Source organism: Carassius auratus, chromosome 45 (genome assembly GCF_003368295.1).
Source record: "Carassius auratus strain Wakin chromosome 45, ASM336829v1, whole genome shotgun sequence".
Classification (NCBI taxonomy): domain Eukaryota; kingdom Metazoa; phylum Chordata; class Actinopteri; order Cypriniformes; family Cyprinidae; genus Carassius; species Carassius auratus.
This window is the reverse complement of record NC_039287.1, coordinates 14,066,156-14,138,244: the sequence shown is the minus strand read 5'-3', so window position 1 is coordinate 14,138,244 and position 72,089 is coordinate 14,066,156. Positions and strand designations below refer to the sequence as shown.

General features: G+C 38.8%; 1 protein-coding gene across 2 annotated transcripts; it reads left to right on the top strand.

Annotated features, from left to right (window-relative positions):
• The first annotated feature begins 13,118 nt into the window (after positions 1-13,118).
• On the top strand, positions 13,119-58,383 carry LOC113063349 (protein jagged-2-like). 2 transcript variants are annotated; one of them, XM_026233662.1, is made up of 26 exons: positions 13,120-13,362; positions 13,810-14,130; positions 30,622-30,676; positions 34,473-34,730; positions 35,501-35,561; positions 38,889-39,019; positions 39,576-39,695; positions 40,467-40,580; positions 42,344-42,457; positions 43,986-44,099; positions 44,434-44,480; positions 44,569-44,745; positions 46,921-47,083; positions 47,224-47,388; positions 47,747-47,860; positions 47,947-48,060; positions 48,172-48,285; positions 48,922-49,038; positions 49,194-49,221; positions 49,907-49,992; positions 50,373-50,486; positions 52,134-52,249; positions 52,328-52,579; positions 52,685-52,816; positions 53,995-54,145; positions 55,232-58,383. In XM_026233662.1, the coding sequence occupies exons 1-26, from the start codon at positions 13,294-13,296 to the stop codon at positions 55,747-55,749; spliced, it is 3,765 nt and encodes a 1,254-aa protein (XP_026089447.1). In that variant the 5' UTR covers positions 13,120-13,293; the 3' UTR covers positions 55,750-58,383. The 2 variants fall into 2 exon arrangements, with proteins under 2 accessions (XP_026089448.1, XP_026089447.1); XM_026233663.1 differs by lacking the exon at positions 43,986-44,099 and having other exon boundaries at positions 13,119-13,362.
• Positions 58,384-72,089: the final 13,706 nt, after the last annotated feature.

The window sequence follows — 72,089 nt, the reverse complement described above, 5'->3', positions numbered from 1 at the left end:
TTGGACACCTCACCTCTCCAAGTTACCTTTAAGGACCTATCTGAGAGGTAAGACTAATACCACTGGCATGCGGTTCCTGATGTGCCATTTTTCTTAAGAAGTAGGGTTATATGAGCCTGTTAAAATGTTGAGAGAAAAACACCAGTGTGAAGCGATGTGTTAAGGATGTGTAGGTAACAATGGCATGAGAAATGGCTTGAAGGAGATGAGATGGAATAGGATCAAGCAGATAAGTAGTATGATGATTGGAAAGGATGAGATTAGAGACTTCTGCCTCAGAGAGTGGAGAGAAGGATGAAAATGAGTGTAGTCCTATGACTTTTCAACAAGATTAGAATTATTTGTTCAATTCTCAGCAATTTTTCACGTGTGTGAATATTTATGAAGACATTACTTTATACCTAGTCCTGATTTTCAAGGTTAGAATTATGGCCAACAAGATTCAGGAATTTTTATAATTTTTTATTTATTTATTTATTTTTTTTATTTTTTTTACATATTACCAAGGTGTATTCTGCTACATTCAAACAACAGATTGTTACAGATTTTGTGGGATAAAAAACTATAATGGAAAGTTCTCATTCAGTTCTCTTTTTAACTTAGTGCCATCAAATTAGGTAACAGGCCTTTGTTGCATATCAACTTATTAGCATTAAGCTTAATTTATAAACTTGTTTATTTAAAGTTGTTTGACGTTATTAGACTTATTATTTGAACAAATTTTCCATTTCTTTTGCCAATAGAAAATTAACCTTGAAACTAGTAAATAAAAGAATCGTTCTTATTTTGGAAAGAAAAATGTAGTAGAAGTTCTTAATTGGTTAATATTGGGCCTATGTTGCAAATCATTTATTTTATTTTTTTTAAGTTGCAGGGCTGTAATATATTCAAATAGTGTCGAGATCCACTCCACCTGCCCCCATGTCACTCTCCTTTCTTAGGTCCCTCTCATTACCACATCTTTTGGTTGCAATCTTTCATGTGCCAAACGACCGTGATGTTTTCATCCAAGCTAAGGGACAATTCATCAAGTCCTTAGCATCCAGAGCTCACTAGGGATCAGAGTGAGCTCTTCGCCATGTAGAGCTTCGAGAGGAGTTGAGTTGTCTAGGTAATGTTTGTTTTCATCTCTGCTCTTTTTAGGCACATTGGTAATCATTAGACAGCCTTACTGACGGATGTCCAGGGCAAGGGATTGTGGAGGAGGGACAGGTGGTTGGGTGAGGGGGTCACAAATAATAGCATTAAGTAACTGAGTGCAATTACCACCACTTCGCTATAGCAACCGCACGCCTCACAACAAGACACAATGAGTGTGATCTGTGAGGCAGGGAAAAGGAGAAGATATGGCAAGGGCACTTAAGCATGTTTTCTATGCTTCTTGATTTACTGATGGCTTTGTTCAGGTGACCCAGAAAGGGCTTGGGCACTGTACGCAGACTGAATACATTATCAATACAAAACAGATGTATTAAGCCCTTTTTTTGGCTTTTCTTGTTCTGTGTTTAATGAAATGAGCTGGGAACCACTCAAGAGATGCAATGATTATTTCATAGTACACCCTAATGGGATTAGCTTGCTAATAGAAATTAATGGTGGGGGTGGGACACATTTACATAAAGATTTTGCCTCAGCTGTGTTTTCTTTCAGGTGCTTTTTTTTTATTAACCCTGTGATGCCTGGCATGAAATAATTGATCATTAGTTTGGAATGATTCAGTTTTTTTCAATTTTCTACAAAATATTAAAATAAAAAAAATAATTAAAAAAATAATAAAAAGTTTGCATATGTGTTTTTGTTGACTAACATATTTGATACATTGGTCTTTTATGCCTTATATAGTGAAAATATAGAGCTCATATTTGAATTATGTCTTTAACACCAGTCTAAGCACAATGGATTATGAACATTCATATAAATGTTGTCTTTGTGAAGCCTGGCATCAGTTTGATTTGCAGAGGGAAACTCATTTTACAATAAAATGATGTGTGGGAGGCAGAGTTGTGCTGCCTTGAGTTTGGAGCCAATCTTATGATTTTTATTTATTTATTTTTTTATACTTTTATCAAGCACATATAATTGTGACTTTATACCTCAATTTATGCAACTTTATTGTAATTATGACTTTTTTCTCATTATTGTGACTTTATTTCACATTGTGACTCAAACTTCATTTGGCAATTACAGTACCATTTTAATCATTTTCTGAGGCAGACACAGGCTATGTTGTGTAAACATTACTAACGGGTCTCTTGAGGCTGTTGATTTCTTCAGTCAGTTAGTATTTTATAGTTTCACATAATTTAGATTCTTGGTGAGTTGTTCACTCATTGTTATTCTTCACTGTCAGTACTTTCATAAGTCATCTTGCATGGAAAATACAATTTATTAACACAATGTTCATGATGAGAAGGTGAGGTCAAAATTTCAACTTGAACAGCAACTTCATGCAGTTCATGCAGTTTCCAATCTTTCGCATCCCTAAAGGAAAGGGCACTTCCATTTCCCTGAAGTCTTGATCTGTCATCACTCCCCCATCCTGCTCCACACACCAAGTGCAGCTGATAAGATTCAGTGTAGATAATGCAAGCTTAATGCATTAATGGTGCTGCTGAATGTTTTTATAAACTTGCCCATTCTTGATGTCAACCACGGGCTTCCTCTAATGTGCCAATTTTGCTTCTTGCAGTAGGCCACCATAGGACTGATTTGCTGTGAGCTTCAGTGGGGAATATCTAGACATCCTTCAGAAGTTCTGTCACGCCAGGCAGTATGGTAATTAATTAAGGCCTGTTGTTTTCTGTTTTGGGCCTTAAAGGTACCTGTAGAATGATAGACCATATTGTTACTTATATGCAAGAAACCACAGTCATATTAACATATAAACTTACAGCCCACTGAGTTTGTTTGCTAAGATGACTTGGTCTTTAGTTGCCTAATGTATCACCATTGCACATGTATCCCCTTTGAAAGCCACCTTGAAATATTTATTGTGAGAAAGTACGTAAACTGAAACATTTCTAACATTTGGTGCAAATCTAGAGAAAAGTTTCAGTTTTGTTACATTATCGCATTTGACTGTCTTGACTATGCACCTTGCCTAAGACAATATGAACCCGCTTTCGCTCTCCTTAAAAAATGTAATAAAAAATATTGCCCCTTTAATAGCAAACTGTAAACAGTCTTTTTCTTTTATTAAAAGCAAACATATCACACAACACTTTCAAAAACAGTTTCAAGAAAATACCAAAAAAATAAGATTTTTGAGAAAGTGCGCAAGAGAGAAGCTGTTTTGATTGGCTGTGTTAAAGTGATTGATTGCTTCGAGCCACACCCCACTCTCCGGTTCAGTGTGGACAGACTTGCAGCTGGAGGCTGGAGCCTCTTATTGTCACTCCTGTTATGGAGCACTGTGTGGTAATTGTAATTGGTGATTTTGAGCACACATATTATTTACTTAATGTGAATTTTATCAGTTCATTCATTTTCTTGCTTAGTAATTGCATAAAATGTCAATAAATGAGGCTAATTGTGTAGAAGTTCATGTTCAGATGATACTAAAGCCAAGCTAAGTTGCTAGAATCTGTACTTGTAATCAGTGCACATGAGAATGCCGCTGTCAAGGGATTGTCCTCTCTTCCTGTTATTTCCTCCTAAGGCTGACCACTCAAGCATAGCCTGTGGCATGAACTCTTAAGGTAGTCTTTTTGTTGTTATATCCCTATTTACCATCTGTCAGTGTCTAAGAAATTATTATCTAACTGTCATAGTATTTTGCATCTGTGCATCAAAACTACTCTTTTAATTCTTTAGTATTAATTGCTTTTGTGCCTTTGGAGTAATTATCATATTTTCATTTGGGTTTTCATGGCATCATCATCTGCTTTGCCATCATCATTTTTCAAATTGTCCTGTTGAGACTGGTCCTGGTCTCCAATAATTCCTGCTTTCACTTTCACCCTGCTTCCAATGCCTCGGGGCATGATACTCGAAATCTGACTTGTAAGTGATCATTTGTTTCGTCTTTCAAGCTACACCATCTTCTGAGCATCTCATGATCAGCATGTGGGTTGTGTTACAGATAAGGGCTTCTTTTTCCATCGCCCTTGGCTGTTGATCACCTACACTGAGGTGCTTGTGTTCAGATCTTCCTTAAGTATTTTAAGTTTGCTCCTTACTGTAAGCGAAGTCCCTTGAGGTGTATTGCATTGATATGGATGCTGTAAGTTCCTGGGATGAGGCACAGTAATGTACTCATACTGTACATAAAGATGTTATCATTGCAGACCTGAAAGCTGTGTTTCTTGGAAGTGGTGGATTTTATGAATCGTGATTTGACCTTAAACCACCTACAGTATTCCTCAAAAAATTCTATAGTACAACCAGTGCAGCATGAAAAACTTGTTGCCAGGGAACGAAATGGTAACAGGTCATGGAACACCCCCTCAGGGTTTTGTTCAACGAGATGCAAGTCTCTCTGTTAGTCTGTTTGCCTCTCAGAGCATTTGCTAACCTTCACCATATCTTCTCAAGGGCTATGGTAGTATTCTTCATCAACTGATCATCAATTATTGCACTTGCAAGCACATTTTTACCCATTTTGCTTTTATCAGTGCACATAAATTGCATAATGCACATTTATTAACTTGCTCATCAATACGTTCAAAATGCAATGATGAGTTTATTTTTTTTTTATTAATATTAATTTTAATATTTGGGGGGGGGGGGGGGGGGCAAAGGCAGCTTAGAAAAATGTTATACCACATTTGAGCCAAATTATGCATATGTGTGTGTGTTAAAAGTCTTTAAAAGATCCGTCCTTTTGTATTGTGAACACCCTTATTTGACATTGTCTTAATATCTGGAAAAAAGAGAGAATGTAAGCCTCATTTTATCTCACAAATGTCTTTTTTTTCTTCTTTTTTTTATATAAAAAAAATATAGGCGTAAAGAAGCTGACATTTTTTTTTTATCACGTAATTCTGTTTTTTTTCATGCGGTACAAATTTTATCTCACAGTTCTGACTTATTTTCTCACAATCACAAGTTTATATTTCACAATTCGTTTTTCTTCTCAGAATCGCAAGTTTACATCTCTCAATTATGAATTTATAAATCACAATTATGATTTTTCCCCCCTAAGGATTGCAAGATAAAAAGTTGCAGTTACTTTTTTTTATCTTGTTGGGGAAACAGGTTTATGTAATAAAAAGTTAGTTAGCGTAATGTAATGTTTGCAGGTAATGAGAAACCCTACCATACACCACACAAGCCCATCACAACATGATGTTTCCACTATGTCACTACTGATGAAATAGTTATGAGCTCCTCTAGTAAATGGCTCCCAAATTCGTCCAGAGTTTTGCCAAGCACTTTCATATGTAACCCAACACATGGACCTCTTAGAGCTTTTCCATTGTGCTTTAGCGTGAGAGGCCATCTGTGCAGCTGGCTATGGTGCCTGCTCCCTTTCTCAGAACACTCCCAGGTGTGACCGGCCCTTTGAAGAGCAGGGAGCATTGTGCCCACCTCTGGAGTTATGACTGGCAAACAAAGAGCAGGAGGAGACACAATATGATTCCAACACACTGTCCATCTGTATGCTAATGAGAAATGGTGTGCACACAGGGGCAGTGATACAGGATATGGCTGCCCACACCGTGTCCTGAGAGGCTTCTGACTTGGAAATGGTGGTCACCAAACATGGTGTGGCCAACAGGTCTCAAATTTTTGCTTTGTTTTTGTGGTTCGGTTTCTGAATGAGAAATTGTAGCAGATCCCTGTGAAGGAATCTCATGGATGATGGTGTCAAAATACTCTTAAAGGGATAGTTCACCCCAAAAATAAAAAAATTCCCTATGATTTACTCACCCTCAAGCCATGCTAGGTGTAAATGACTTTCTACTTTCAGACAAATACAATCTTAGATATATTTAAAAATCCATATTTAAAAATTTATAAACCGTAACCTCTAGCTTCCGCTTACTGAGAGAAGGTGTTCCAGCGGATGATGTAGGATGTAGGTGAAGCGTAAGCTCCGGTGAGATGTGACGAATGCAGAAGCACAGATGAGAAAGCAAAACAAAGCACTGTTGAATTAGAAGTACAAAATGGGCATTTGTAAAGAAAAATGTTGGAAGATTTCTATACAAGACAAGAGGAGACTAGTCTCATGTAGCACTTCAGGCTGAAGGTCTGGAATCTATGGCAGCTTTCATTGGCCAAGGCCCGCCCATAAGGCCATTTGACCGACATGTCAAACAACCAATCACAGTTAGTTTCATCCATCCATCATCACGTTTCGAGGCGTGGAAATTTTGCCATGAACACAGGCCGGTGTGTAAAACTCTGACATATTTTAAAGATTGTATTTCACATACTTTTGAAAATCTAGCATTTATTTGATCCTGATAAGCACTCATTGTCACAGTTGTAAACACTAGGCTTTCTTCTTTCTTGAGGGGGTTTGGAACCGGAATCTTTGTTTCCAGTCGGAACGTTAAAGAACGTGACAAACACTTCTTGCGAAAATCCTGTAGAATTCAGCCAATCTGCTGAGGACTTCACTCCTGAAGCTTTTCCTTTTTTGTGTGCCATATGCATCAGACGTTCAGCCAACGGTCCATGGGCATTATGTCTGAGGCTTAGACTAAGAGGAGACAAACTTGGGTCTCACAAGACTAGCATGTTCTCACCGGAGATTAGGCTACACCTATGTCCTGCATCATCTGCTGGAACGCCACTCTCTAGTGAACGCATGTAATACAGTAAGCAGAAGCTAGAGATTAGGGTCTATAAAGTTGAAAATATGTATAGTTGTCTAACACAGACTTCTAACACAAAAGTCCTTTATTAACACCCCAGAGCCTTGAGGAGCACTCTTTATGATGGATGGATGAACTTTAATGGACATTAAAATCTCAACGCCTATTCACTGCTATTATAAAACTTTGAAGAGCCGGGAAATTTTTTTAAAGGTATGTTTATGGGTTCTTTATGCCTTTAATGTGAGAGGACAGTGGAGAGCTGACAGGAAAGTGTTGGGTGGAGAAAGGGATCGACATAGGATCTCAACGAGGAATTGAACTCATGTCGCCATGAGCACAGTTGCACTATATTTTGACACACTAACCACAAGTCTATCGGCACCAATGATCCAGGGCATTTTTAATATAAGCGATTGCATTCATCTGAAAAAAATAACGTCATATGTTACGTGGAGTATAATCAATCTCCATTTTTGGGTGAACTATCCCTTTAAGCAGTTCCCTTCATCTTTTAATGAATAATAATAATAATAATAATAATAATAATAAATGCTGCTCGTTCTTTTCATAAAATAGTCCTGAAAAATATTACAGTGCAGCACAACTGTTTTCAACCTTAATAATAAAAATAAATGTCTCTTGAGCTTCTCTCTCTTTCTCATATATATATATATATATGTGTGTGTGTGTGTGTGTGTGTGTGTGTGTGTGTGTGTGTGTGTGTGTGTGTGTGTGTGTGTGTGTGTGTGTGTGTGTGTGTATACATATATCAAATTAAAGTCATTACGGACCAAAATATGCTTCTGAAAAATACAGTTGTTGTTTTTAGGAACTGAAGCTCCGGTGAGATGTATTATGCCTTTAGGCCAAGTATTCTGCTGTAGATAAAATATAAAACTATTTTATAACATTACTATTAATAATTAATCATTTTAATCAAAGAAAACAATTGTGTTCAAATAAATGGAGACTTGATGAGCAAGAGACTGAGAGAAACAAAACATTTTGTTTATTATATGTTTAGAAAAATATGTTTTTTCCCAATTAAAATAGTCCAAGCATCTTAATAATAAATATAAATAGATAAATATATAAATTCTATAGCCTCTAATGCATCTAATTATCTTTATGTCATTTTTATGCAGTCATGTCCTGGTAACTGTGCTGTAGTTTATGAAGGGGTCACTCTTCACTGTATTTCTCATAGGAATGATGCATGTTTCGATACAGAGTGTACGGTAAGCAGATGCTTATCGTAGATGCTGTAGATATTTATGAGGCTTCACTGACTACATTGTCCTACTGATCTGTCTCCTCCAAAGTGTGCTTCTTTCTCTCTCTGTCTTTTTCTTCGGCGATAGGCAAGAAATGAGTTTTGATTCCACAGTCTTCACTGTGTACTCTTAGACTCAGTGAACCCTCTTTGAACCAGTGGACGGATGTGGAGCTTGGAACGGAGCAGAATAAAAAACAAGCAAACAGCGGGATCACCATTCAGACTATGTTGTAGGATATCCTGGATGAGTGCATGTTGCTGCTGTTTTGGGGCAGCCGAGGCATGTAGAGTTTGATATGCTCAGGTCTCATGACATTTAGAAGCCAGTGTGTGATGTCATAAACAGGACGGACATCCTGGACATTTCTAGCCCAAATATAACCACTTCGCATATGGAAAAAATGTCCTTATGAAGTGGAAGTTGATACTGCGTTTTAGAACATAATAAGACAACCATGAGCTTCAGGTGTGATTATTACAGCATAATAGTCTCATAAATCTATGGATTAGGATTCATAAATAGCACACCTGGAATATATAGTAGATAAAAATGAATAGAGGCAAGTAGTAAATATGAGTTGAGAATGGGACATTCAAATACTTGAGATGGGGGATGTGGATGACAAACTGATATGTGCCCCCCTTTAATTAATTGGACAACAAAAGAATCCTCTGTGCAGATGTATTATGTCTTTAATGACACAAATAGCACAGGCATGTCCCTGCATTCTACCCTCTTCAGAGACCCAGATGAAACGAGGGTGAAGAGTCTCTTGATTACACACAACTCATCAACATGCTCAAGTGAGCTCTAATTATATATTGTTAGCATAATTTATCATCAATTGCTGCTGCTCCTCATTAAACATGTCCAGGGTGAATTCAAAATTGTTTTGAAACAAATGTGCAGCTACATTATGCACATTGTTATGTACAAATTACATTAGAATATTACTGAAGTAAATTATCTATCTATCTATCAAGGCTGCTGTGAACCTGTGAGTTCTCTTGGTACAGATTGTCATGGTTGATTGGGCCCATTGTATAAGGTCTAATTGTAAAGATTATTGAGCAGCACAATCTGCACCTGCTCCAAAGGAGTGAATCAGTCGGGGATGTGTCAGGTCATTCTCAAGGGCAGACACAAGAAGCTTACACACTGCAACTTGTCATGCTTCTTCTCTTTACATTAAATCCGCCCATTATTCTGGATAACTTATTTGTTCCTACACCGTGAGACATATCTGAAGCATTGTTTTTACATTTAAACTTAATTTCAATTTGAGCACTGAATAGTGTATCAAATTCCCATTTCCTAATATGTAATTATTATATATTTTTTTTTTATTTCACATAATTTGTAAGCACACACTGACTAAAGATGAGCTCTGCCTGTCCTAAGATGTATTCCTTGTTTAGCTTACAAGGCTAGAGGAAGTAATGTTTCCAGGGAGATAAGACGACTAAGCAGGGATCAGTGATCAGGGTGTGGGGAGTCTCAGCTCTGTCAGGTGTCGGATGCCCTCATGTTATGCACTACTGCAAATATGCATACCACTTTTACCATTCAAGAGGTCACAGAGTGCTTGACAGGGATCTGACCCCTGATAATAGACATTATTTTACAATTTGCTTTTTACCGTTCCCATTAGTACGTACAATAACATTGGGATTCTGAAGATGAATGTTACCAATAGCAAATGAGGAAAAAAATACTTAAAATATATCTTTTATGTCTTCAAGAATTAGGCTTTGGTGTCCAACAGCTTACTAGAACTGTTTTTGGAACGTGAAGTGTGAGATTCCATTGAGAACAATTGATGCCATTTCCTTATTCTTCTGTTTGCTCTTTTGAAGTTATGGGAGGTTAAGTAGATTATTTCAGATTTTTAAAGCCACATATAATTGATATTTTTTCCCCTTGATACCTTTCTGCTGTAACGCCTCATTGAAGCCCATCTGTTATAATGAAAACACATTTGTTATTTTGGACATGGGCTACTGACCATTTACTGACAGCCTCTTGAAGGGTGTCACACCTCCACTAATGACATTAGTTAATGCCCCCCCCCAAAGGTCAAGCAAATGGAAGGCATAATCTGATTTTTTTTTTCCTTAAAGGTAATGTACTGTAATAATTAGAGGTATAACTTTTAATTTAACTTAAAATATCAAAGTATTTGGGCGTCTATAAAACTGCTTTGGAAATGCATTCAGATTCAAATGTGCACATAATAATCTGGTGACTGGATCTCATGTACAATTAAATCCTCATGAACAAATTGTAATTCAGTTACTGAGTATTTTGCAGTTACTTTAAAGATTTATATGGGGAAATAATTTTACTGATAACAAAAATAGCAATATGTGTTTTTTTTTTTCTTCATCAGATCTCCTAGAAATATTCTTCTAATAATGCCTTTATTCGGAAATGAATGGTGGACACTTGTTTTGCCATGCTTCATGAGTCCAATATGTTAACTTCAAACTAAAGGAGAAATAAAACTGGTAGCTGGAGGGGGCACTGATATATATTATGAAGATCATTTGTGAAAAAAGACAGGAAGTTCTGTGTAACTTGATACAAAGGACCCAGTGTCTAGCAGCCATTAAATCTGTGTGATTTTCCTATCAATAATATCTCACCTCTGGGAAATCTCCTTATATCACATTTAATTTCCTGTACTTGCTTTACAGTAAAATTGTAAGCCTATCGCTATGGAAACAAGCTTCAGTAATAAGGTCATGCATCAAATATAGGGATGAGAATTGAGCACAGCAATTCAAAAAGAAAATGGATCCCACAATTGATTTATAACCTGCCAGCATGTACAAATGTTGCTATTTGATTCCCTGTTTTTTTTCTGCATGGCTGAATCATGCTGTCACTTTAACATATGGTTTTGTCTTATCAGAATTGCAACAAGGGATTCATTATTTCCTAATATCCCAGTCCCAGCTGCTTCTTAGGAGGAAATGAACAACTAACAATTGTAAAAGCCATTAAAGTGGGCCAAGGCCATGACTGGAGATAGAAGGGAATCAATGCATTGGCCATCGGTTTATATGTGAGCCCTCAAAGGAAAAGCCATGAAATATGGATGAGGGAAGCCACCAAGACACGCCTACCAGCACCAGCATCTCTGTCCGGCTGTCCAGCCGTCCCTTCCCCCTCCGTCTCCACCACAAATCTGCTATTACTCACCCATACCTTCTTCCTCTTCCTCTTCCTTCAGGCTCCCCCAGCCCACCCTTTTGTGCCCAGTTATGACAGTGTGTGAAATATTCCAGCTGAAGTGAGTTTGCTGTTTAAGTAATCATTGCATTTATCTCTGGTATGCCTAGATATGGCATTGAGAGGGCATTGGGTGGCGTAAGAAAACCAAAGCATGTTCGGGCACACTGCCTGTCTGCATAACTTCAAGTGCTCACAAAAGCATGCAGCCTGCCTATTAATACAAATCAGGATCTGACATATTTTAAAATGACGGAGGAGCTCAGTACTGCTCATTTGTATGACTCCTTTATCTGACACACAAAATGCAGGTCTCTCAGCCTTTAATAATGAGACATGATATAAATCAGGTGTGATAAATAAGGTAGACAAGCAAAATGTGGAGTGTTAAGGTATTATCAATGACCAAGTGGCCTATCAGCCTTGCCAAGCTGGTGTTCAGTGGTCGGCATGCAGATCTCCTGGTTTTACTTGCTGAAAAGTGACCAGAACTCCTCTACAACCAGCCCACAAACCATCTTATGCTGGTTTATTATGTTTTTAGGCTTGCTTTGAAAAGTACTTTTACTCACCCTTGGGCCATCGAAAATGTAGGTCATTTTTTTCTCCATTGGAACAGATTTGAAATAATAGCATTTCATTACTTGATCACCAATGGATCATCTGCAGTGAATGGGTGCCTTCAGAAAGAGATTCCAAATGTATCACTGGAGGAAGCATTATTATAGATTATGAACTCGTATTTTAGCCAGAAGCTATGTTTTAAAGTTTGGATTTGGATTTCTTTCTTACAAGCATACCGGATCTTCACTTCCAAAGATGTTAAATGTTGGACTTGAGTTATGTGAATTGTGGATTAGTGTGATGTTTTATATGAGATGTTTGGACTCTCATTCTCATTCTCATTTTTGAGCAAGTAATGAAATGCTAAATTTCATCAAAATTATAATTTGAAGAAACTCATCCAGTCTTGGATGGCCTGAGGGAGAGGGTGCAGCAAATTTTCATTTTTGGGTGAACTATTCCTTTAAGATGTTTTATACTTGTTTCTTTCCATCAAGGATAATTGAGAACCACCTTAGGTACTAAGGTTATTAGACTTTTAGATTATACATTTCCCCCCCATAAATAATCTAAATTTAAATGTTTTTTTTTTTTTTTTTTTTTTTTTTATGTCTGTTTTCTTTCCTTTTGGGATCTCTTTTTCAGGTTGATGTACAGTAGAGGGCGCTCTCACCTGTGTCAAATCACACAGGCTGAGCACGCATCAGGACAGGAGCGAGGATATACAGGTTTCCTGAGGCTCGGACTACTTTACGTGGATTTGTGTTTTTTACATTATATTTTCAAATGTGAATTTCAATAAAATGTTAAAATACTTCGTTGACTTGATCACCAGTACACACAATACTACTAAAGAAATAATAAAATAAAGTGTCTGCATTGCTAATAAAAATATAATGACAATTTTAAAGGAAATATAATCAAACATTAAGTTAATATAGTATTATGTCAATTTAGAATACATGTTTCCAGCCAACGGGATCATGTTTTAACGCTTAAAATTCTAAACTTTGTTACATTTGCTGTGTGTTTGGCGCTGAATGTATTCAGAAACCATTCAAACAATAATATACAAATTCTTTAATTTTACTGTTACAAAAATGTCAGAATTATTGATGGAAAAAGAACATGCGTTGTGAAACAGTAGTGAAATAGACAGCGTGAGTTTTTGACAATGCTCCGCCCTCGAGTGGCTATTGGCCAGACGAATCAGCAGGCGGCTTTGTGATTGGCTCAACCAGCAGTCAATCACGCGAGATCTCCTCCAGGCGTGTGGTAGCTGTGAAACATATCATCTGTCGTGAAGCCATCAGACGAGGGAGAGATCAGCACAGACCATCACCGCGCAAACACACCACGCTTGTGATTTTTTTGTATGTCAGAAACGGAGGATCCTGTCGCCGGTCAACGGCCGTTTCCCATCTAATATTCATAACCCATAAATCAGCGGCATGAGGAATTGTATCAGGATTAGGAATTGGCTCCCAGTCGCGTGCCTGCTGTTAACGATATGGACGAAGGTGAGAGCGCTGATTGTTTCCAGTATTGCAGATAGATTTAATTGCCATAGCAGTAATCAGCAGACAAAAGTTGATGGGTGTGGGCTGGAGATTTCAATGGATTTTGCTCAAAGTAATCGATATTTGAATTACGCAGCACATGTGAACATGCAATTGGAAATGTCAGATGTAATGCATGTTAACTTGCACTCCGATAAAATGAAGGGTGGATCAGTTAGAGGATCTTTTAAAATCGCTGTTTCCAGCCTCTGTAACGTTACGCACTAACAGGTTAGCAAAATTGTAGACTGATTCTCTGGAGACTTGAATGCACAAGCTCGCGCCACGCATTCCCTCAAATAATATGACCGTAGTTTTGCAAACACGACCTGCATTTCAATAATAAAACACCAGCATTATGGCTTCTGATTATTTATTTAATTTTTTTTATTCATATGTTATTTTTAGGTGTCCCAATCCTCTGGCTATTTTGAGTTGCAGCTGATTGCTGTAGAGAATGTAAACGGTGAGTTGTCGGACGGGGACTGTTGCGACGGCACGCGGAACTCTAAAGACCAGCGCTGCGCACGGGACGAGTGCGATACATACTTTAAAGTGTGTCTGAAGGAGTACCAGTCTGAAGTCATCACCAATGGGCCGTGCACCTTTGGCTCTGGATCTACTGACGTTCTCGGTGGAAATATAATTTCTTTTAAGACTGCAAAGAACAACCCCAGCAAAACGAGCGATGTTGGAAAGATCATCATTCCCTTTCACTTCGCCTGGCCGGTAAGTGCGCGTCTTTGCCTTAACTATAATAATAATAATAATAATAATAATGCGCCGCGGTGAGCTGTCACTACTCGGAAGTTGAGTGCACTATATTGTTAAAGTGATGACAGGGTCTCTTTTTTTAATCTTGGGCGTTTAAGGCTGCTGTGCCCTTACGATTTTTCTGTGAAAAAAAAAGTTATTTGTTATAATGGTTAAGAACAGTTATCTTTCATTCACTTTGCTGTGCGTGTTTAATACTAGGGTGCATTTAAGGTGACACGCATCTCTTAAAGAGATAGTTCACTCAAATCAAAATTCTGTCTTGTACTCATCCTCATCATGTTGTTTCCAATCTGTATGACTATTTTCTTCATTAGAGCACAAAAGGAGATGTTAGACAGCATGACAGTCCCCATTCACTTGCATCGTATGGAACATGATTCAGTGTAAGTGAACGGGGACTGAGTCTGTTATTCTGCCTAACAGAAGAAAGTCAGTCACACAGGTTTAAAAAAACGAGACAATATTACGCGGGGTTGAGTCTTAAAACGTAGTGAGCTGCCTACCTAGATAGCCTATCATCTTCAGCTCACTAGGTTCTGACGCCGCTTCTGCATTGGTTTCATTTGGCTTTTCTTTGCGAGTGATGCGAATCTTTATCAAAGATTCACTTAATGGCTTATTCAAATATATATATTTTTTAACTTAAACATTTTAAAAAAAAAATCCTTAAAAATGTTTTAGGGTAAACTGATGTCATCCCAAATGCTCAGTGACAAATACATCTGTACAGTGCTAATACATTCACTTGGAATTATCTTCAATATTGTGAGAAGGTTGTAGTGGCTAATATTGCACTTTTATTGTAGTGACAACCATAACTAGTAACTGTGGGATTTTAGTGGAAAGTATAGTTTCTATGGCAATGTGTTGTAAGGGTGGCCTTGTACTACTTGTCTCTCTCTCTTGTGTTGATATGTGAAAAACTTATCAAGTGTCTCTCCAGACACGCAGGCACATTACTGCTGCCGATATCAGGTAGCAAATCACTGCAATGTTTTATGCGGTTCAGTGTCACACCTGCAAACAACAACAGCAACAACAACAGCAACAAAAGAGGTGTTTTGTAGTATTGACTGTCTGCTTTGGACGACAGCCCAGTTAGGCACACATTCACCTGGCAGACCCCTAAACTAGCCCTCCCATAGGCATGAAAAACTACCCCCCCCCCCCCACAACACAAACACCTAACCGTTTAAGTTAATCTGTAACATGCTATCACACTGACCCTTTCAGAGCCGCCTTTGATGCTACACCTGCTTCTCTTCTGACCACCGATGGAAATTTCACCTTATATGTCCCTGTATAACTCCGAGCACATGTTGTGTGGTTGTACATCCGTCTCTAAAGGCTGTGATTGAGTTTGAATTTCGAGTGCTGAGTGTTTGCAGTTTCTTAGTGTCCCATGGACGCTAATGAAATTGCCAGAGGAATGTGTTCATGAGTGCCTCTGCATCCGGACATCTGTTTGATGTGCTTGGTGTAACCTCATCTAGGGTGCATTGTGTAAAGATGTCTAGCACCTAGGGCTGGGCGATATATAAAAAAAAAAATGATATCTCGATATTGTCAAAATGTTTACGATATTCAATATGTATCTCGATATGTTTGCATTTGCATTTAAATAATAAAAAAACATGATTTTCTTTCGCCCATAAAAAAACACAAAAAAACAATTTAGATTAAACAGCTTATTTAAGCAGTAAAAAAATCTAGACCAAGAGATCACTTACTGCTTTTTATTAAATGAATACATGTAGGCCTATATGTAACTGAAGCAGTGCAAATTAAGTACAGAAAGTGCATTCTGTCAACTTTTTAGTGGATGCAATTCACAATTTATACTATGCAACTGGGATAAGTATTTTACTTTGAAAATTTTAACAAGTTTTTAAGCTAAGAACACAAGTCTGTCAACTGTCTGCAGTTTTAAGAGAAGCTCTGTGGCATGAAACTATGTTCCTACTGACATTAAAAACCCTCTTAGATGGGGAGCTAGTTGCTGAAGCACATAGCTATTTCTTATATATAAATATATATAAATGAATACCAAAGACTTTTGCATTCTCTCTGTCTATATTATGGAAACTGTTAAACATATCAGTGAAATTCCCTAATAGTAATTCCAATTGGCCATAGCCTATGTTTCTCTATTCAAACATCAGTGGTCGAGTAAGTGCATTTATTTTGCGATCACAAATGCATACAATACAGTTGAGATCTCACGACAGAACACAGACCGGCTGAACGACGCTTTCATTAGATCGCTCAATTCCAGCTTGTTAGTGTTTTCAGATTATCGTCGGCGGCTCTTCCTCAATGAGGAGTGAGCACGTGCGCATGGTTGCCAGATTGCTTAAAATAAACAAACACCGGGCAGAAAATGTATCCTTGTAACAGCAGAGCTCTGATTCTGAGATTTAAACTCTTGTTATCTGGCAACCGCTATCATTAAGCTCTCATAGTAGAGTGGCGTAGAGCAGTCAGCAGTTACAGGTTCCTTTTCTGGACATTTGGCGCGTTCTTTTGGGAAAGTATGTTTGAATTTGAAATATTCGATATTCCCGATATATATTCAAATTTTACATCGTCGTCAAAATTATTCCGATACTATCGCTAATATTCGATATATCGCCCAGCTCTACTAGCACCTCACCCATAGGAGGGGCAGTTTGTTTTCTTATATCTCTGTTTTTTTTCGGTATGGTAGTATTGCTTATTAGTATTAAAACAGATTTCCCTATTTTGATTTGATAAAAGCTTACAATTTGATTTGCTTCCTTTTGCTACTGAATGTGGAATTCAAGTACATTTTAAAAAGCATATTTTTGTGTGTGTGTGTGTGTGATATATAGCAATGTTTTGTTGTAACAATGCGGGAGCATACATGCTTTTAATACTTTCAGTATTTCATTTTTGTAAAAAAGTACACGTAACTCATAGACTACTCAGAAAGAGTAGAAAGACTTTGTGAATGATTCATTACAAGAATCCACTCAAAAGAGTCATTTGGTTGCAGTCTTTGTTTTGATTCACTAAAAAGAATTAGTTAATGAGTCATTTGTTTGTAAATCAGACAACACTGTTCACCCTGTGTTTTAAGTGCATGCAACCTGTGAGGAATGTGTTTTTGCCATTATTTTGTTGTATAAAGCCTTTTTATAATGTCAAATATAATTTGGACTACAAACTATGGTAAACTATGTTTTTTTTTGTTTTGTTTTGGGGATGTAGATTCAGTTGCAGGAATGCAGAAAACACTTGCAAGTTAAGATTGATCTTGTGTTTTTAAGAAGTGCATATAAAGCCCTACTTGGGTGCATTTATCAGTCAGTCTGACTTTTTTATTAAATTTGTTTATTTAACGCAGATGTTGAGCCAGTATTTTAGTAAGATCTTCACTTGTTAGTTCTAGTCCCTTGCAGTTGTGTAACACAGAGTTAAGTTTCAGTTTTAGTGGATGTGTAACTCCAGCGTGAGAGATTGAGAGACTGTAAAGAGCCTCTCTGGTGGCACCGTGAATGTTGACGACAGAGACGGCAGCTGTATCAGTCTGTCAGAGTGGAGGACCACTATGCTTCAAGGCTAAACGCCAGCGTCAGCCACACTTGATTGGGAGCTTGCTGGGCAGTTGCTAGGAGACTGTTACATGGGTAAACAATTATCTGTTGCCCTCCGAGTTCCCTTCCCCCTTAACTGGTCTTTCAGTGGAGCCACTCGTTCTCATCTCACCTGGGAAAGAAGTGCTAGAGCCTCACAACTGATTACACTATTGACTGTGTAATTAGCCAGTCACAGCTGGCTGTGTCTCCGGTCAACAAAAAGCAGTAATTGTCCAGTTCACCATCAGAGCAGGTGGCAGCTGATTGGGACTGATTATAGATCGCTGCTCCCCAAAAGGCCTCAAAATGTCCTAGTAAGCATTGTCCATCTTTTGTTGTTGCTTTTTGTCTTTCATGGGGGATGACCGGAAGCCATGGGTGGGACAGTGTCACATCTGCACATGCTGCATTTTAAGAAGTGTACCAGAGTCATTAAAAAAAAAAACGAACAAAAGTTGCAAACCGGATATGTAGACGTGTTTTAGGAAGCATTTAAGTAAAATTAGTTATAGCGTTCAAAAACGACTAGGAAAAAGTGTGACCGAATAGAAACAACACTTCTTGTTAATTTACTATAGTAAAACTTGACACAGTGTTTTAAAAAAACTGTTTGTTGCAGGACACTTAAAAAAAAAAAAAAAAGGCACAAAAATCTACGAAATTGGCAAAGACATCTCTCTTAGTGTCACTTTAAAAGTTTGAATTTAGACACAGCTTTTACCAGAGGATTTTATAGTTGCAAACTAACAACTAGCTATTAGGATGCTAATTAAGAGTCCAAACAATCTCCCTTTTATATAATTAATTGCTAATTAACATTGTTTTTAAAAATATAAAAAGCACTGCAACGCTTTACAAAAAGGTTCTGTTCAATAACATTAGTGTGATCTATAGCAAGAACAATAAACAAAACATGAATCTAGTTACCGTAATACATTTTTATAACCTATGTGTGTTAATCTTTATCTAGATTAATAAATGCCATTAAAACCGTTGTTCCTCTTTAGCTTGTGATTCCTAAAGCATTGAATGGAATCTTATGAGGACGTCATGAGGACGCCGCTCAAGATCTCAACATACTCTAAAAGCAACGACATGCTTTCTTGGGTTCATGCTTTCATGTTACCAGTAAGTGGGTTTTCAATTCAAGTATTTTAGTCATTAATCGATTAAGAGCATTTTGGCAGAGGCCCTTCTAAATAGACTGTGTTCATGGGTTTAAAGAGTCCAATATGTGGGAGTGATGGAGTAGGAATAATAATTTTTCTGAAATCCCGGTTCCCCTGTAAAGTTGCTATTTCACAATTAAACATGGTCAAAACTAGGCGGGAAAACTGTCCGTGTTTTCAAAATGCAACAGACAACCTCTCTTAACCCGCATTGTAACATAAAAGGTTGCTTCAGAAAGTCACCTCAGGAACATCACCTCTTAATTGGTCCGGTCTCTCTGCTGCTAAAAATACCTCTACCATGACTCTTGCATTCAGGAGAGGGAAAATGCAGTCGTTGCCTTCGTTTACTGAGAGGACATGGGTACAAAGAGCCTTGCTCTGCCCCAGGTCACAAGAAAGAAAATGTTTATTGTGGTGGCAGAACAAAAAGCTATTACAGGGTCAGGAAGGGAGAAAGAGAGAGAGAGAGTCTCACATCCAGCTAGAGATTCTTGGAATTGTGTCACAGGTGAACTAATCATCCAATAACTGACTAGTATACTAGTGAGGAATTAGTGCAATAAGATTCCATTCAATGCTTTAGGAATCACAAGCTAAAGAGGAACAACGGTTTTAATGGCATTTATTAATCTAGATAAAGATTAACACACATAGGTTATAAAAATGTATTACGGTAACTAGATTCATGTTTTGTTTATTGTTCTTGCTATAGATCACACTAATGTTATTGAACAGAACCTTTTTGTAAAGCGTTGCAGTGCTTTTTATATTTTTAAAAACAATGTTAATTAGCAATTAATTATATAAAAGGGAGATTGTTTGGACTCTTCGTGAAGCGTGTGAGCCAGGCACTTCCTACTCCATCACTCCCACATATTGGACTCTTTAAACCCATGAACACAGTCTATTTAGAAGGGCCTCTGCCAAAATGCTCTTAATCGATTAATGACTAAAATACTTGAATTGAAAACCCACTTACTGGTAACATGAAAGCATGAACCCAAGAAAGCATGTCGTTGCTTTTAGAGTATGTTGAGATCTTGAGCGGCGTCCTCATGAAGAGTGCAAGATAAACAGGTTCCCAACAGAAGAACTTCCATTAGGTTGAATGCACTGATTCACCAGTGGTGGACTTGATTGTATTAGGCAGAGCAATTATAATGGACTTTCTGTCTCCCCTGAGAAGGGTCATAGAAAACATGAGGTCCTTTCAGTTGAGAAGAAGTGGGAGTTAGAGAGCTTAACCCTGATGTCCCTTCCCAATAACACTGGAAGCTAGAGTGTGTGTGTGTGTGTGTGTGTGTGTGTGTGTGTGTGAGGGGGAGAGAGAGCGGTTTCTATTGTTAGCCCCTGGTGCTCAATTAATTGTTTTCAACTACCCATGATGCTCTACCTCCCTGGTACTGGGTTTCTCCTTTGCTTCAGCACAATTTCACAAATGATAGCGTGAATGATGATTTTTTTTTTTTTTTTTTTTCAGATGTATGAATATGTTGAGGGGGATCCTGATTGTTTTTGCTGTGTTGGTGTACATGGATGTGGTGCGTGTGTGACGGTGTCTGACTAATGCATGTGCACCTTCCTGAGTGAGCTAGTGCGCTAATGAATTGTGAGCAGGTGTGCTGCAGTGATTAAAATGCATTACCATGCAGCAAGTTTAATTCCCGCTTGACCTCTGACCTTGTTTAGAATGAAATGATAATGATTTTAATGGAGTTGTAGCCCATGTGGTCGTAACATCACTGGAGAGACCAGCACTCTGCTATCTTGCTATACCGCATTTAGGGCTTTTCAGCAAACAGTGGAGCTACTTAGCAATGGCTTTGCCATATAAACTAGATGCTGAAACTAAAGTAAACGGTAGTGCTGTAACTGGACAAGACCAACAGGGAGACAACTGGCTTGTCAGATGGTTTGATGAGCGAGCAGTCTATGGTGTCAAATGGCCGCCACACTGTAGTAACTGAGGGGCTGCTTGCCAAATGGATGGTTGCCCATGAGCAGTTTATGGAATATTGTCATTCTGTATTGGGGTTAAAACACCAATGTAGGAGCAGGTACCTGGTGGAAGAGTTTCAAAGATGTGGTTGACGTGTGCAAATAAATTTTTTGGTAGCCTACTTTAGATTAGTAAGGCGGGACTAATGTGTAATGCACGCTTTGGAAGGATTTAGAGCTGTGAGAATTGATCCAGGCCGGCGTCTTTGGGAGATCTGTGAGCTGTGCCCACTGGGATATGGCAGCTTCCAACCTCACAGCCTGTTTCTGTTGCTGCCAAGCAGCCATGCTAGTCTCAGTTTCTACAAATGCTGCAGTTAAACCTTCTCTGAAATTGAGAAGATCTGAACGATCACTGGTGACTGATTTGTAATTTGTCATTTTTGTATCAATATACTATACTATACTATATCATATTATACAATACTATTTTTACAGCCAAGTATATTATAGAGTATATTGTAATTCCAGTCCCCAAGTATTTTAATCCAGTATTTTAAGTTGAATATTATCCGGTTGAATAGCTTGATTTCTAAAAAAAATAATAATAATTAGGGCCGGGACTCGATTAAAAAAATTAATCTAATTAATTAGAGGCTTTGTAATTAATTAATCGAAATGAATTGCATTTTAATCGCATATAAATATTTGACCTGAGAACAGTGAGAAGTAATTTTTTTTCACATGGATTTATAGTATACCACTGAATAATGACTGAATACATAAGCAACAAAATATTGTTTATTTTTGTTCAACCAAGTCTAGCAGACCAGTGCAATTTTTGCCAGGTAGTGTAGCAATAGCATATTTAGAAACAATTTAGAAATAGTACATTTCAGAAATTCAGGAAGCTTATAGGTGCTGGAACCTTCTGTAAAGTGTTTTTTTAAGTAAAACCCAATACTGTCAATTACATTCAGAACATTGGAAACCCTGACTATTAGAAAACATCTCTCTGTTGCTTCAGAGGCCATAACATACTAAGTCCAACTCTCAATAACCTTGGTCAAAACAATAAAGGGTTCAACATAAACTGTTGCACCAACAAAATAATATATAGTTCAACATAAAGTGTAAAGTCCACGCTAGCTGCTATATGTTTTGCGTTGAGGTGATACTTGAGGCTCGATGTGCTGCGGTGAAATGCGAAGCGAACGCTAGTTGGTGCTAAAGAAAAATAAATAAAATAAAGATTTTTCTAATTATTATACAGCTACCGTATGTTTTGATGACTTAGAAAGTAAGTTTGATTGTGATTTAACGTGATTTGTGACTACATGTTGAACATAGTATTTTACATTTTAAACTGCTTGTTATATAAATATATATATATATATATATATATATATATATATATATATATATATATATATATATATATATATATATATATATATATATATATATTTTTTTTTAATTCTTTTTTACCTCAAACTTTAAACTGTCAACTTTCTTATGTATGTTTTGTGTCTCAGTAAATTTCAGTAGTTCAGTGTTTTAATTTCTGCCTCCTTTATGTACATCCTGTAGGACACCTTGTTATCAAGGTGAGTGAGATAACACACACACACACCTTTGCTTGTGTTTCTATATGGCCTGAAACTCTGACTGTGTGTGTTCGTGGCCACTGCCGTCCCTTCCTGCTTAATTAGCACCCAGAGGGGAGGGGTTTGTTGTATTGTCATTGCTAATGATCTTGTTGGCATAGCAGCGGAATGCTAAATGGGCCGTGTGTGTACACACTCACCCAAAAGCGTGCCCTGCATTGGCCAAGTCTGCAGCGATAAGCACCATGCAAGCATAATTCTGCATCTCGCTTGGTGTTCCTGCCTTTCAGACTCCCCAGACTCTTATCTGACTTGCTTTATTGATGATGGTGTCTCATGGGTATGCAAAGTTAACTAGACACATTGAAGGCATGGTGCTTTATTATGTTGTTGTTGTGTGTAGACATGTACCGGTTTTTGGTAATACTATATATATATATATTAGTACCGAGCGGTTTGACCAAAAATGTATATGCCTTTTTTTTTTTTATGTGTGTATATATATATATATATATATATATATATATATATATATACTGGTTTTCCAGTTTATGACGTTTTTTTTTTTGTCATGCATCATCAGGTGTACAATGCATTTTCTGCTGGTTGATATTCCAAGACGCGCTTGTCGCTACTGATCCGCGTCGATTTAGTCCACAAACACAACATTTATTCATTGTTTTGATTTCATATCATGTAAAAAAAAAAAAAAGAATATATAGTCTCGTGCATTTTGCATTTGAATCTTTATGACAAGCAATCCCATGGGTCTTAATGAACTTTACTTTTCTGCTTCCATAAAAGTGAATATATATATATATATATATATATATATATATATATATATATATATATATATATATATATATATATATATATATATATATATATATATATATATATATATATATATATAATATTCTGTGTCAATCCATGTAAATTTTTCCTGTGAACAATGCACTTTCACTTTAATTCAGCGCCTGCAGCACAGCAAAAATAGACTGAGTACGTTAACAATGGCTGCACTGCTGCTTGACTCACCGCTCCTTGAATGCACTGACGGACCTTTCACACTGCACGTCGGACCCGGCAAATTGCCGGAACATTGCCGGGTCACCTTCTGTGTGAAAGCAAACACATCCCGGGATTGATTCCGGCATTGAACCTGGGTCGGGGACCTAGTAACATTGCCAGGTTCAATCCCGGGATGAGTGCTGTGTGTACAAAAGCCAGATCTAATGCCATGTCGTAGTGATGACGCACGCTGTTTTGAAGGAAAATCAACGTTCACGACAAAAAAATATGTGCAAACTGTAATGAAGCAGAGAGATCACTTTCCATGCTGACGCTGAGATTGTTCACTTGCTTCAGTGGAAGTATAACGTGCCTAACATTTTCGACTCGTACATTACACGTCACGCCCTGATGTATGACTTATACATTTTAATCTGGACTACAATATGCTCTTGATATTGTTTGAATTTTTTTTTTTTATTCTTTATTATTTGGTCACACTTTACAATAAGGCTCCATTATTTAACATAAGTTTATTAGTTAGCATAAACTGCCAATGGAAAATAATCAATCTTAGTTAATTTCAATATTCAAAAATATGCTATTAAAATCAAATGTTGTAACTATTATGAAATGAACCCGAGAAGGCATGAACTAACAGCTGAATTTTTTTAACCCACAAAGAATAATAACTTCTGTAACAAATGTAGCTATTGCTCATTGTTAATATTAGTCCATTAACCAAAGTTATGATATAATAAATTAATTAATGAGACCTTATTGTAAGGTGTTAACTACTGTTCTTTTATAATTCTTTTGCACTTTAATCTTTTGAAACATTTGTTTACTTAATACATTTTTTGTGTATTGCTTCATTGTATTTAAATGTCCAATGAGTAATATAAAAAAATTATCAAACCTGTTATAGTATGACAATATTTTTATTTTTTCAACTTTTTCAGTATCGTGATAATACAGTATACTGTGATTTAAAAGCTTCTGCAATTATTGCAACATGAAAATTTGATACCGTCACATATCTAGTTGTGTGGAGAGTTCACTGCTGCAGTGGAAGATTTCTGGGATGGAATAGCTAAGAATTTCTCATCCAAGGTTGGGAAAGACCTTTTACATTGGCCTCTGGAAGAGGAACTAACAAAGAAATTCCTTCTCTGCTAAACCATTAGGGAAGGGTTGTCGCTGAGGGTGGATAGGAAAGACTTTCCACATTGTTCTCGATATAGGAGACCATCAAAGCCACCCAGAATCCCAGAGTTCCTTTAGGTTCTTCCCCAGCAATTTTTGCCAGCCAGTTTCTTTGATCCTGTCCCCTCCCCACCCTGCTCTCCTGTCATTACCCAGATCCAAGGAGCCGTTTCCTTTGGTTTAATTAGACTGCAAGCTCAATGTTGTTTTTCTCAGAGTTGTTGTGGCTGGTTTTGTGAGAAAGCTGGATACTTTGGGCAAAAAAATGGGGTTGTGGATTGGGCTGTGCGATTTTGGGAAAATATCAAATTGCGATTTATATATTTTTCACCGATATTGCGATTGTGATTTAATTTGCGATTTTTAAGTCAAGCTTCATCTTAATATTGTCAATAGTGTGCAGCACAGTGTGTGCATCCGGTAACAATTCTTATGGTTTCCATTAAAACAATTACAAAATTCCTGTTGTGTTTTGGGCTTTATTACAATAGGAATTACTGTTGTTCGATTGTTTCCCATGTGCCAGATTACATCCGGTTTACCATTGCATTTTCTGTTGTGTGTTGGGAGCGGTTCTATTAAATTTTTTTTCAGCAGGGAATATTATTATGGTATTACTACTTTTACAGAATTTACTTAATTACTGAATTTCACAGGCAAGATGTGTTTATTATGTGTAAATAAAGTAAAATAAAAACTATTACTTTAGTCAATTTTTTAAGTATTATGTAGGTTACACAGGCTGTAAGTGAAATTAACAAGGCAATTAGACTGAATTTACACTTGTTTTAAAGGAGGAGTCAGGCGCAAGTTGACATTGGTTGTGCTCGTGAAGACTTGCGGTGGGGAGCCACGCACGAGTATAACCGAGCATTATGAGACATTTACTGCTACGTGTGTGTGGCAAGATTAAATGGCTATGAGAAGTATGAGAAGCATTCAGAGACACAGGCTGTGTGTGCGGTCTTCTGAATAGGGAATGGCGAACATGCATTATAAACTTCTTTCAAATTAGAATCTGTTGGGGAATCTCTTTATGTGTTGTGACACAGATCTTGCAAATTAGCGTTACTTTTTTGTTTGGTGTCTTGTCATTTCGAAGCCAAATTAATCTCATAATACATTCATTTTTTTTTGGATTAATTTGCCTAACTATCGATCTGACCCTGTAGGTGCCATAATCATTCTCTCTCTCAATCAATGTCTCAAATCGTGATTGCCATTTAATTTCTATTAATCGCACAGCCCTATTTGTGGGTTAAGAGTTTAAGATGGATGTGTGATCGATATTGGGTTTACAGACAAGGAGAGGGCAAGAGAGAGCACAAATGAAACGACCTGTTCACCCCCTGTCGGCAGTGTGGACGAGACCACTGTGTATTGGTGATGGAGTAGGGGACACCTTTCTCTTGTGGGTGATTGATGACAAAGCTGGCTTTTCAACCTCCTCTTCCCACCACTGTGGGCGTGATGTGGACCCTGTGAGGTGACTGGACCTCCCCAACACCCCCAATCACTCCCCAACCAAGTCTAGACTTGGTTGACACAAACATGACCTTGTCATGTTGGGGTGGGTGACAATCATCATCACATTGCTCGTCGCCTGCTCTAGAGGGCCGGTGAAAAAGTGCCTTCATTTGTGCTCAGACCTGTGCTGTTGGACCCTGGGGGAAGAACACAGAGTCTGAATCAGCACCATCTTGATTAATTGATCTGTACTGGTTGATTTCACTGTACTTCCTAAAGAGGATGGGTGATAATTTAAGATATTTTAAAATACTACAATTTAGACATTGCAATATTAAACATGGATATTGATTGTGAGATTTAACTAAAAATGTATTTTAAAGTTTTTTTAGGTTTACTTTCAGTGACTGTTAAGTGATGGCGAAGAGAATTTGAATGTAAAAGTATGGAAAATTCACATGCACAATTAAATGTACAATATCAGCTGATATGCCAATGAATTAATTTTTAATATTGCTCATTATGGTGATATATTGTGCATCTCCATAGTTCAAAGCTGCATACATGTATTGCCTTATTCTTCGGCCCATATTGTGATTGGGAAATGAAATGCATTTAAGGATTTAATATTTTGATTTACAGTAATGTTGAACTAATAAAATATGTCAAATTGGAATGAGGATTTTTTTTATTGTGTCACAAAATAATTAACTATCCGTTAGTTTTGGGAAACCGTTTCATCTTGTTCCAGCCTGATGATACAAAAAAGCCTTTCAGTGTCCTTTAATTGGCGTGGTGGTGTCTTACATTTTGTGGTAACTGAAGGTTGTGGTCAGTGTTGTCAACTGGCTCTCCACCATCAGTTTGGCCAATTCTCTTGTGTCAGTCAACATTTCAACTAAAAAGATAGGACTGACATCCCAGATTAATGGAGATTATATGCTGAGGTCGCTTGGCATAGAATTGATAAATGACCTGTGGGTGTCCTGAGGACAATCAATCAAAGTCTGGCACAGAACTTGTGTGACTGGTGCTCAGACGTTGACTGACAGGTTTAGTGTGTGTGTGTGTGTGAGAAAGAGAGAGAGAACGTGTACTTGCATATAGTGTATTAAACATTGTAAAATGTTGGTTTAAAAAATGAGTAGTCGTGAAAAACCCTGTGTAATTAGGCCAATTTCATATTTATCTGACCTTGATAATAATATAATGCAATGGCTAAAGATAGCCATTTGAATGTGGAAAAAAACTATCTAACAGCTAAAGCTAATTGCAGCAAAATGTCTGAACTAACAAAACATATATCTATAAGTTATATAATTTGTTGTTGAACTGCTGTGGCCCTAGTAATGTGTTTGTCGACAGAGAGGGTGGGGATGCTATCTTCCTGCCAGGTCAGACAAGGGAAGTTTGCCTCTCTCTGCAGTTCCTTTTCCAAAAGCAGATGAGGAAATGAAGTACTCGTTTTCTCACCAAGGTCACAGAGGAACGGAGACCTATTTTTTTCTTTCTTTCTGTGTTGATTTCTTTTGGACTCTTTCAATCTCTCCTTTGCATCCCAGACCCAGTTCTTCAATTTTCTTTCTTTTCTCGTTCACTCTCTGTGTAGGGTATTGACAGTGCGCTGAAGGGTTTGGTGCTGTAGATAAGGCCTGTGAAAGCTCTCAGACTGGCTCACCTCGCACTCGCTGTCAGCTGGACAACACTTGTTCATGACTGCTGGTGGAAAACACTTTGCCGTCTTAGCAAGATGATGTAATGTGATCATAGTTTGATTCAAGTTAACATTGTTTAATGTCATAATCATATGGTTTGTGCTCAGTAGGGCCTAATGTGCGAATGCATCAGAGCATTGTAGCCGATTGCGTGCGCACCGCTGCCAACTGAAACTGCGGCGTGGGAGCCTTTTGAAGCTGATGAGAAGCCTGATGAAAGGTCTCCAGGGTCATTCTTAGCCTCTCTCTCAGCCCCCTCTAATTTCAGCCCTGCCCCTCTTTAAACTGCCCCATCCACTGACTGTGGGAACTTGCACCTGTAGCTCCCTCCACCACCACCCCGTTAGCCACCCACTTACACACACATACACACACACTCATGGTGTTTACAGGCTTAACATCCAAACATGACTGTAGGACCTAATGCAAGTGTGCAGTCGGCCGAAGGTTTGCTTCTGAAGTATGTCCGAGCCAGACGTTCTGTGTTAGCTTGTTCACAGCCCTCTATAAATATCCTTGCTATCATCAAAAGTAGTCCATGATAAGGAAGGTAGAATTACATGTGGTGAAATTTGGAATACACTTATCCAAGGGGGTTTGTTTGGGTGCATTTGTGGCGCTGTTGAATGTTGAGCCACATCTAGGGTCAGAGGTTGTGTGTGTGTGTGTGTGTGTGGCCGGAGGAATGTTCTCGGAGTGTCACGAGACTTAGGTTGATGGTGTCTTGCAGTGATGGGTTTTAGATGGAGGTCTTTGTTCACTGGTTCACTGGTCTCCTCCCCCACTAGTCTTTATCCACATCTAGCCCTTTGGGCAGCTGTCACATAATCCAGCTAATCAGATACGGAGTGTGTGGGAACAGGACCGTCCCCGTGCTATCCCATGCACAAACCCTGACATTCTGACCTTTCTCCTTGGGCACGCATGACCACATGTGCGCTGCCAACCGGATCAATCCAGCATATTCATTTACTGATGGAGTTTTGGACCGAATACGCATGCACCAATAAGAGTGCGCTCAAAAACGCACGCATTTTGCATCCACGCAGATGCTCACTAACACAAGACCCCACTAATACGCTCTCTCACAGTGGCCGCCCATGTGTTGGGGGATGGGAAGAGAGGTCAGAAGCCCTGCAGCATGTCATGGGGATGATCCACGTTCATATCAAATAATCCACCTTTTTAAGACGCATCTGTTGTACGTCTGCATGGTTATGTGGCCCCCCCACTCCAGCCCATCCAGACAGACCTGGTGCTGCTGCTAATCCCTGACTGCATCCACCAGACCAGCCCCCAACCTCTCCAACCACGCCTTCTGGCTCCGCCCCCTAACTCCACCTCTGGAGAAGAATGAGATGCATGTGTAAATCTAACATGTTGACTCACTCTGTGTGTGCTCTTTAAAAGTTTGAGTAGAACTAAAGCAGTGATCAGTTTTTTTTAAATAATATAAATGCATTAGTCTGGTTTTTGTGAAGTCAGACTAACTGACCTAGATATTGCGTTTATAGCTCTGTTTGGCCAGCATGTATACAAAATGAGACTACATCTGGCCTACAATTGGGACTGCAATTTTTCAACAGTTTTGGTGTTTAATGTGAGCATACATCTAAGTTGAAGCTACTAAAAAATCAATGAAGTGAACATCCAGTACTAATTTTCACAATGCATTCTGGGAATTTCTAGCAAGCACATGTACACTGGGATGGTAATGACTGTGGGACAACCCTTGCCATTGCTAACTTTCTAAAGGGCCGTGAACACCAAGGACAAAAACTATGATGAAACCAAAACTATAAAGATTTTTTCCCAGCTAATGATCAATGAAAACATTAACAGCCAATCAGAATCCCCCCGACTTGAGCTCAAGCATTTAAAGTGGCAGATGACAGAACTGCATTATGTGCTTCTAATCAACATAATGTTATTGTGCTATTGTGAGGAGGCTAATATAGTTATCGTTATAGTTATCTTTATGGTTATTGTTCTTGGTGTGAATGAGCCTTCACACTTGCCACTAGTACACAGAAAGGCATTAGTTTTAGTATTTAACACATACTTTTTAGTCTGTACTCGCACAACTAAAAGTTTACCGCTGGAGATGTAAGTCTAGTGGTTAGCACATGCAGTTAACAGATGGGACTTTCATTCTCCACAAAATTAGAGAAAGAAAATATTTATTTTCAGTTGGGCCTGTTTTTGACTTCGTTGAAGTTGATCATTTGACCTGGTCAGGTAGGAACTATAAACAACATGTTAGAAGACAAACTGTGTGTAACGTAACTCAACTCTTATAAATGTTGCCTTCTGTCATGAAAGAGGACTGTAATGGAGCTTTAGCATCTCTGTCATTTCATTAATGCTGTTTGCTAAGACAACCATCATGATTTCTGTTGCTCATACTTGAGGTTAGGGATTAGAATAAACCTCTTACACTCCGTATTACATTTAACATTTCGCAGACGCTTTTGATCCAAAGCGCATTAAAACTGCATACATTTTCTGGCACAATTTCTGCAACCTCAGATTTTGTTTATAGGAGGCATGCTATTCCTTTCTTGAGTTTTTTTTCTCTTTCTCCTGAAAGATGATAAAACATATGTTTATATTTGGAGGAGGTACCTGATCCGTATCTAGGGATCAGAATATCATGAACACTCAATGCTTCAATAGCATTTTAATGTTTAATCTCATAATGATATTCTTTCTCTTTCTCCCAAAGCGATCCTACACACTCATCCTGGAAGCCTGGGACTGGGATAACTCCACTCAGAACTGTGAGTATTCCTCTGTAACCACTGTATGATTTATTGCTGCAGGCTGCTGTAGCCTTTCTGGGTTGGGTTTGATGATCATCATGGATGTTAAGTGTTGTTAGTCTATAGTTTTGAGCTTTAGAGGATGTCTTCATACGGTCCGTGGAGATTGAGTCTGATCCTGGATGATAAGATGAAAGTGTTAAAGCTGCCTCGCTGACAAGATGTAATTTTAGTGTGGGGGAATTCATTGGGGTGTTTCAGGGTTTTACTGGACACGTATGGGGTTATTTAAGGATTTTGTTGTGAGCATTAAGTGTAAAAGTTGTCCGTTTTCAGGTAGGTACTGATATAGAGGGTTGGAGGTATATTTTTAACCACACTAAGCAGGGGCGCATTGTTTTTTGACAGATATATTGAGATGACGTGTTGCTTAGCCAAGAATCGTTCCTTGAGTTTCCACACAAATGTGTTTAAGGCTCAAACGAGCACAATCTTGTGTCTTCCACACCTGCTTCAGTAGTGTGCACAAGAGATTTGCCAATAACCCTGATCATCTGAAGACCTCTGTTAATTGCACCCACTGGGTGAAATGAGTCATACATGTAAATTACATATTGAGGTATTGCCAAATAGTCAGCATGATAAAGTTTGATTGTTTGGATTACCTCAGTTTATAAGACAGATCTGTTGATCAGATTTCTAAGCAAGCAGAGCTAAAATACTTTTTAGTTCCTTTAGGTTCAAATGTGGTAAAATAAAAGGTTTTATTCATACTTGAGGGGAAGTCGTGGCCTAATGGTTTGAGAGTCGGACTTGAAATCGAAGGGTTGTGAGTTCGAGTCTCGAGCCGGCAGGAATTGTGGGTAGGGGGAGTGCATGTACAGTTCTTTCTCCACCTTCAATACCAGGACTTAGGTGCCCATGAGCAAGGCACCGAACACCCAACTGCTTCCCCCCCGGGCGCCACAGCATAAATCCACTGCTCCGGGTGTGTGTTCACAGTGTGTGTGTGTTCACTGCTGTGTGTGTTCACTTTGGATGGGTTAAAAGCAGAGCACGAATTCATACTTGGCCGTATGTCACATCACACACAGAAAATCTCAACTAAATATGAGATCTTGGGCTGTAATCCCCTAAACCTGGCTCCTGCAATGTAAGGATCTTGGGGAAACAACATGGACCCCATGATTCCACAGCTGTATCCTGTTTTCTCCCGCCGCCTTTGTCTGGCTTGAGGAATTGTCGGTGGGAAAGGGTCAGGCGGAGGAATTCGACGTATGCAAAAGAAAGGTGAATTCTGCTAAACCGGGAGAGACTGCGGTGGAGCCTGGCTTTGATCTGCGGATGTGATCTGTAGAATCACTGTATATCCCAGTCTGTAACTCCAAATGCAAACACTTTCTCTGCTCCACGTCCTGTTTTTCATCATCTACTAAATTTTTTTGTTTGTTTTTGATTTTGATTTTAATTTGAGTTTTTGTTTGGTCTTCTGTTTTATTATTATTCTTATTGTTGCTTTTTTGTTATTTGATGATGTTACATGATGCTGATGATGCTATATGATAGTCACATAAACACTTGGAAACCTGCTTACATGCTTCGATGAAATATGAGATGTGTGAAGAAAACTGAGAGATCAAGATAAATATCGCTAGAGCACAATATTTTGTAGTGTTCCTCATTTGCAATCTAAATGTCATTTTGTCAAATTATTGAAAACATCTGACGTTATTATTTAATTATTTATTTAGGATACATAAAACTTGAATTTAGCTTTAGAGTTTTAAAAACAACGACTCTAGGAGTTTTCAGCAGACCATCTGTCAGCTTTAGTGACCATTGATTAGAAATTTTTGAAATTGACCAGCTCTCTTTTTGATGATCTGGAGTGCTCTCAATGACTCGGCAGAGCTCTGTTTGAGACAGTGGCTTCATTTATCAAATGAGCCCAGAGGACAAAGATGTGCCAGACATTAATGATCATGTCACAGAGAGAGAGACCGCTGCCAAGGTCTGTCTGATGTGACTATCAGCAGTCTGTAGTACTCACGCAAGGCTTGGCAACAACTCCAGTGCCGTCTGATACTACGTGTTTAGTATGCAGTGTGAACGCTCAGAGCTGCTGCACCTGTTTTCTTAAACTGAACACGTCCCCACGCCTCCTTGTCTGTCTGTCTGTCAGGAGCTTAGAAAAAATGTTTTAGCCTGCACAATGCATCATGTCATCTTGGGACTTTGAAGCATTGTTCTATTCGAACTGAGGTAATTAGTCAACATGCATTTTTCATAGGTGCTTTAAATAACTCTGTTACATTTGTCAGAACAGTTCGTATGTGTATGTGTTCATGGTAGGGCCATGCAGGCCGCAGGAAAAGTCCTGTAGCAATGTGTTTACTTTGCAGGAAGAGCTCTGGACTGCCTAGTGTTTAGACATTGGGCAGAATGGGCCGGCAAAGGCTTTCCCCATTGTTCTTTATCTGGAAGCGCCAGGGCTATTTCTGTTTTTGTTGCTTAATTCGACCGACATTGTCAGGGGATGGAGAGGAAGGTATGTGTGTGTGAGCTCCGCATGTGAGGTTGCAAGAAGAAAAAGACGTGGACGAGTTGGGACTGAGGAAATCGCAGGCCCCCTGTCTCCACTGTGATTGTTCGCAATCTCCGATCGCACTGCGATAAACATTGCTTTCTTTGCAGAGAGGCTGGGAAAGCATGGGAAAATGGAGCTCTTAGTGTGAACGCTAACCACTCTCACTAGTAGGAGGGACTCGTGCTGTGGATCCATGTCCTTGTGGACCTTTACAGTGTGCTTGATGATTAGGACTAGGGTGTGATCCAGGTCCTTCAAGGATAGCTAGGGCTAAGAGCTAAAAGTGCCTTCTGCTCTTGCCCAGATCACCCTGGTAACAGCAGTCAAACTCGCACCCCTCCCTCTGGCCAGACATCAACGTCTTTATTAGAACTAGAACTAGACTTTGACTAGAACTCACAAGAGATGTGAATGGTGCTTGCTGTGATGCCAAGGTGTTTGGAGTGATTTTAAGACATTTTGCTGCTGTTGCTAGGGGGTTCATGGTTACTGGCCCAATCATAAGTCCATAATATTTTGGTTTCTTGATATGGCTTAGGTCCCTTTTCAGCCCATTTTATCATCGCTGACTCTTTATATATTATAAGTCTGATCACTTAGAAAAGCAATAACACACCTCTCCTCACTTGATTCGAGATATCGTCATCATCATGGCACAAGGTTTAACACTCTAGTTAAGGGATATGTTCAAATGAATATGAGCTGTAATAATCATTAAAGAAGTACTTGATTTCAGATGGTTAGCTGAGAAAACTCTTGTTTTGTCAGTGGTGTCATTCATGGGTGAGTGTCTTTGTTGTGCAGAGATTTATCTGAATGGATTTGTGAGGCAGGAAGTTGTAAGGGGCAGGATAGTTACTAGTGAGTTTATAGCTTCAAATTTATAGGGTCTGTCCTGTCTCTTGTCTTGTAGCTGTTCTACGCATTCATTTGTTATCACTGCATTATTATATACTGGCTGTGTGAATGTATTTTAGCTCGGTCTTAAACGTGTGAATTAATGGAATGAGTAAGTTGCATTTCATAAATTTTTTTTCTTAATCTGTACATTACTTCAGTCAGTTAAAATATAGGACCATTGTTAATAAAAGCCCTTAAGTATTTAAATAGTTATGACAACAATTTGGCAATCTCTTATAACCGTGTTGTCGTAAAGTACAGTTTTTCATTCAGACTATTAACAAAGTATGTGATTTTATGGTTTTTTGTCTTTTTCTGTTTTTTAAGACGGTGAGGAGAATTTGATCGAGCGACACATTCACGCCAGCATGGTGAATCCTGGCGATAACTGGCAGTCCATCCGGCACCCCGGCATAAGGGCCCACATTGAGTACCGCATCCGGGTCAGGTGTGACGAGAACTACTATGGGAGTAAGTGCAACAAACAGTGCCGGCCAAGAGATGACTACTTCGGACATTACCGCTGCGATCCATCAGGAAATATTGTGTGTCTAGACGGCTGGATGGGAGAGGACTGCCGGACAGGTGAGTGATGTTGATTTAATGCTGTAGCTGAAAAATATTTATTTGTATATTTCAGTTTCATTTTAGGGTAAGTTTTACCTTTATTTACCTAATTTTATTTTTTATTCTCCGTTTTAGTAACTTTAGTTCTTTAGTACTTTTAGTAGACTTTTAGTAGATTAGATGAATTTAGGAATCATTAATTTTTAGAGATTAATTCTGAGATTTACGTTTAATCATTGTAATGATTTATCTGGCATCCTCAATATCTAGCCCTTCTTGAAGGATGAACTAGGGCTTGCCAATGTCTTGAAGCATATAGAGAGGAACCCTGTTAAATCTTGCCCTTCACCTCCCTGTAAAGAGAACTGCTGCTATCAGTGTTTTCACAGCCCTGTGATCTTTGCTCCTTTGCCTGCTCCTCTTGCCTCTGCAGTCCTGGAGTCACACTTTCCATTAGCTCAATTAATCTGAGTGATGCTGGGGTTTTTGATGTCTTTAATGGACCACTGCAGGCAACCTAAACACCCCGTTATGATGCTGTGAGTGCATATGTGTGTATGTACCCCACTAAAGAAAGGCAGTAAATCACCAGCCACTGTCCTGATAAGCAAGGGTACGAGTAGGTGGGCGTAACAGGGGTGAATAGGGGCAAGCGTATATGTGTGTTGGGCCATAAAGTTGTCTTCTGTCACAGCGAGAATGATTAATTTATCTTGTCAGACTTTTAAGGCTACACAAACAAACAAGACTGACCTCTCCTCCCTCCCTCCCTCCTTCTCCTCTCACAGCAATCTGCAAGCAGGGCTGTAATCTGATTCACGGAGGCTGTACAGTGCCTGGAGAATGCACGTAAGTGTTTGTGCATCATTTCATGCTCGGTTGGCCGGGCTAATCTGGCTCCTTAATTTCAGCAGGGCCATATGTGCTCATGCTGATAAAGTCTTTTCAGTTGTTTACCTTTCCATTAATTAATTAGTGCACTGAAGCTATTGTTTGTGCAAGCTGTTTTTGTTTAACATGGTTTTTTGATCACGCTATACTTTGCCTCGAGTGTTTAAATATTGTGATCATTTAACATTTGATGGGATGAAATACTTTAAGGCATCATTTTTATTGTCGTTTATACTTAATAGGTTAGTGCACACAAAATTTACCATCCCGCAAACAATTACTCACCCTCATGTTGCCTCAAACCAATAAGACCATTAGTCATATTCATACCAGTGTGGTTTAATCTTTCATGTCACAACTGTGGTTGAGCTCTTTGTATGTGCATTGATCAGTGTTTATATATGAATGAAAGCCTTAATTAAATCTATCCATTTAAAAGGTTTGGAATCCTTTCACCCTTTTAATATGTAATTAAATAAATATAAAGTCATCCAATGTACAGTTTTCATCTGGCAGATGATACAACTGGCAAAAAATGGAGTCATATCTAGGGTCCTTTAGATTTGGATCTATCACCCACCCAAAACACGGTAGCAGCCACATAGCAGGGCTGTTAAAAACTTTCTGACGACTTTAGCAACATCTCATAACGCCCTAGTCAAACATTTTCTTTAGAAACATTTAAAATCTAGGTTGAATTGGACTTTTTGGAAAGTTGTCCAAAGCAGGATCCCAGCATACCTTGTGTTTTGGACGATATCATCATATGATAATTACAGTATGTCAAACGTTGGTATTTCGCTCTTACTATCACAGGAAATTCTGATGCTTCCTGTGTTGGTGCTCAGCGAGAAATCCACCTCACCGTCCCACATCGCATTCTCCTCTCGTTCTCTTCCTGTAGCTTAGCTCTGCCTTCTTCCTTTGCCATAGGAAAAGCTCCTAGTCTTTAGCATGAGGAAAGCCTTTTTGCTCATGCTACCTACAACCTCACTGTGTTTAAGGGCAGGGAATGAGTAGATCCAGAGGTGTCTAAACCAGGAAGTCACTCTAGACGATGATGACATACTGGAATCTTTTGACAACACAACATTCAGACTCTTGAGGGGGGCCAAAAACATGCATGAGGACATCATGTACCCCAGTTTCTCAATGGCCTGGAAGAAAAAGTTTCTGAAACTGGGGCTAGGAAACACAGCCAATATGTTATTTCAGAGTTTGAGTATTTGGGAAGCCTCACTCCCCTGCAGGATGTGGTGACTCGCTTCCCTCCATCACTAGCTTGATAGTCCTTGGAAGGAAGGAGGTAGACTAGAGGGCTGAGGTTGCCACAGACAATTAACCAGAAGATGTGTTAGTGGGGCCCAGAAAGCATTGGGATATGTTTGCCAAAAGTGTAGTTAATCAGTCCAGAAGATCGGTTTTATTTAGATCTTCTGGATCCTTTTTAAATTTTAGCAGATTTGTTTTTTTTATAAGTTCTAAGAAACAATTGGGTAAAAGTAACTGTAAAGATCTAGCATAATTCAAGTTTACCACAAAAATCTTAAATGTCACAATTTATTCACCCTCACATCTTTCCAAAACTTTATTATTTTCCTCTACAGAACACACAAAAAAAATGCATTGTTTTGTGTAAACTACCCCTTTAAGTTTTCTAATACTGTATAGAGCCACTGCAAACCCATGCTGTGAATCAAATGTGAAACAAAATGACATGTAAATGCACTTGTGATTTTAAGTTTAAGGTGTTTTTATGGTTTTAATGGACATGTCCTGACACACAAAGTAAATGCAGTGCAACTCTCTCTTTCTGTGAGTTAGTGAGCAAGTGTATGTTTGCCAGTGCTTGGCAGAGCTGAACGCCCCCATGCACAGGCAGGGTTCAGACTCTCCCCACACACTCTGCTGCCTACATGCTCTTTCATACAATACTAGTAAGGTTGTTACTGGGCAGCGTGTTATTGTGTGTGCTCTGGTGTAAGTAATCCAGCCTCTGGCCTGCCACTTGGGCACAGATCTGGGGGGGCTATTTCAGAGACCTCATTGGAGATGTTATAAGTGGATTTGGATCAAGGCCTCCATGCAGAGAATGTGCCAGGTGTGTATCCAGTGGCCAAATCCACTTCGCCCACTTCCTCGAAGAGCACATTTGCCTTATTTAGTTAGTATACGCCATTGCTTTCACCTTAAATGCTTTTGTTGTTGTTGTGAGCTAATGTAAGGCATTGTGGTCCTGATTTATTTAATTTTTTATTAATGCATTGAGATCACCTTTAGATAAATGAGGGGAAAATGCAAATGCTAATTGTTAGAATATTAAACTTGAAGTAGTTAAACTTTCATTTGTTAACATTTAGTGCATTATTCATGAACAAACAAACAATACATTGAAAGCATTTATGAATCTTGGATAGCATTAATTTCTACATGTTAACTTTCAGTAATAATATACATATTTTGTCAAATATGAATATTTTTGATATTCAAATTGATTTATTGTTACACTGATGTATTGTTTTGTGTGTATAGCATTTATAGAATTTATAAATCTACTTTTGCCCATTGTTAATTCCGTTTAATTGAATATAAAAAAGTATTATTTAAAATGTAGAAATCAGCACTACCTAAGATTTAAAAAAATGCTGTAAATGTAGTTTTAACTGTTAGATTATGATACATATGCATCAACTGATGTGTACCAAATTGAACTTTTTGTAAGGTGTTACCCATGAAAACCAAGTGGTACCATGAAAATATTAACATATAAATATATTATGCACATATGCACATATATATAATTATTATTATTATTATTTTTTTTAAAGAGTACTGTAGTATTTCTATCTCACGTCCACGGTGTCACCACAGTACTTATTTGTAAGGCTAATAAGTGTTAGGAGATATGCAGACAGCGCCTCTCCACTCGGCAGCTGGAGTCAGGCCGTACCTCCTCTGCAGGAAAGCTGTCTTAAAATAGCTTGCTCAGAAATGACAAGACAGCTGGGTTAGGGGTGTGGTGGGGACGGAGAGAGTGCACCACTGGCCTTGGAATAGCAGAGTGCTGCTATAAACCAATGATTAGTTAACCCCTCTGTGCCCCTGAGCTGCGACTGTGGGGGAATGCGTGACTGTGCGTGGTCGTGAAAGTGTTCTTAACCTTTGTCGCCCAGAATGACGCCTTGTCCTAAGATTAGGTGTCAGCGTAGTGTTTGTTCCCGTCTGTCATTAAGATGTCATGGTGGTTCAGTCCTTTAAGTGTTAACACCCTTATGTGGTTTTCAGGTGCAGCTACGGCTGGCAGGGCCAATACTGTGATGAGTGTCTGCCGTATCCCGGCTGCTTGCATGGGACATGTGACAAACCCTGGCAGTGCTCTTGTGAGAAGAACTGGGGCGGCCTACTCTGCAATAAAGGTAGGGGGCCTAAATGCATCCAACACACTGATACTGAAGATTTGACCCAGTTAGTTTTTGAAAAATCGAGGTCAGAATGAATACGTTAAGCCTGTGAACATCCAGCCGTGGAAGTGCCAGGGCAGCAAATTCATATTGTGGTGTTAAATAGAATTACAGCATCTTACACTGAGCTGGTTTGTTGGCTGCAATGTTAGCACAGGCTGTGCATCATGTGACAACGCACACACAAATACACTGTGGATATTGTGGTTGTGATTGGAGTGGCGCTCGGATATCTGATCTTTTGGTCAGCGTGTGTCCTGGAAGGTGGTTAGGAATGAGAAGCAGCTGAGATGTGCCTGCAGTTCTCTTTATTTATTTACCAGCTTTTATGTGCACAGCCTGGCCTTACAAGGCCTGCTGGGAGCCCAGCAATAGTTTCTGCCAACTGTTTTCATTCAAAGAGCAAATGTTAGCAGGCTTTAAAAAATATATCTGTATATAGGGTTAGTATTTCTTTCCCCATGGACTTAAGTAGTACCCCAGTTAATTATTATTTTATGTGTCTTTACAGATCTGAACTACTGCGGCACGCACCATCCCTGCGTCAACGGCGGGACCTGCATGAACTCCGAACCGGATGAATATAACTGTGCCTGTCCTGAAGGGTACTCTGGCAAGAACTGTGAGATAGGTACGAGATGGATGGAGGGTCCAGTAAATAAGAGCTACGGTGTACATGGAACAGTTAATTATATGATGTTGTTTAGATGGATGGATGAATAGAAAAAAATATGAATGGATGGATGAATAGAAAAAAACTATGGATGAATAGATGGATAAATATAGAAAAACTATTGATATATGAATAAATGAATGGAAAAATTATGGATGAATGGGTGGATGAATATTAAATCGATATATATGGGTGGATAAACAGAAACAAAATGGATGTTGGGTTGAATGGGTGGTGTTGAGGTAAGTGGATGGATGGATTGATTGATTGATAAATGGATAATTAGATGGAAAAATTGATAAATAAATATTTGGATGGATGGATGGATGGATGGATGGAATAATAAAAAGATGGGCATAATAGATATAGGGATGTATGAATAGGAAAAAAATGTTGTATGGATGTATTGATTGATAAATTGAAAGAAGGATGGATGGATGGTTGCATGGATGGAAAAATGATAGATGGACTGATAAATGAATGGACATAAAGATATATGAATGCATGGATAAATGAATAGACGGATGGATAAATGGATAGATTGATAAATGGGATGGATTAATGGATTGATTTATAAATTGTTAAACGGATGGACAAATGGATAGATTGATAAATAGATAATTGATGAATGGGTGGATTTATAGATGGAGCAACAAATCATAAAGTCAGTTAGGGCATTTTATCAGTGTCTTTTGCCTATATTTCTGAAGCATTGTTGTGTTTTTGCAGCTGAACATGCGTGTGTTTCCAACCCCTGTGCAAACGGTGGAACGTGTCACGAAGTCCCAACTGGATTTGAGTGCCAGTGTCCACCAGGCTGGGAGGGACCCACTTGTGCTAAAGGTGGGTAAACCTTTCGTTCACCTTCTTGTCTGACTTCTTCCAGGCTGAATCTGTTCAGTCTGAAGACCTTTTTACAGACCTACACTAGAGCACAGACATCCATCCCCTCCCCAGCATGTGTCCAGATGCTGAGGCCAGTGTGCCGCTTGGCTGCTTGTCATGCTGGGATGTGTCAGGTATATGGGAAGGGAAACCGGTCTTGGATCTTGCAAGCACAGCGGGGTCCCATTGCATGGCGAGCGTAGCTTGAGCTCTTACTGGTCCCGGATTAGATGGTGATACCCATCACTGAGACAGAGGGATTTGCATAATCTGTCTGCACTTTGAACCAGCATTTGGCTTCACAAATTGAGAACGCGGTGTGTCATGGGTCACCCTTCCTTCTCCACCCCTCCCGTTCCACAAAACATCCCACTTTAGCACCACAGAGCTCATGTTTGATCGACTGCAAATGTGTTTCTCACCTCCTGGAAGCCCAGTGTTTTAATGTTTGGTATTTCTCACACTCTTTATCGCTCGCTCCACATCCTACCTCTTCAGTTTCATCCACCACACATATGGGTCTGTTTTTCCATCGCCATAGCAACAGCAGGGTCCCCTGCTGGAATTTGGACATTCACACCCCCCCACCACCACCACCATTTCGCCCATAAAGGTTCCCCCCCCCCACCTCTTTCCTTCACTTCCTTGTCTGACCCTTTTACACACCCCACTCCACCCCATTCACCACAATATATGTATAAGACTAAAGCAAGAAGAAAAGGAGGGAGGAATTTGTCTTGTTTTTGTTTCCTCCTATTTTCTTTCAAATTTCAAATGGCTGCTGCTCCGTTCTTTGTGCTTTTGTGCTTGTATTAAAACTGTAACGCTTTGGGCTCTAATAGCAGCTAATCTGGCGACCTGGATTATACCAAATTAATCGTGTTACTTTTATAAAGGAAAGCCTTTACTCTCTCTGATGAGCACACTGACACTCTCCCCTGCCCTTTCCTCATAGCCATTTAACCGCCATTTATATTATATTATATGTAATGCATCGTTACATCATTTTTTGAATGATGCAAAGCAGAGATAAACACAGCTTCACATTATGTAGAGCAACAATAAAAAACAATAATATGTGAAAAAATATGAATGGATGTGTGTGATTGAGCCATTGTGAAATAACCCTATACATACACTTGTGTGACTGTACATCATTTAAATTGTTTATTATTTAACCTAATTGGGACCTACCTTGATGACACGGGAAGCAATGCATCATCAAAACTTCGTCACATTTATTAATATTGCTTTATTGGATTTTCTTTTTGGAATTTCTTTTGGATTTATTTGATCTATTTATTGGATTTATTGGATCTGCTTTATTGGATTTTCTTTAAAATTCTGTGAATGTCACAATATATAAACAATAAAGCAAACATGTTAACACATTTCCATTACACTGTATACATCATAATGCATTGCCCTACTTTGAATCATTTTTAATCAGTGTAACTGATCCTTTCTCTAGCATGTGTATCTGCAGTGTGTGTGTGTGGTGGGCGGTGAATAGAGCCTGCACACACATGCTGGGTGTAAAATTGTCCAGTTTGAATGTTTATATCCATAAAACTGTAAATTTCCATAACAGTATGGGATGTTACGCCTGTAATAGCTTTTTTTTATGCAAACTGTTTCTCAGCATGTTTTATTAAAGCACAATTTTAGAGGTGTTTTTCATATCTGCGGAAAAGTAACATGATTTTGTGTTGATGCTGCAGACATGGATGAATGTGCCTCCAGCCCGTGTGCGCAAGGCGGAACATGTATTGACCTGGAAAATGGCTTTGAGTGTGTCTGCCCTCCTCAGTGGGTTGGGAAGACGTGTCAAATCGGTAAGATTGAGATCCTCCTGTATTGCAGTCGTGTTTTGAACTATAGCATTCCGGGTTGTTTGAGTTTTTTTTTTTATGCACACACTGTTCAATGGATCATCCATGTTACTCATTTTTGCATCTAAATCGCATGAACTTTGCAAGCCTGCATGTGTTTTAGGCAAAGCAAGACTTAAAACAATTGATTTGATTGGTCTGCAAGAAGAACTTGTAGTGGCAACCTGATCTTTGTTGACTGTAAGACAGCCATATATGCACATGTAAAAAGGAGAGACAGCCTTAGAACTGGTTCTAACACTAGATCAAATGGCCCATTGCAGGTGCCACAGGAGTTTCTATCATTCTTTTGCTCACAATGGTGTGCAGCCCTTGTTAGGGGAAGTGCTGAATGTGAAGGAAGTGGATTGTGACCTGTAAACAAGCGTAGGGTAGGAACAGGAGTCGGGCTGCTCATCTTACGCTTCGAACCTTAGCCTCCAGCTTGGGTTTCACTCACAAGAGCCAAGCCTGAGCATGGTGGGGAGTCGTGTTTCCAGGAGGACAGGTGTGCAGGGGAGTGAAGCACACCTCACTATGGGCCCCTGATGAATATTTGAACACCTAATAAACACTAGTTTTTTTTCATGGCTAAGCCCCCTGAACTGATTGGTCACCTGCTGCAGGCTAATAGTGGAGGGATGAGAAGAAGGAGGGGTGATACGTGTACCTCAGTTTAAAACAAATTATTGGTACCTTTTGTCTTGTTGTAAACTTTTTTTTATTCTGTAAACTTTTTTAAAACAATATGTTTTAGAAGAACGTAAAAAATAAATAATTATATATATAATTTATTTATTATATATATATATTTATATGTGTATGTATATGTGTCTGTGTGTGTATATATATATATATATATATATATATATGTATGTATGTATGTATGTATGTATGTATGTATGTATGTATGTATGTGTGTGTATACGTACACGTACACGTTCAAAGGTTTGGGATCAGTTAGATTTTTTTTTCATTTTTTTTAAATGGTTATATTATATTTATAGTATTAATTTATTTGATCAGGAGCATCGGTAAAGGCATTTACAAAATATTTATTTGTTTTTATTCTTCCGAACTTTATTTAGATTTCAACATAGATTATAGAAATATTTCTTGAGCAAATCAAAATGATTTCTAAAGGATCATGTGACAAAGACTGGAGTAATGGCTACTGAAAATTCAGCATGCATTACAGAATTAAATAGCATTTTAAAATCATTTCAAAGAAGATGAGATTTGTTGGTTTTAGATTTTAATTTTTTTTATTTTTTGCTGTGTAATGGTCATTGATCAGGAAGTCAATCAGACTGGCATCGTTGCCACTGTTAGAGTTTCAAGCCAGCAGCCTGTTCAATGGACGTAATGGTGGTGGGGTTACACAACAAGATCTCCGATTTCTCTGCTCTTCTCCTGCTACTCTACACTTCCAGTCTCCCAATCTACCACTTGTCTATGAAAACTCCCAATTCTTTCTTTCCCTCACTTTCAGATGCAAATGAGTGTATGGGGAAGCCTTGTGTAAATGCTCACTCTTGCAAAAACATGATTGGTGGATATCACTGTGACTGCTTTCAAGGATGGGCCGGACAGAACTGTGACATCAGTCAGTATCTCCTCATGCTCCTCTCCTCTCCTTTTCCTCCGTCTTTAACACCATACACTTTAGTGACACTCTGGGTCTCCTCTTTGGACACTTGATATCCTGTGGGCTTCTGCACACTGTATTTTGTCTAGGGCTTTACTTACTGTTGCATGCTGGGTTATTGGTTATACCTCACGTTTGTGTTGATTTGTACTAACTTTTCCATTCTCAGCACACTTACCAAGTTCATCTTATTTGAATTAATTGCACGTCCTCAGCTGTCCCTAACTACTGTGCTGATTTACGCCACTTAGCCATTGATTAATTGCTCAATTTACTTTGCCCATGACTGCAGATCTCAATGGCTGCCATGGACAGTGTCAGAATGGGGCAACATGCAAGGTATAGCCTTTACAGTTCTTTTTTTCCATTAGCATTTTAATTAATTGTGGTGTTCATATTTAGTGTCATTTTATTTGTGTCTGTGTAGGAGCTGGTCCATGGAGGTTACCACTGTCAGTGTCCTCCAGGTTTTGTGGGCTTGCACTGTGAAGTCTCAAGGAACAAATGTGCCAGTGGTCCTTGTCAAAACGGCGGCCATTGCCATGCCATTCTGGACAGCTTTGTTTGTGAATGTCCGCTAAACTATGCAGGGATGCTCTGTGAGGTGAGAATCTGTTTATAGTGTTTAGAAACATTGCAAAACTGCTTTTTTACTAATCATTTTTTGTCAGTATTGTTCAGCATGATGGTTATTTATTTATTTAATTTTGTGCACAGATGTTGTTTTTTGTGTTTTGTTTTGTTTTGTTTTTGTCTTTTGTCTTTTGTTTTGTTTTTGTTTGGTTTTTGTTTTGTCTTTTTTGTCTTGTCTTTTGTTTTGTTTTTTTGTTTTATTTTTGTTTGTTTTTGTTTTATTGTTTTTTGTTTTCTGATTGGGGTATTAGTCAGAATTCATCTGTTTGTTAATAAACATTTAATAGAAACAGAGGGGCTCAGTCTTGATTAATTGGTGACATTAAGTACTACAGATGGTCACTTCACCATTTATACCTTTTACTCATTTGGCACCACTAAATTGGTCGTCACTTCCTTGTTGTGTGTATGTATGTTTTTAAAGCCTTGGGGTAAGGCAGATCAAGCCTGCTATTCTACCACGGGTGTGCCAGGGTAACTAGAGTAGGGTTTGGGTGGAGGGCTGGAGTATTTTTTCTTCATTTGGCCCTTACTACTGGTCTGGAGCCAGTTAAAGTCTTGTGGCTGGCTAAAGATGGACTTCTATAGAGGTGCTGGAAGCTGGTCCTGAGCCAGTCTCGGCTTACTGTGCAGACTAAAAATAAGTTGTAGTGAATGAGGCAACTCTTCTCTTGGCCTCTTGGCCGCCTGCCAACGATCAGCCCGGGAAAAGAAGTCCTTGATTTTCACGTTCTATTCATGCCTGGCGTGGCATGCGCTCACATTAGACCATACTGTCTGCAGTCTCTTGGAAAAGTGAGATTATACTAGGGAAGCTTTTGATCTGGAAGGGCTGTTTTCAGTGCAGGTGCACATGAGGCTACTGTATATATAAAGTCTTGGCTGAGTATTGACATAGAATCTGACATGTTTTGATATGGGATTAGATCTCTTTAATTGAAATAAGTCATAAGAAAAATGTTATTTCAGATGCAGTAACATGCTCAAACCTACCACAATATATCTGTTTGCTTTTGATAATAACCTTTAGATTAGTATTTTAAAATTCTGTGTTTTGACTACCAACATACCACTGTTTGAAACGCATCCAACTGGGTTTGTTCTTCGGGTCCAGTACAGATGGCTGTTTATCTCTTACATCTGTCTGCTCTAGCAGTTTAATGTATCTCGATACAGTCTGGTTTGCAGACACTCCTCTTACATCACTGCCTGTGAATAAGTGCTTTGTGCAGGCGTTCAGCTTCCAGTATATATAATGTATATGCCGAATACAATAAATTCAGCAGTCTTGGAGCTCGGGAGAACAGTGTAGTAGAACAAACTAACACCTTACATGGCAGCTGGAAAGAAGTGTACTTTAGAGAGGTTGTTTGCATTCCAAAAAGGATTCCAAAACTCCCTAGAAATACATTTGTGAGAAAAATGGGAAGTTGGGACACTCAAGGGCTCATTTATTTATTTATTTTTTTAGTAGTATTTAGTAGTAGTAAGTAGTATTGTAATAGGCTGTCAATTTAACTCATTCATTTAGAGAAATTATATAAAAACTGACATATTTTTATTTTTATAATACTCTTTACCCATAGAGAATTTGACACGGCATCTTAAAAATGTGACGAGAAACATGATGCAAAGGGTAAAGACATCCATCTGCTTCTGTCCTAGACAGTAGTTAACAAATAGTGAACGTGTCCTAAGTCTACCTCAGACAGATTGGCAAAATCAATTACAAAATGATAGATTGCTGTGAACTGAAGACCAATGATTTGACTGTCAAAAAAGCCTCTTCTAAACCCACTTTAGTAAAGAAAAGAATAGAAAAATTTGAAGAATTATGAGTTTCTGTGTGAGTTAGAAATTAATTTCTAAGAATATTTACCAGAACAAGGCCAAGGCGAGGTAGAAGGAGAACTAGATGTGCAAAAGTGTTCCTCGTCCCAGCTGAATATGCTCGGTAAGAGCGGAAGGGTGTCTAAATTTAGCTGCACAGTTTGTTTTGATTGGTCTCTTGTGTGAGTATAATGGTGCTGTCTCCTTTAGCTGTAGGCTTATGGGAGCCTTCCACAGCTTACCTGACTGTTTATCTCTATAGTTTAAGACTACTTGCCTAACTCTCACTAAGTCAAGCTCCCGGTCTCATTTGAAGGTGGAGAGTCTGTCTCACCCAAACCCCTGTGAACCAAACCCCTGTCAGAATAAGGCTTTGTGCTACAGCCTGCCGGGTGACTTCTACTGCGCCTGTCCTGAAGATTTCGAGGGCAAGACCTGTGAAAACCGCAAGGACCACTGCAAGACACCCCCTTGCCAAGGTACTGCCCTTCCTGTTCTACTGCCGACCCAGATGATAAAGCCAAAGACGAGCTGCTTTTGTACAGTAGTGCACAATAGTTCACCTTATAGAGACAGCTGTCTGATCTTATTCCCGCTTCTCTTGTTTTCTCATTCCCAGTGATTGACAGCTGTACGATTGCTGTGGCGAGTAACAGCTCAGATGGGGGTGTGAGACACATCAACTCTAATGTGTGTGGTTCTCGTGGCCGCTGTATCAGCCAGCCGGGCGGCAACTTCACCTGCACCTGTGAGGTCGGCTTTACAGGAACCTACTGCCACGAGAGTGAGCCATACTTACTACTTCACCATTTTCCATTTTTTAATCATATTCCTGTGATGCCTGTTTGTCCTTGTTTCTTCACGTCTTCATTCATTTTGTTTATCCTTGTATAGTAGATGGGTACAAAGTCTGTACAAAGTTCGCATGATCAATACGTTTTGATTAAGGACCTAAAAATAGTGCAGAATCATAATTCATAATGTTTATTTAATAAAAGTTTGTTGAAAACATGGTTTATTTCCATTTTTATATTATATTTTAAACTCCTGAAGTTCAGTTAGGTCTTTTGAACCCCATTGTATATGGACATTTTGTCCTAAAATCTTGATGTTCACTGAAATGTTGTTTATCAACTACCCAGATGTAAACGACTGTGTGAGCAATCCGTGTCAAAACGGAGGTACCTGCATCGATGGGATCAGCTCTTTCCAATGCTTCTGTCCGGACGGTTGGGAGGGTAAACTCTGCAACCTCAGTGAGTGGCTGTCTTCATCTTCCTCTTCATCTTGATCTTCTTTACATGCAGTATCTTACCTTTCTCACTTGTATTTCTGCACTCAGATGTGAACGAGTGCAGTTGGAGCCCCTGTAAGAATGCGGGCCACTGTGTGGACCTGGTCAATGACTTCTACTGTGAATGTGCCAATGGCTGGAAAGGAAAGACCTGTCATTCACGTGAGTTACCTCTCCATGTTTTATGTTAAAATACTCCCTTTTCCTATTTTATAGTTTAGCTGCATATGTTAACTGACTGGTAATAATTTGAAGATTTTTTTGTGTCTTTAGGTGAAAGTCAGTGTGATGCCACCACATGCAGTAATGGAGGGACCTGCTATGACCACGGTGACACTTTCCGCTGTGCCTGCCCTCCTGGATGGGGAGGAAGTACATGCAACACAGGTGAGTAGCCCTCTGTGAAAGTCCAGTTTTCATACTCCAATTATTCAAAGCTGGGTTTCTTAGACTTTTTGAACCAAACATGCCTCATAACTCCAAACTAAATAGACTCCCCTTGCTTGCATGAATATAATCAAATCAGTCCCTCTCAAAACAGTCAGTGTTGCAATTCTGCATTCTCACTCTCTTCATACATGCTGTATAGACGGTTTTATAATGTATTATGGTTACTGACATAATTTATAAAATTTGTCCTTTACTGTTTAAACTGTTTAAAAAAGATTTTTGAAATGCCTATACAGAAAACGAATCCAAAATATTTTTCCAAATAAATGAATGGAACGTACATTTGTGAATTATATCTAATATAATTATTATTGTTATTTTACATTTTTTTTGTTTTCAGTTTTATATTGTATCATGGTAGATATTTTTACAGAATGTAAATTAAAAGTACACAGTCAGTCTTCTATCTTTCTTTTTTGGCGTCCGATTCATTTTGGAGCTGGTTCATTTGATTCAGTACTTGCATTTTCATCTGACCCCTTAAGCTATTGTTGGACCCTAATTTGAGGTAAACTAGTCTATAGAATCACTTGTTTACTTTCTGCAACTTTACATTTCGTCTTTCTGCTTCAGCAAAGAACAGCACTTGCGCCTCCAGCCCCTGCCTGAATGGAGGAACATGCGTGGGTGGTGGTGACACGTTCACCTGCATCTGTAAAGACGGCTGGGAGGGGCCCACCTGCGCTCAGAGTGAGTGAATTCCCCAATTCACTATTTAGCTGCCAGTGCATGTCTGCATACCACTGAAAACAAACATCACGATCCACAGATGTGTTAAAGTACATCTGATAGATGCGCAAATGCCTTGCATTAACGATCTCTTCCTCTCTTGTGATTCATTGCAGACATCAATGACTGCAACCCTCACCCCTGGTAAGAAGACCTATGTGGCTCTGCAGTTGCTTCTCTTCTTTTTTTACTCTATTCTGCCTAGGGACGCCAGGAGATCTGTTTAGGCCGACCCTCCCCTTCCCTGTACAGCATAGACGGCTAGGAATAACCCTTCTAATATGGCTTTCTGCCCTATTCCACCCTGTTGTTCCTGCCCTACTAACCCTGATTCTCTACGAGCGGATACACTGAGGGGAGGGGTTTGAAGGGGGATGTTGGTTGTAAAGACTGGAGAAGATGTCCCTGAATCACCCCTAAATCTGACAGCTCAGGAGATCCCAGTCTGGTTTTAATGGGGACCACAATAGAGCCGATGGCCCTAAAAGAGCACCCCCAGCGGTGAGGGGAGGGGGGATGGACAGGCTCTTTTTCTCCCAGCCTACTCTGTCCTCCTGCCTTTCTTTATCGCTGACCTGGGAGCAAGGGATTTGGGAGGTGGGGGAGAAAAAGGGGGTGGGGACCCCAGCAAGGAGCCACTGTGGGAATTTGCATCTGAAAGGTGCCAGTATCCCGCACCCTTCTTCTTCCATCTCTCTTTAACTCTTTTCTTCCCCCTTTTTCTTTCCTTTCCTCTACTATGCATGTATATTGGAAGTATCATGTCAATCACTGGGGCGAAGGTGTCTCTTTGGGCTGATAACCTCATTGTCCTCTCATCTCCTTGCAGCTACAATGGAGGAATCTGCGTGGACGGGGTGAACTGGTTCCGTTGTCAATGTGCCCCTGGATTTGCTGGACCCGACTGTCGTATCAGTGAGTATCTTGAGAAGGAAAGAAAAGGGATGTATAGAAAGTGGGTGTTGGTGGATTACCGAGCATCCCGTGCCCTTTGACCTCCTCGGGGGTCAAAGGTTAGCCATGCCTCACAAAAAGACAGAGGAGGTAAATTATTCAACCAGTGAAAAAATACCTCTACGTGTCTCTTGTATCCATTGATGGCTCTAACATACTCATTAAGGATTCCATGCATTTCCCCGGCCTCATTTTCTGTGGTGCAGCCATGCGAACGCCATCAATCCTCACACTTTATGGATTGATTTCAAATCACAGTTTTAGCTTTCCTAACCATTTGACGTTTCTGCCCTTGGCAGTAGGTGTATTGATGCGAATGCATGTTCTCTTTGCTTCACCAGACATTGATGAGTGCCAGTCGTCACCCTGTGCATACGGTGCCACCTGTGTGGACGAGATCAATGGCTTCCGATGTGTCTGCCCACTCGGTCGCACCGGACCTCAATGCCAAGAGTGTAAGGGTTATTGTTTAATCATTAAATCAGTCATTCTCTCTTCATTTCTCAGCTTGCCGATATTGAGAAATGGACCTTAAAGTCCAAATGAAATCATGTGCTTTGCTTATTATTTCAAAGTGAGTGCCTCAAATATAGCCAGAATGGTTTATTTACTACCCAGCTGTGAACGTGCTTGTTAGTCGCAAGCAGATGGGACTAGGGTTGCAAAGGGGTGGAAAATTTCCCTAAATGTAAAAAAAAATCCTGGAATTTTCCAACATTTCTGGAATGCTTCCCGAAATTTACTGGAAATTTTCCTCCTTTTTGCAACCTTAAGGCGGGTGTACATGGTGCGAATTCGGTTAGTCTGAAGATTGCATGTCCACGCACACGTCACGAGTGAGTTTATCTGAAAATCATACGGACGAGGTGATATACGACACGATTTTACGACCTGCCAATTTCCAAAGCAATCGCACGTAATTGATAGGCACTTTCGACTTGAAGCAGCGCTGCACAGAAGGATCACTGTATGACATTGAAGTACCTTGAGAGCGATAAGAGAGCACACGGATCCAATGCATTCGAATCGCTCTCGTGGTACAGTGATCATTCTGTGCAGTGCTGCTTCAAGTCGAACGCACCTAATATAACTACTCTCCCTCTCTTATAACTGCATATAAAATATTGATACGAGCCGTGACTGTTTCCTACACATAGAGGTTCTTTTTTAGCAACAGCAAACACAGGAACGTCTGGTCACCCTAGTGTGTGTGTGTGTGTGTGTTCTTGTATATGGTTTATGGGGACACAAATATCTATAATGACATGGGTATTACATTGTAAACATGGTTTAGGAGGACACTTCCTGTGCCCTCATAAACCAAATGGCTTAAAAATTGTGATGGATAAGAGGTAGTGTATGGGGATAGAATATGCAGTTTGTACAGTATATAAAACCGTTATGTCTATGGAGAGTCCCCGTAAACTACATATGCGTGTGTGTGAGAAAGAGAGAGAGAGAGAGAGGGAATAAAAAAGCATGGTACACGCTGCTAGAAACCTCATACTGCGCTCGCTGTTCCAGTCATACTTCAGCGAGTTTATCCTCCTGGTCAATAGTCCACATTTGCCGTGGCGCTGCTGTCTTCGTCTTTATTCTTCTGTGGTTTTTCTAGTTTGTGATTGGTCAACTTTAAATAGATCAACAAATCGGCTTGTTCAACCGCACACGTTTCATGAATTCAAACCGATAGCTCACAAACTTTTTAGACATGTTTAGAAATGATCGGGAGTGCTCGTAAGCCACTCTGCTCTGCTCGTAATTCCTCGCCCTTAATACTAGCTGCAAGCATCGCAAAGCAAAAATCGCACCGTGTACGCCCTCCTTTAGGTGGGACATTGCATTTGATTGGACAAAAATCTCTCTTGTGCAGGATGAGTCATAAATATTTTTTGTACGTTTTCTGGAAAAAAAAAAAACACTACATTTTAAATGTAAATATGGTTCCTAAGGAGTGAACGGCATGAAAGGCAGGCAACATCGTTCATGGGAGCATTGACCTGGCATCATGTGACTTAGATCATTCCAGACAGGAAAGTGATATGCTTCTAAATTAGAATTGGCCCCAGTCTTACGATGTTTGTGTTTGTGTTGTGGGGCAGTCATTGGCATTGGGAAGACGTGTCACTATGCTGGACTTCAGTTCCCGCATGGCAGCCGCTGGGAGGAAGAATGCAACACTTGTCAATGTGTCAACGGCAAAGTGGAGTGCACCAAGGTAAGCGCCTGAAGAAAACATGTCATTTTCTCTTCTTATTTATATAAATAAAACAATGTGTTCATGACACTTTCTCAGGTGGTGTGTGGCCGGCGGCCGTGCCTGTTGCCAGGAACACCAGAGCGAGAGCCTCACTCCTGTTCCGGAGGTCGTGAATGCCTAGAGCACAACTTCCTGACGTGTCTCTCTCCCCCCTGCCACCAGTGGGGGTTTTGTTCAAGCCCTGAAGCCCCCCCAACCCTCCAAACTAAATGTGAGCCCAACTCCGTCTATCTGGACAAGAACTGTGCTCACATCACTCTTATATTCAACAGGGACAAACTACCAACAGTAAGTATTCACCTTTAAGTTGGTGTTTTCTTACAAAAGTTTGGGAAGATTTTAATGCTTTTGAATGGTAGAAATATTCTTCTAAGTACGCACTGTGCATTCTAGGGAACGACCGTGGAGAACGTCTGCTCAGAGCTGAGGTATATGCCTGCCACACGGAGCCTGGCGAAAGATCGCACGCTGTTGGTTCTTTGTGACCTCTCCCACAAAAACCAGGACGCAGTAGAGGTGGCCATCGTAAGTACATTCTGAAGACCCACCCTTTGTGCACCAATGAGAGCTCTTTAGGCTCGCACATTTTAAATTCACGAGTCCTTCACATGCCTGCACCCTTCACACAGCAGTGATGTGTGGGCCCTTAAGATTTATTATCAGCAAAATAGAAAGTCTAAACCATGGGGGTTCTGGATACTCATCGCACAGATCTGTTAATGGATGCAAATTTGGTTTTCTCACCAAGTCGAACGCAGTTCTTCGAAATGCCCGGATGCCCAGAGCAATGCCTACCGGTCCCCCTCTTCGAACCAGCCCATTATGTTGCAATGAGATTCAGTTGACTGACCATCAGCGGGCCGTACTGCATTGCAGCATTCCCTCCACCCACATGGAGCGTGCTGGAAACTGGCTTCAGCGCATCTCACACAGCCTTAGGATATACACTTTAGTCTTAGGAAATGTTTCACAACCGTATAAGCTTGAAATAAAAAAATGAAAAAAAAAATACCTGGGTAATATGAAAATTAATATCTTTGTGCTGTCAGGCAGGTTTTGTGTAACATGAAGCAGTGTTTCCTGTGTTCAATGAAACATTTTAACCTTACGGAAGTTACTTACAAATAGTGGTTACCTGCAAATGCATCCTTTATCCTCGATCAGATTACACTAAATCCCTGCAGTGTTGGAACAAGTCAATAACTGAAGGCCCATGCTTAGCTGCCCTGATTCATTAAAGTGGAACCTGTAGGCAGGAACTTTGAACAGCTGCAGGTTTTTGCATGTTGAAAACAGAATAGAGTTGAAATGATTGAGTCAGCTGCTTCTTGGATAAAGACTGCTCTCGTTTTAGTAATTTTACTGAACGTTTTGTCATAGATTGGTTACAGTTTTTTTTTCTTTGTTTTTTTTTTGGGGGGGTCTGTATCACAATATTAGTATGATTTAAACAAATTTCAAACATGATTGTTTTTGTGGTGTGGTTTAACTATACATTTCCACTGGTTCCATCACAAATGAAAAATCTGAATGAAAAGTCCATTTTTATTTGTATTCTAACATGTATGGGATTGTTAAGTGTCAATGCAGCAACGCCCCAAAACCTACAATAAATAACTGGCTTTTATTTGGAATCTTGGCTTCATAATACATGTTTGGGATGCAGTCTAATCTATATTTAATGCTCATTATTTGTCCTGCAGTCGTTCCAGCCGGACGAGCAGCCTAACCACAGTCAGATCCAGGAGGCAGCTAGTACTATAGTCAGCATGCTGTCCAAGCGGCACAACAGCACCGTCATGCTCGCCGTCATCGAGGTCAAAGTGGAGATGCCGGTCATGTCCCAGCCAGTGGGTGAGTAGAGCAGGGGCCAACTGGCCTCAAGGTAAAGCCAGCCTTCATCTCCTGACCGAGTGTCAATTCCCCGTCTCCACCAATTAGTGTGGTCTTTGTGAGACACAGGAGGAAGGGTACGGAGAGGATCCAGCAGTTGTGGGCAGGAGGTCATAAACCTGTGTGACAGTCATATAACTCCTCCGAAGTCCTCTGTCACACCACAGCAATACTTTAATGAGAATTATGATACAAACTTTGATTTTTGAGTTAAGGCAATTATAAATGTTTAAAAAAGGAAAAATATTTTAAACCTATAGGAATTAAAGCCAAATTATTTGGTCTTTTTCTTCCACATTTCGATGTAATGTTATGGTCGATATTAAATATGAGAATATCTAGAATAATTATTGTCAAAAGCTAATGAATGGATTTTTATCTTAAAAATAATATATACATTTAATTTATATCATTATTTAAAAATGTGTGTATTTTATTTATTATTGGGAATACAAAATAGTGTGATTTTTATTTATATTTTCACTCAAATAATATAAAAAAAAGTATTTATTAAGTGTCCACAACTAAATACCTAATGCTAGCCCATACCGCTTAATGATGGTTATTTTTGTTGTAATGTTATGGCTAATATTATACTATTATACTAATATAATGGCTAATAATTACAAAATATATACTATTTTGTCTAATTAATAAAAAACTTGTCAATAGCAAATGAGTGTTTAAGTGACTTTTGATCTTAATTATTTATACAATTTATATAATTGTTTTAGTGTTTATTGCAATTGGTATTAGACAAAATAGTGTTTACATATATTATATATACACACCATTTAATATTGTACTTATACACACTATTATGTCTTGAATAATATTGAAAAATTATTGTAATTAGTGTCCACAATTAAATATCCAATGCTGGCCAACTGAAATATCCACTATAGACCATTACTGATAAATTAAGTGACTTCTATCGGCCAATAATCAGTATTTTTACTATGCATCCTTACTTTTTTTTTCGTTATTTTTCTCCTTGGCACGAATCCCAGATTTGCCATGTCTTGACTCGACTCTCTTTTCATGCAGACTACCTGGTGCCTGTGTTGTGTGTCGTCTTGTGTGTACTGTGGGTCTTCTGCGTCATCGTCTGCGTGTGGTGGACCCGCAAGCGTCGAAAAGAGCGTGAGAGGCGAGAGCGCGTGCCCACGGAGGAGAGCGTCAACAACCAGTGGGAACCGCTGAGGCCTGTGACACGGCCGCTGCACAAGGACAACCGGGAGTACGAGCGCACCAAGCTCATGGGCTCCCCGGATCGGACCTGCACAAGCGGGGAGGATGAGGAGGAGATGGAGGAGGAAGAGCTGGAGCTGGTTGAAGAGTGGTGTGGGACAGAGGGGGGCAAACGTCCCATCCAAAAGTACTCTAAACCTGCAGCGCAGACCAAGAACGGGCTGATCTGCACCACGCAGAGCAGCGGCAGTGGCAGCTGCAGCACCCCTTCCCTCAAAGCACCCTACTGGACAGGCTTCAGCCCAAAGGACAACAACTGTAAAAATGTCAATAATGCCACCACAGGCCAAGAGCACAAAGAACATTGCGTATGAGCTCCGTCGAGTAGAATGAGGAGACCAAGGCCATCTCAGAAACTGAGTTTTTCCCATGGGGTTATTTTTACGTTTGACTTCTTCGAGATGTTTTGAGGCTGATAAAGTGGCAAATTTCTTTTGTTCCTTTTTTTTTTTTTTTTATGTACAGAGGAAGCTAATTATATTTCTTTATAAGGAGGCGGTGAGAAGCCTTGCTTTGTTTTCGGAGAAAAGAAACTGCTGGATTAGTAGCAGGACTAAGGAACTCGTGAGAGAAACCGTATAAAGACTTTTACGTTGTTGTTTACAAATGGCTGTGCTTTTGGTTTTGTTTCGAGTGGCCCAATTTCGGTGCAGACCACGTGCTGGGGGTGGGGGACGCTGGCTTCAGGGGATCCCCCTCCAACCGTTCATCTGTTCTCCTTTTACGCCTGCCTTACCGAGCTCGTCGTCCGTGAGGAGGGCTACGGTGCCTATAAAGTGGCCTTGTTTTTTCTTTCCTTTCTGTCATCTTGGCTGAACGCTCTTTAAAAAAAAATGGATTGCAGTATTTTGAGTCGGTCGCAAGTGCCTTCGGACAAGCCCCTCGATAGATCACGACAAAGAGGAGAGGCTGGTCTTAAGAGCAGCTCCCATATCACCATCAAGGTATTTGTTTAAACAAAGACAAGAGATCTGTAAATATCTGTATATAATAAAGGAGTCGCTGTGTATATTTGAATTTAGTAACTTAAGTCAATTTTTTTTATTATTATTATTATGATTTAAATATTATGATTTATTGTTTATTATTGTTTTTTGTTTTTTTAAATACCATTCCTTTTATTTATGCCAGTCGAAATGGCAGGTTTTGTGAGATGTATACAGCGTCCCAGTCAGAACAAAAATATAATCAGAGATCATAATAATATGTTGTTGGTTTTTGTTTTCGTTAGACACCTATACGATCGTGTGCTGTATTGTGGCGTGTGTGTTCGCCTTCTTGAAGACCTCTATTCCCTTTTCACACCTGGCCTTTCTTGCTACATCATAAAACCATGCTGCGTGTTTCTTGTAAAATGCTGATATGTCAAAATCATGATGTCCAACGGTTTTCTCCTGTTCTGTTTTTTGTGTGTTTGGTTGGTTGGTTGGATCTAAACTTCATGAAGGGAACAATTCTGTTGTAAAGCATTTGTACTTGAGGTACCAGCTCAAAGAAATGGATTACCTCAGAAACGGCTGGCTATGATTTGATTTCTTTCATCATGGTGTTAAATATAATATATAATATAATTATTTTTTTGCTTATGGGAAGATGACAAACGTTTAAAACTGTTCCTGAACAACTGGTTCACAATCAAGTGCAAGCAAACAAGTTTAAATAAGCAAGTTAAGCTCAATGTCCGTTATGTAAGGGAAATGGGGTGGAGCTTGAGGAGTTTTCTTGTTTTTAGGTTTTTTTTTTTTAAGATGTTTTTTAGTTTTAGTTTTTTTGTACAGAAGAATTGCTCTGAAAAAAGTTATTTGGTTCATTTAGTGCAATTTATGTTTGTTCTTAGAAATAAATCATACTATTTATTAAAGCATTTTATAACAATGTGCTCCAAAGAACCACTGTCTGCTGGTGTTCAGAGTTTGTGGTAAGTCTTTTCATCGTATCGTATCACCAATACAACAAAATAATCCCCCTTCCCCTGCCAGAGGTGAGGACAACGACTCCGGATCGATACAGGAACTCGTGCTTCTAGTCGAGATGCTACTGCCAGGAAGCAGCCAATGGTAACTGCTCTCCTGTTCTCGGCTGACTGCTGGCTGGCCAATGGATGATGGGTTTCTCGTGGCTTCATCTGGTGTGAATGTTTTATGAGAATGCTTATGATGATGCATTGAGTTTATGGTTTTTGTTTCATGAGTAACTGGCTCTAATGGAGCGGAGGCCTGGAGTCGTGTTTCACATCACTCACAATACCATGTTGGGTTTAGGTGTCTCTCTGATGGTGTAAGTGAACTTGGGTCGTGAAAGTAAAGTGGGGGGGGGGGTACTTTGTGAGATAAGGAAAATCCAGTGAAGAAGAGGAGATCTGCTGCTCAGAGCTAAACTAGTAACCTAGATGTATTTGTTGGCTCAGTGGTAGATCATTGTGTTAGCAGCGCAAAAGGCTGTGGGTTCAATTCCTAGGAAATAATAAATTAAAACGTATAGCCTGAATGCACTGTAAGTCGTTTTGCATAAATGTATCCTTTTAGATATTCTATGAAAAGCATTGTAAAGCAACATAAACTAATTGCATGTTTGTGTGAATGTCGTTACGCCACGAGAAAAATAAGGTAAAATCTTTCTGGACCTGACAATGAAAAGCTTTACTGCTTTGGGGTAGTTCCTTTTGAGAAGTAGATTTACATATCCCTGACAAATATATGTCTTAATATAGGATACATTATTAAAACACAACACAGCCTTCTATGGGAACCTAGCGTAAATTGTAAGTTATTTAACCCATTTGAGTTGAACAAATGTCATTCATGTCATGTCCCTGGCAATAGCACGTTTTTTCATTTCATTTTGAAATGCATTCAAGCCAGACTCGTTTTTAACTAATAAATTGATAGATTTGCCTCATGTGCCTCAACATCAGTTGATCCTGTAATGAACTGTCTATTGATTGATTGATTGATTGCAAAGAAAAAAAAAAAACAGCACTGTAAATGAATACTGCATAAAATGAAAGTAAATTGTAGATTTTACAGCATGGTCAAACTAATTAAGAAATTATTTAAGCCTGCATATTCAAATATAGGTGAAGTGTGTTCTTGTTAAAAATAAATTTGTAATGGAAACAAAGAAATAAACAGTAAGTAGACTATATCAGCATTGTTACTGCCAGGAAAAATGTAAATACACCTTTCATTCACAGTTTATAAAAGGTAGATAAAATAGATCATTTAAATTCTGCCAAAGAGAATGTATCTGATTAAATTTCTGCAATAAATTAAATTTCTTCCTCAAAAAGTTGGAAACACCAGCAAAAGTATAAATTTGGGAGCCAGTTGGGTATATGCTATGCAGTATCCTAAAATGTACTGATCTTAATTTGTTAGAAGTGCAGTATTTTTCAGGGAGTAAATACTAATATCGGCGGTTGTTTTTCATGTCTGGGGGTTGAAGCGACCCCAATCCCAATAGAGTGATATTTAGCTCCTAAAATGTGAATTTTACCAAGGCAACCCTAACAAAATAAGTGTATTTTATCTCTGGGACTCAGTTTTTTATCGGGGAACCCTGAATCGCGATTGGGCTAGTTTTGGACTAGTATTGAGAAGCAACTGGGCAGGCTTTGTTGTGAAAACCTGGCAACCCTGATCTGTCGCATTCTATTTTTTGCACAGCCCTACTGTATATCTTTAGTCCTTTCCTCACAGCGACCTGTGGCAGAGTAGTGCTAGAGCTTTCAGGGCTCAGCAAACAAGGGCACATGTTCTGGCCTGAAGCCAGATGGGAGTTGGATTGTGCTCCCAGATGTTGTTTGCATCTCTTTTGGATATGAACGTTTGTGTTACAGTAGTATTTTTATGTCAGCTCGTATGACTGCTCATTGTGCTTCCTGTGGAAGTTCTTATAAACTTGAATAAGCCAAATCACTGACATTCCGAGATATTTTAAGCAAGTAAATCACCAATCATTCATTGGTGTGCATATTCCACACTACCTCCATCGAGATATGGGATGGAGCAGATGAACTCCACCCAGGGGCCTATATTCCAGCAATGAGGCATGGATTATGTGGCAAGGTCTCATGGGTAAGGCTTTGGCAGCACGATAAAGGTCATGATCCCCCATACAAGCAATACCCCCTCCATACAAGATCAAGAATTACTCCCATGGCAGGAACGGTCATCATGTGTCTATGTTCAGATTCATCTAGTGCAGCTCAAGATGGCTGCGCTGTGTACTTTGTTTTTCTGCTCTGATCCAGTGAAATTGTGTGTTAACTTGATAAGACACATCATTGGCCAGTTCTCTTGTGTCTCACAGTGATAGAGACTACTGGGAAATTCATCATGCTGCCAAGAACCACCTGAAATGTTACTGTTGCAGAAGAAGCTGAATTTAAAAAGGAAGAAGAGTGCAGGCTAAAGGCCCTGTCCCTGAGGACATGCTGAGTTGATCTGTTGACTTGCTTCCTCCAGCTCAATGCCAGAGATCTTCCTATTTTCATAGTCAGCTGACATTCAAGTAATGCTTTTCTCAGCCTAGAAACCAAAAAACCTAAAAAATTCCCACTGACATCAAAGAGAGGGCCTTCCAAAATATACACATTCATACAGATTCACCTCTAAAATATCCACAGGCCCTTGCTTCCCATGGTCATCAAACAGACTTGGGAGATTTCCTGATCCTGATGGGACTTATTCATTTAAGTTCCCGTTCATGATTCCATTTTCCATTGTCTCTTTGCCTGTAATTTCAGTAATCATCACTGTGTAGACTTCAATAAGAAAATTTTAAGATGCTAATATATTGATTAAATTAAACAATTTTGGTCAACTTAAAAAATAAAATAAAAAATCCATACCCGTTGATGATAAGGGATTGCAGATGTAAAAATGATACTGTAGGTTTTCATTTACATGATTCTGTACATCTGGATGGAAGCATTCACATAATTATAACATGATTCACAGTGTTTTACCTTTTTGCACAAAATCTCAGGTCCAAAACTCCAAGTCCAAAACTAGCCCAATAGCATTTTCAATGGGTTCCCCGATAAAATTTGCGTGCTGTGGATAAAATACACGTTTTTTTGTATTTTTTGTTTAAATTAAGGTCAGGTGAGCTTGCTGGCCAATTAAGAACAGGGATACCATGGTCCTTAAACCAGGTACTGGTTGCTTTGGCACTCTGTGCAGGTGCCAAGTCCTGTTGGAAAATTAAATCTGGATCTACATAAAGATGGTCAGCAGCAGGAAGCATGAAGTGCTCTAAAACTTCCTGGTATACTTCTGCGTTGACCTTGGACCTCAGAAAACACAGTGGACCAACATCAGCAGATGACATGGTACCCCAAATCATCATCTTTTCCTTCCCTTCGCCTCTCTATTAATGTGCTTGGACACAGAGCTCTGTGAACAGCCAGACTCTTTTGCAATGACCTTTTGTGGCTTGCCCTCCTTGTGCATGTTGTCTTTTGGACAACTGTCAAGTCAGCTGTCTTCCCCATTATTGTGTAGCCTACAGAACTAGACTGAGAGACCATTTAAAGGCCTTTGCAGGTGTTTTGAGTTAATTAGCTGATTAGAGTGTGGCACCAGCTGTCTTCAATATTGAACCTTTTCACAATATTCTAATTTTCGGAGATACTGAATTTGGTATTTTCTTTAGTTGTCAGTTGTAATCAGCAAAATTAAAAGAAATAAACATTTGAACTATATCAGTCTGTGTGTAATGAATGAATATAATATACAAGTTTCGCTTTTTGAATGGAATTAGTGAAATAAATCAACTTTTTGATGATATTCTAATTATATGACCAGCACCTGTATACTACCAATCACAGGAGCACCTTTGCTGACGAGATGCACATGAAAATCGGCCCTAGTGCTTATTTCAAGGGGAGTTGTGGCCTAGTGGTTAGAGAGTTTGACTCCTAACCCTCGGGTTGTGGGTTCGAGTCTTCGGCCAGCAATACCATGACTTTAGGTGCCTTGAGCAAGACACCGAACCCCAAACTGCTCCCTGGGCGCTGCAGCATAAATGGCTGCCCACTGCTCTGGGTGTGTGTTCATGGTGTGTGTGTGTGTGCTTTGGATTGGTTAAAAGCAGAGCACAAATTCTGAGTATGGGTGACCGTACGTCTGTGTAAAAATACACAGAAATGTTAGAACACATCTAAGATGCAAACCTTCCTCAGATACTAAATAGATGCCTACCATTTAATAATATTAACATACAAATTTTGAGTTTTATAATGTATGATTGAGAAGTGCTTAGTATCACTAGTACACATAACTACAGTAGTAAAGTTCATGCTAACTTATGTAGTTAACTTATGTTAATACAAGGAACCATAAAAAAGTGTATTCAGGATGCATAAAATTGGCATTGCCAATGATAATACAAAAAGAGGATGCATAAAACACTAACAATGAAATTGAACGTAGCAAAACAAAAGAGCTGGCCATTTTGTTCCTTTATTTTTAACACCAAAATTCCCAAAGAATGTAATTAAACAGAATAAATCTTCCGAGATGTTTTGGAAATCACAAAGAAACGATGACATTGAAACTAGTGAGAGTTATATATTTTTCCTATCTCCCTCTGGAGCTTGTTTTTGTAATATTTTTCCTGCCATATGTAGTTAAATGAATAAATCTGAAAGAATAATTTTGTAATATCATATTCCAATGTCAGTTTTAAGTTCCCTCAACTTTTCATTACTTTCAAAAGAATGATTTCACATACTTGGAACAGCCTTGAAAAGTGAAAGGTGTGAAAACCACCGGGAGATCAAATAAAATGTTGACCAGTACAAAGAGTACAGAGGTATTGACTCTCAGTGTACTAACTGTCATAATCATAATCTGGCTCTCTCTCACAACTTATTGTGTGGTGTCCATTAGAGAGGGCAGAGCTCAGGCATTATCTGCGTGGGGCGAACTAAGCCCAAGGAGTTGGTCACATGCCGCAGTAGGGTTGGGTCCTGCTGCTGCTCTGGACTGCAGATGTTGTGTTTTCCAACAGCTGCTTCTACAAAAGCTTGGGGAGTGGTAGCCTTCATTGGAGTTGTGTCTGAAAAGGAACTTAGATCCACCAAGCATTACTTTAGTCATTTTTTCCACAAGCCTGAACAGGAACTGGGCACTAATTCTTCATATGCATTAGTTAAAAGGACATGCTGGGGTTTTAATTAATTGAGATTTTTGCCATAAGGAAGAGGAAGGACCTCCCCATGTAGCTGCAGCTTGTTCTGCATAAGGTCAGGTTTGAACATGATAGACGTGGGCATGGCAGGAACAACTGGGGTTGGCAGGTCACCATGTATGCTGGCACGTTGCCCAGCTGGCTCGGATGCTGCTCTTTGATGTTTTTCACAACATGTGGAGCTGATGGTACCCAGAGTTCCCCTGGGAATACTGTCTGCTGGTGGAAATATGTGTAGCATCTGATTGCAGGATGCTGCACCTCATCTTTGTCTCTCGCATGATGTCTGAGCATTGTACTTCTTTGCTTAGATCTGATTATTACATGGCTTTCCAAAATACTTGAGTCTGATTGTTCAGTCATGACAGTGGTGGGATATTTCTTAATGGAGCACTTGGTTCCGGAACTTAAAATCCTATTTATTTTCTCCATAGGGCAATTGACTTTCAATAATATCTAACAAACATTTAAAGACAAACCAATTATAAGTTTATGATTTTGTTAACGCCATTAGCCTGGATTATTTCAACCAATTTTTAAAATAATCATGTGCAACAGTTGTTACATGTTGGTGTGCAAAACAAAGCACCCAACGGAGTATAACAGTTTTTTTAATATTCCACAGGATAGAATGGGCACAACCAAACACAACTCCTTGCGTCCTTCCCTCGCATCATGAAGAGGTGGAGCTAAGAAATGAGGAAATGAAGCGAGAAAAGGAAACGAGGATGCACAAATAAGAATTGAGAAGCACCCCATGAATTCCTATAGAGAGCACTCCACTGAGGACTCTGGCATCTTGTATTTTCTTTCCCAACTCCATTTCCCATAATCCCATGCTTAGGGCTAATAACCACCAGGTGTTCCCCTTAGCACTCCTCTATATAAACTGTGTTTGGACTCTCAATGATTGCGAAGTCTTGTTTAGTTCTCTCTGAGCGTTTTCCTAGCGTTTGTTCCTTCTGTGTTCGAATTTGGATAGTTTTTACCGACTTTGATTCTCTGCTGCCTGCCCCGACCTCTGCTTATTACTGTTGCTGATTTTGGATATCCCCTGACATACCTGACGCTGTTTTCTCATCTTTGCTTGTTTGACCATTCTTTATAATAAACTACTGCACATGGATCCGCACGTCTCTGACTCTTTGTTAAAGTTTGTTTGCCTCTTTAAGAAGAACCGCTTTATGTATCCCCTAATTGTAAGTCGCTTTGGATAAAAGCATCTGCAAATGATTAAATGTAAATTTATATGACTTTATTATTTTTATTAGGAGTATTAGGCTTATCATTATTGATGATGACTTTTGTTGTGCTATGATTTTGCAATATTTACCATTATATAATCAGAGGGTATAGAAACATTTATGAAAGAGTCACTCCATAATACAAAATATATAAATATGTATAGTATTTTTATATTACATCAATCAGTATTTAGCACACCTTCCTAAGGAAAGGATATGGACCAGAAGACATTGCAATTACTAAATGATATTTAGACAGACTTAAAGAAGTTCCAGATCTATACTTTTACTCTTATTATTTTAGTTATTTTGCCTTTAATGTAAATAAACGTGAAAACAATATAATTGGGCTTGTGAATTTATTTAGCTAGATGTTAATTACATTGTGCAAGCTGTCTTTTTAATACCGCGTGGTTTATATATATGTTGCTGCTGATTGGGCTGACATTTTTGACACACCTACCAAACTAGAGAAAACATTATCTCAGACCTCGTTGCACACTGTTTCCAGGAAACATGTTGTTCAAACTGGAAACCATAGCAAAACGGTGCACACCGGTTTTAGATTGAACTTAGCCCATATCATATATGTGACAACAGTGAAAAACTAGCCATGTTGAAATTCCCACCAATCAGAAAAATGCATAAAGGTATATATGTATATGTAAGTTTGTAATGTGGGGAGTTTTAGAAAGTGAATGAGATAAAATACTTACATAACCAAGGCTGATGAAAAAGTGGGCAGACTGTTGCACTTCATGTTTCCTAATTTGCTGTCATCCATGGTGATTCTGTGTTTCAGACCATTCATCAGGTGACTGAAACTATCTCTTGATCGTTTTGAACTTGTATTGGACTGTTTATTCTTAGAGCACTTTAGATGATATACAGGTAAAATTTGAAAATAAATTAAACTCAAATCAGCATTTTATGTCCATATATTTCTTTATTTCATGATAGGTCTGTGAATACCATGCGCGCTCTGTGCTGTTTCATGATTCACTGCATTTCACAATTTTGACCTGCTTAATCTGTGGTCCCACTCTGACAATGCAAATTTTCTTCAAACACTGCAAGGAATGAGATATGACTTCAAACTCTTTAGTGCACTCTTTAAACATGTAAACTCCTAACAAAAAAAAAAAGATCCAATATGCAACAACATACAGTCTATTTCAATCTTGAATGCTGCAAACTTGCAAAGTTTAGTATTATAATTCAGCTAATAGATCATGCTGTAACTTATCTTCTTTTTGTCATGTCTCTTCAAGTGATACAAATTTGCAGGCTAGAGTTTACAGAACTCTTTTGCATGAGCTTGCGTTTCATTCTCTAGCATACGCTGGCGTTTAAATGGCACAAAAGGTGTAGTGTGACCTTCCCTTTACTTTACATTTATCTTTTCCTTATTGACACAGGCCTACTGTGTAATTACAAACTCTAAGTTACTTGATCCAAATGGGGTCAATGAGACGTGAGTGAGTTTCGGAAGGGCTGTATTGCTACCCCAAAGGGGCCAATGCGAGGCACTGACCAGCACTGCCAGCATGATAATGCAGAAATAGCTGGGAATACATGGTGACTGAGAGAAGAATAGTAAAGTTGTTAAGCGGTGGCTTTGTTTTTTAAAAACAGACACTCACTTCTAGCATAGGAACCCCCATTGCTTTTGGGGTTATTGTGGTAGCCGAGGTCATGAGATATGGTTCTGTCATTCTGTAGATCTGGAAGAGGTATCGACCATGAAGTCAGCTACCTTCCTTCCTGTGTCTGTCCAGTCGTCTGGAACTCAGTGCCCCACTCAAACAGGGATTGATAGCGCTCTCTTGACAAGGTGTCTGATTTGATACCTCGAGCCCTTAACTTATCACATGCAGACACTGCGATATGACCCAGGTAAACACTCTGTGAGTTTCTGTCACTGGAATATCTTTACTTGCACATGGCTTGTACATTATCATACTGTAAGAGTAAAAAAGTTACAGTATACATACACATATACACATTGTATTTTGGTAAATCAAGTTTTATATACTCTTTGACTTAAGCCATGTTTTAAGTTGCAGTTCCTTATAACATTACTAGCCACTGTTGAGTTATTTATTTATTTTCTCATCAGAACCTGTTTTTGTTGCAGTTGGTGCTTGCATTTCACTTGAATTGCACGACTGCTTTTTAAAATACTTTAAAAGTATGTATTGTCAAATAAAAAGGTTTACTTTAAATTACATTTTAAATAATTATTGTGTTTATTGTGCTTTAAAGTACACTTATTTTGATGAGTTTCCTAACATACTAAAAGAACATGTAATAGTGTGTAATCAGTATTTCGATATCACATTTAAACTGGATACATTTACTAAAAATATGTCATTTAAATGTAAAATTTTAACAGAAATTACAACAGAAGTATACATACATAATGTAAATACAAAAATGAAGAGTTTATGGGTCAAAAAGGTATTCTAAAATGCAGCTAATTGCATTAAATGTACATTTAAACTATTATTTAATCTAATTCCTTTAAAGTGTTTCCATAATAACTAATCTTTTTTAAAAGTTTACTAATATATACTTCTTTTTGACACGAGAGACTTCTGTATGTTGAACTGTCTGAACTTGTATTCTCTATTTGGATGCCATCGATCAGTTCTAAAGATAAATCTATTTCAGGGGCATTGTGTGGGGCTCTCCACATCAACAGCTCTCTCTGCGTCTCTCTTTCTCCCTCTGCTCATAGCTCATCAAGCTATAGTGCTACACTGCCTCACAAGGCCAGCAATACTCACAATACTAAGACAGCTTGTCATTCTAAGTGCACCAGGACTGACTGTTACTTTATAGTGGAGTTCAAACTGTGAGGAGTCATCTTACTCCTCTCCATGTCTTCATTCAGAACTCCCCTCCATTCAGGTACATTTACTGTAAGACAGCAAACAGCCACCCTGCCTGTACCTCCACAGTCTGAGAATGTTTCTGACATATTAATATCAGACAGAGATACAAGTTGAGCCAGACTGCATTTTCACTCTGACTGCAGAGTTAAGGGAGGAGCCGTGCAAAGAAGAAGAGCTGCAGCATCTTCCATCAATGTGACCTCTGTGAAAGGCGCTGTGAGATCAAACCGATTGAAATATTACCCCAGGCTAGTTCAGGCCAAGGTTGGTTTATCTCAGGCTAAATGAATGATGTGTTTCTGAGCATGAAGAGAACAGGGAGATTGGCCTACACAGCTTGATGATGTTTTATTTTCTATTATGTTTAGAATGGATTTAGGAATTTAGACGTATTTTTGAAGTTGTCATTTTGACGAAGATTGGCGTTTGTGCTCATGAGGATGTTTTGTGTCAACTCCGTCCAATACACTTGGTAAAATGGGTACATTTAGCATGCTAGCTTGCACTATATTTCACTAATAGGTGATTCCAGACTCTCTGTATTTAGGCTATAGCCCCCCTAAAAATCTGAGAACAGACTGGTTTGTAAATAATTTGTGAAAAAGAGTCAAGTTTTGGGGCTGTAATATAAAAGTGCAGAAAGTGTACCGTTAGTCTTACACTAAAAGCATAATGTATTTAGAGCAGTGGATTTCTATAATTTTTTTTTTTTTTTATAATTTACAGGTTTTTTTGTCTTTTATATGATTGTTTTAGAGTATAGATCTTAAAAACTAAACAATTTTAATTAAAAGATGATGCATACAACTGCAAAATTTCAGTTGTTTATTGATATGATCTTTCAGATTTATTTATTTTTACAGTTTTTTTCAACTGCTTACACACAAAATTATTACTTGTCACACAATTTCTAAAACCTGACACTCAAACACCAGAACCACGCACTAAATCTGCAAAACCATACACACATTTTTGGCCTTTTACTCAGCTTTCAATTTCGTTAAACACTTTTTGCAAAACACAACACACAATTTTCCATGCAACACACAAAAATCTGACAGGAAGTGTCTTGATTTCCTTTTATAAACACAACCAATAAAAATGCCACACTTATTCATCAGTGCCTCACACTAACTCCTCACATGTGCAAACACTTGTTGCTTTACTTAACAACAACCAATCGTAACTATAATAGTGGTCTATAAATAGGCCAAATGTCAAGTAATAGCTTTTGGACAATGGATGCAAACAATGCAGACAGAGTAAGAGGAGTTGGAGGGAGAGCCAGAGGACGAGTTCGACTAAGAGGAGTTGGAAGGGGAGCAAGGGGAGGAAGAGGACGAGTCAGAAATGGAGGAGGACAAGGAACAAGAAGAGTGGTCTCGAATGAGATTAGGGCTACAGTAGTCGATCATGTGATAAACCATGGTTTAACAATGAGATAATTTGAGTAGATTTACTGTGGCGGGTATAATTCGAACCTTTAGAAATGAGAACCGGTATGTAACAATGTAATGTACACATGTTCTAATGTACACATAATGGCTTTTTTTTTTACCACAACAAACAATAGGCCTATACTATAATACAGTAAATATATTTTACTGTAGTACCCTTGCATTCATTTACTACAGTGCATTGCATTGGTCACAGTTTGGTAAGCTATCAATAGAGAATATAGCATGTGACATGGATGACGTATGTTGGAGGAGGAGGAGAGATGGAGCCTAGATACACCCAACCATCTCCACATGCAAGCACACACATTATGTTTGGTTTTACACTACATGCTACAACACTTCATATTTTTGATGTATTTTTTTATTTATTTTCAAATGGTGTACACTAATACTACATTTACAACCACAAAGAACAAAAAAATAAAGTTTGGTTTCAATTTTGCTTTTGTTTTTACTTTATATATTCAACAGCTCTCTCCCAATTACATTCAATCATGTACATGTGAGCTTTTAAAAGAAGAGCTTTAGGTTTTGAATAACAGTGTGTATATGACATAACCAAAAATAAAACTTTATGGGAAAGGTGTTTACAACGTAAGACAAATGTTTGCTTTTGAAATATGTTTGTGATATTTTGACTGTGGTGTTTCATTTTGAAAGAGTTGTGAGGCATTTTGCATCTTGTGTGTTCAATTCTTGAATTTGTGTGTTAAGTTTTGAAAAAAAGAGGGAAACTTTGGAAAATGTGTGTAAGCAGTTGAAAAAAACTGTAAGTAGACAGTTGAAGCTGCATAATGTATGTACTTTTATTCTTCGTTTTGTTGAAATAATACCATTAAATATGTCCATTTGTTAAAGGTGAGAAGAAAACTCAATCAATAAATAAATATAAAAAAATAAATTAAAAAAAAGTTGAAAATTGCATTATTCACTCAAAATCTCCATGTTCATACCAGTTGGGATTACCTTTTCATAAAAATTGTATTGGCTTTTGTATAATTTTATTTTGTCTGTTCAACTGAGTTAAGTTTCCATTGCCCAAGGCATTAGAGAAAAGTTCACAGTTCAATTTAATGTTAAGAAAACCCATTTACAATGTCTAAAACTGAACGATTTTTTTTTCTTTCTTCAGTGCACTTTAGGATTAATGAGATATTCTCGTCATTGCTTTAGGAGTTTCGTAGAGTAAACCAGCTGACCTGTGTAGTCGTGTATGTCTAGGAAGCAACGATGCTGTCAAAACCCCCCTGTATTCTGAGAAGCCCATCTTGCCTAAAATCTACTTGTTCTGACTCACCTAATTACATCAAGACAAGCAAAGGAAATGCATGGAGAAAAAACTTGACAGGAGAAATGTGACGTTCTCTGTTTGCATGTGAGTGGAAGTAATTACGCAGTTGACGTATACCATCGCTCCTGATAGGGAAATGTGATACAAGGGTTATGAGACTTAACAGAGCTTAAGCTGTCATAAAAGGCCTCAGTAACCAGATTAATGTTCTGACAAGACTGTCTGATTGTCGCCATAAGGCTAATGATTAAAGGGAAGAGAACGCTGTGTGCTGTCACTAAGAACGCTCATGTTTTGCATCTCAGCCTTGAATACAAGCTCAACTTAGGCTCCTTTTGTCCTACCAAACATAAATAGTAGATGTTTCTGTGGGTCTACGTGATGGATTGAACTGAAGACTGTAATTAATTTAATAATAGGCTGTTAAATGGTCTGTTTGTTGGCACAATATAACTGGTCAGTATGATAAATTGAAGATTACATTGGAGTGGGCAACCATTCAGAGTTTCCTGCTGTAAGTTGTATCCTGTCAAATCCATTGTTCAGGAATCTTTCTTTGGTTTGTGAAGTACACTCACTCTTTCTCTGTGAGAGCACAGAAATGGCTCCCAGCCCCTCAGTCCCCAGAGCTGATTACAGAAAGCCCCTTAATATGTATTGTAGGAGTCAAACAATGACATTTCCATAGTAGGAACTGTTACTTCCTGTTGATAAGCAGCACGCTATTCCAAGCCAACTAGTGTTTATGTGTGTTTATTCACCGGGTGAAAACAATATCTCTTCGTTCGAGGAGAACAAGTGTTGGTGTAAAAATAGCGATGCGTGGTTAAGCATCAATGGCCAGAAAATTCCTTCCAATAAACAATGTTTTGTGTGAACTCCACACAAACAATTCAATCCCACACATTTATTTCTAACTCAATTGAAATCTGTCTTTGAAGGATTTGTTTTGGGAGTATGAATAATGCTCCACGTTCAAAGTTTTCCATAGTGCGAACTACAGCATAGTGTAACGTGTGTTGTAGTAATATAATTGCCGTTTTACTTTTTTTTTCATTGTGAGTTCTCAGTACAGAAAATCAAGCATTCCACTGAAAGATCAAAGGTTGTTTATCTTAAAAGATAAAGAGACAAATAAAATAAAATAGTACACTTAAAACATCATCTTCACAAGATGTTTTACTTTTTAAGTTTTGTATAATAAAGATACATTAAATAAAATAAAAACAATGAAAGCTAAATAACTTTTTTGTTATGTTTTGTTAGGTTTGTTTTGTTTTCATTTTGTTACTTTTGATTTTGATTCATTTGTTTATCTACAAAAAGAAGAAAAAAGATGTTTGAACATTATAACTGTGGCAAATGAGAACTGATATTTTTTGATGCCTAACTACAACTTGTAGATGCAATTAAATACAATTTAGTTAAATGTCTGTGCTGATTTCATGATTTGTGACCTTTGGCCCTGACTTTACTCCAGATATTTAAAACACAATCGCTATTTGATGTGTCACTACTATCATGTGCTACAGCATGACAGCAGCAGGTGTCTTGTGCTACAGAAGAATGGAAGAAGTTAGTATAGCTTACGAGAAGCTCTTTGAACTTGATGTTGTGATTTAACTGTTGGCACTATTAAAATACACCCTATTATCCTGTTCCTGCCTGTCTTATGCTAAAAGTGCATTTACTAAACATATGGCTGGTAATAGAAGAAGATACTTAAAGGCAAAGTTTATGCTGCTATAACTGCACCCTAAATAGGTCAAGTAATGATGAATTCATTGGGCATTTTAATATGGTTTACTTAACTCTTTATATTCACAATAGCAATTATATCTTGTCCACCAGGTGACTGCAGCTTAATGTGCTTCAGGAATTTTAAGGCCAGTGTTCCCTGAGGAGCATGTTCTAGAATGTGTTCCATGTTGACACTCTAAAAATAGAGTCTATTCCCATCCCGCTCATGGCACCCCCTCATCACTTTATCATATAACCCATGAGACGGGGTTCTGAAGAAGAGGGTGTTTTTTTTCTTTCTGCTGTAGACATGCTCCTGCTAGGCTGTCCAAAAGAGGAGCAGGAACAGTTTGTGTACACAGTGCTGGTTTTTGGTTTCAGAACAACAGAAGCTCACCAAAGATGATGGGAGAGTGCATGTGTTTTTCCAAAGCCAATCAACATAATCCTGTGTTAAATTGTTTCATGTTTCGTGTCTCTGAGTTAGTAATTAATTCTGAGTTATCAGGTTTAAAGATTGTGCGCTGTATATTGTAAACCATTGTTGGTTAACATTCTTATTGCATAATTATGAGGGTTATAAATCAGTTTGAGCTCCCAAAATGACTCCTAAAAAAAAAAAAAAAAAATACAATTGTATTATAAACAATTATTATTAGTACTATTAAAATGTTTAAGTAATGTCATATTTAATATCAGTACGGAAAAAAATTTAGTCGCTCTCCAATTAAAGTGATTGAAGCTCATGAATATTCACAGAAAAAAGATTAGATGAGTGTACTGTCTCAGTACTGGAGCATGATTAGTTCTGCCAGTTGAAATACT

What these genes read in the sequence shown, in the direction of transcription:
- LOC113063349 (XM_026233662.1), top strand. Translation starts at nt 13,294, where the DNA reads ATGAGGAATTGTATCAGGATTAGGAATTGGCTCCCAGTCGCGTGCCTG. An exon ending in AGAATGGGGCAACATGCAAG is followed by an intron (nt 44,481 to 44,568) that starts GTATAGCCTTTA and finishes GTGTCTGTGTAG; the next exon opens with GAGCTGGTCCATGGAGGTTA. An exon ending in AGGAAAGACCTGTCATTCAC is followed by an intron (nt 48,061 to 48,171) that starts GTGAGTTACCTC and finishes TTGTGTCTTTAG; the next exon opens with GTGAAAGTCAGTGTGATGCC.